The 71,013-nt window shown below is 42.5% G+C and overlaps 4 protein-coding genes, 2 long non-coding RNA genes, 2 other non-coding genes and 2 pseudogenes across 9 annotated transcripts; 4 read left to right on the top strand and 6 right to left on the bottom strand.

Moving 5' to 3' along the window:
• Positions 1–4,225: 4,225 nt before the first annotated feature.
• LOC111205641 lies at positions 4,226–5,433 on the bottom strand. Its single transcript, XM_022701774.1, has 3 exons — positions 5,211–5,433; positions 4,886–5,106; positions 4,226–4,783 (listed from the first exon to the last, which is right to left on the bottom strand). The coding sequence occupies exons 1-3, from the start codon at positions 5,431–5,433 to the stop codon at positions 4,226–4,228; spliced, it is 1,002 nt and encodes a 333-aa protein (XP_022557495.1).
• A 2,367-nt stretch (positions 5,434–7,800) lies between these two features.
• On the bottom strand, positions 7,801–12,326 carry LOC125585371. 2 transcript variants are annotated; one of them, XR_007322290.1, is made up of 3 exons: positions 11,893–12,220; positions 10,939–11,074; positions 7,801–9,699 (listed from the first exon to the last, which is right to left on the bottom strand). It is a non-coding gene; the product is annotated as an uncharacterized LOC125585371 (long non-coding RNA). The 2 variants fall into 2 exon arrangements; XR_007322289.1 differs by lacking the exon at positions 7,801–9,699 and having other exon boundaries at positions 10,653–11,074; positions 11,893–12,326.
• A 5,411-nt stretch (positions 12,327–17,737) lies between these two features.
• LOC111205640 lies at positions 17,738–18,841 on the top strand. The gene has a single exon (XM_022701773.1). The coding sequence runs from the start codon at positions 17,738–17,740 to the stop codon at positions 18,839–18,841; it is 1,104 nt and encodes a 367-aa protein (XP_022557494.1).
• Positions 18,842–19,484: 643 nt separating this feature from the next.
• LOC111205147 lies at positions 19,485–21,296 on the top strand (annotated as a pseudogene).
• Positions 21,297–22,151: 855 nt separating this feature from the next.
• LOC111205146 lies at positions 22,152–23,739 on the bottom strand. The gene has a single exon (XM_022700572.2). It carries the CDS (start codon positions 23,287–23,289, stop codon positions 22,390–22,392), a length of 900 nt encoding a protein of 299 aa, XP_022556293.1. The 5' UTR covers positions 23,290–23,739; the 3' UTR covers positions 22,152–22,389.
• Positions 23,740–24,089: 350 nt separating this feature from the next.
• LOC106451417 (root phototropism protein 2) lies at positions 24,090–27,151 on the bottom strand. The gene is made up of 4 exons (XM_013893352.3): positions 26,904–27,151; positions 26,739–26,808; positions 26,250–26,627; positions 24,090–25,532 (listed from the first exon to the last, which is right to left on the bottom strand). Exons 1-4 carry the CDS (start codon positions 26,972–26,974, stop codon positions 24,279–24,281), a joined length of 1,773 nt encoding a protein of 590 aa, XP_013748806.2. The 5' UTR covers positions 26,975–27,151; the 3' UTR covers positions 24,090–24,278.
• A 3,967-nt stretch (positions 27,152–31,118) lies between these two features.
• On the top strand, positions 31,119–62,902 carry LOC106448135 (annotated as a pseudogene).
• LOC125586616 lies at positions 47,920–48,026 on the top strand. The gene has a single exon (XR_007323154.1). It is a non-coding gene; the product is annotated as a small nucleolar RNA R71 (small nucleolar RNA).
• On the bottom strand, positions 59,669–60,904 carry LOC106449418. The gene is made up of 4 exons (XR_002655302.2): positions 60,658–60,904; positions 60,517–60,589; positions 60,362–60,414; positions 59,669–60,071 (listed from the first exon to the last, which is right to left on the bottom strand). It is a non-coding gene; the product is annotated as an uncharacterized LOC106449418 (long non-coding RNA).
• Positions 62,903–66,965: 4,063 nt separating the features above from the next.
• On the bottom strand, positions 66,966–67,070 carry LOC125586679. Its single transcript, XR_007323215.1, has one exon. It is a non-coding gene; the product is annotated as a small nucleolar RNA R71 (small nucleolar RNA).
• Positions 67,071–71,013: the final 3,943 nt, after the last annotated feature.

The following is a 71,013-nucleotide window of genomic DNA, read 5'->3' as shown; positions in this document are numbered from 1 at the left end:
CAAGAGCTCACTGGCCAATCCCTAGGCTTTGGAGATCTCTACTCTTTTTCCCTTGAAAGGTTTTGTCCCAATGGGTTTTCCTTATAAGGTTTTTAATGAGGGAGTCTCTTCAGAGTTCCAAGCTTGACTTAGGATCTCCTAAAGTCAAGCTTGAGGGGGAGTGTTGAACTGAAGACGAGATAGAGCTTGTACATTAATAGGGCAAACTCTAGAAGATGTCCAGAAAAGTTTAATCAAGCTTCAGAAGTATTCTGAAGTATCTATCTTGTGAAGTCAAGTCTAGGAGATACTTAGACTGATCATGTGAAGTGTTTGGAAGAGTTAGAGAGAAGATGGCTTCAGGTGCAAAGATAGGGCGAACCAAGAAGAGGAATTGATCGACTCAGGAAGAAGAATGGGTGATGTGCACACTTAGGGCGAGTGTACGGACAAGCCTAGCCGTACATCGACCGTACATCATCAGAAGATCGACCATTCATCCGGTTAGCCAAAAGAGGAAGAATGGGCGCGGCATGATTCAAATCATGTGACCGTTGGAGTGAGATGGAAGCAAAGGAATATACCTCAGGATCAATGTGGTCCAAGAGACAGGCTGGAAAGGGAAATGTGATTTACCTTTACAGCCTTATCCGCACACAGATCCATCTTGGCCGCTCATTCAAACTGAAGCATCTAAGCCATCCATCAAGTCCATACACGCCTCTCCTTTACAGCTAGCACCAGAACATCAAAGACCATCCTTCTCTCATCCTAGCCATCCAATCTATCTTGCATTTATGTCCATAGGATCTAGGCTTATTTTTTGAGACATGTAAAGGCATATATAAGCCTTAGATGGCGTTTTGTAACACCTAAGGGAGTAAGGGGGAGTTCCCCTCTCCACTTCATGAATGATAAACTTGTTCTTGAATCTGAAACGCTAATCTCTAATCTCTTATTCTCCTAATCTCTCAGTCTCTTAATCTATGTTCCTAAGTCTCTCGTTCTCTCATAAACACTCTCATCAATCTCTCTTTCTAAATCACCTAGAGCAAGCTCCCATCTTTCTCCATTGGAGTTTATACACACACATACAAACAGAGAATCGAACTCTACAAATCTTATACTTTTTGTATCATGCAAGCTCACCAACACTCCCCCTTAAGCTTGAGACCGAGTATAGGGAAGATCCAAGCTTGAAGGTGAGCGCATACTAAGCTCCATGATCACCCTTGTGGGAACACCTCCATCTTCTTCAGACTTGATGCTTACAGCCCCACTTAACCACCATTGCACTGAGGAGATACCTCAGCTCACTCTCCAAGCATTGCACTGAGGAGATACCTCAGCTCACTCTCCAAGCATCTCACACCAGGAGCTTATTGAGTAGCTTTCTTCTTCCCTCAACTTCGTCTGGATCACTCCATGATCAGCTTGCAATGCTCTTGAGTAGCATTTTTCTTCCCTCCACTTCGGCTGGATCACTCCATGATTAGCTTGCAATGGTCTTGAGCTTAATTGCATCACCCTCCTGGTGATGCTCTTCCTTGCATGTCTACTGCTCTCTCTACACTCATCTGATGTGTAGGCTATGGTGACTAAACCACCATGGACAGAACCGCAAGTCACCTCTCCATTGTCACAACATCCTCTCTACCCTCTTTGGAGCAGGCTGTGGACTTCTCCACGGATTGTTGACAATGGGCTTCATCTTATCATTCTCTTTTAATGATAAGGAGGAAATAGGTCTTAAACTTTGGCTCTTCAAGTTGCTCATTTGAATCCCCACCGTAAGCTTGAATTGAGTATAGGTTCAAGCTTGAAATTAGCCTCAATGAACTTCAAGACCAGAAGCACACCACCCTAACAGCTGCGCTTAAATCACTTATCCACCCTTTTGCCTTCAGCTTCAAGTACCCTCAGATCACCGGCCTTCCTCATGACTTAGGTGGTGACCTTCTTCTTCTTGTGTGTCTTGAACCAGGAGCTCAACAACCTCATGGCCTGCGCTTCTTAAACCGGCTTCTACACACAAGCACCTTCCCATTGCTCCACACAATGGATCAAGTCTTCCTCTTGTGTGTCTTGAACCAGGAGCTCAACAATCTCGTGGCCTGCGTTTCTTAAACTGGCTTCTACACACAAGTATCTTCCCATTGCTCCACACAATGGATCAAGTCTTCCTCTTGTCTTGGATAGGTGGTGAGCAAAGAACACTTCTTGTGAATCTGAAACACCACTCAAACTCGAGCAAAGATAAGACACAAGAGTATTGGGATCAATCCTTGATTAATCATCAAGTTGGATTCCCAATCTCACGAGCATTGCAACAGATTAAACAAGTTATTTTCAAGTTTTATCTTTGCAAGCAACCTCTCTAAGCACAAGCACTTTCTTTTCCAGATTTATGCAAGCTACTTAGGCAATTTTAAAGCTTCTTTACTCAGCAATTTAGACATGAATCTAATGCTTCAATGTAAGACAGCCACAAGACTATATGCAACAACTTTCAATTCGGTTTCAATCCATGTATGCAAGCAGACTCAATCAATCACAACAAGCATCATTATGAACCGGAGCTAAGCATATTAACATATCTAGTAATCCTAGTAATACTGATAAGTTACTAGACATTTTTTTAAAAGCGCTTACACTGCTGCTAGTAAGCCTAGTATAACTAGTAAGATTTTAGGATTACTAGGAAACCTGATGAACCATCAAGGACTGAGATTACTAGAAGAAAAGCTCTTTGAGCATCCTGGGACTGATTCTAAATTCATTTTATTTTATTCAGCAATCTTTTAAACAATCTTCAGGTTTTCAATCACATCACAACATCACAACCAGTCAACAACACAAGCTCATTATCAAGATGGTTTATAGAATCGCTTACAACAAGGAACCAGGTTGATTCCTTTTGCATTTTGTGAAACCGGCCATGACTGTTGTTGGAACTGAGAGTTTGGATCATCACCCACCTCCTTCTCCTTCATTTCATGGCCACCATCTTGTACCATCAACTCAAAAGACCCCTCCTTTCTTCAGAACATATAGGCGCCAAACTCTTGACACCATACTCTTGTAGCCTGATGTGAAACTTCTCTTGGACAAGGAGCTTTGGAGTCAGGTTAGTTAGGCCTCTCCGTACACCTTTGCCTCCAAGGATAATCTCCATTTGAGCAGGTAGAGAACAGGATGAGGAACCAAGGGAAATCGCCAAGCTTCAGCCTTCTTCTTCACAAGGGACTGAACTGGATGGGAAAGCTTCAATGGTTTGGTTTTGAGCTGAGGCGTGAGCTGTGGTCTTGCGGAAGCTTCAGCTCAGGTTCTGATGAACCTCGCTCTGATACCATATGAGATTTGTAGAGTTCTCTTCTCTGGGTGTATGTGTGTGTGTATAAACTCCAATGGAGAAAGATGAGAGCTTGCTCTAGGTGATTTAGAAAGAGAGATTGATGAGAGTGTTTATGAGAGAATAAGAAACTTAGGAACAGAGATTAAGCGACTGAGAGATTAGGAGAATAAGAGATTAGAGATTAGGGTTTCACATTCAAGAACAAGTTTATCATTCATGAAGTGGAGAGGGGAACTCCCCCTTACTCCCTTAGCATATACAAATCGCCATTACATGGCTTATATATGCTCTTACAAGATGCTAATCATAAACCTAGATCCTAAGGCTGTAAATAAAAGATAGAATGGATGGCTAGGATGAGAGAAAGCTGGTCTTTGATGTTCTGGTGCAAGCTGGCGTGTGTGGACTGATTGGAAGGTGGAGATTGAGGCTGTAAAGGTAAAGCACCTTTCCCTTTCCAGCCTGTCCCTTGGACCACTCTTATCCTTAAAGTATCTTCCTTTGCTTCCATCTCACTCCAACAGTCACATGATTTGAATCCTGCCGCGCCCACACCTTGCATTCTTCTTCTTTTGGCTAACCGGATGAATGGATGAGGCTCGGGTGTTGTACGGTCGATGTACGGCCTGTCTGGTCCGTACACTCGCCCTAATTATGCACAACACTTATCCTTCCTCTTTGGTTGATCCATTCCTCTTCTTGGTTCGCCCTATCTTTGCACCTGAGGCCATCTTCTCTCTAACTCCTCCAAACACTTCACATGATCAGTCTAAGTCTCTCCTACACTTGACTTCACAAGATAGATACTTCAGAACACTTCTGAAGCTTGATTGAACTCTTCTGGACATCTTCTAGAGCTTGACTTATTAATGTACAAGCTCTATCTCCTCTTCAGTTCAACACAAAGTTGTTCTCTGATCTATCAGTTCCTCCTGATTTCTCTGAGTTTTCCATCATTTCGTTGAAATCTTCTGTCAGGAACCAGGGTCCTGGTCTTGAGGATGAGATCGCAGCCAGAGAATCCCAAACCTCCTGTCTTCTTCTCATATCAGGTGCACCATAGGTGAAGGTACAGTTAAAGGCCTGGCCCTTTACAACTGCAGTTGTGTCGATAAAGTTGTGTCGTGAACTAACAATTTGAATGTCAATGCAGCTGTTCCAGAATAAAGCGAGACCACCTCCACCATGACCATGTGGAGATACCAGATAATGAGAGTTGTAGCAAAGGTCTCGTAGCTCATTAAGAACGAAGCTGTCGGGATTTTTCGTCTCCATTAAGAAAAGTACATCCGAAGAGTGTAGCTTGTGGAGATCTTTGAGTCGCTGGACTGTCTTGGGATTCCCTAACCCTCGACAGTTCCTGCTTAGTACAGCTAAGGAAGAGGAGGATCTTGGGTGTGAAAATCCTTCTGAGGTTTCACACTTGCAGGTACGCTCTTCATCACTGGTCTGCCATTACTGGTAGTAGGGATCGACCCAACGTTTGATGAATTTGTTCGATTTTGTCTAGAGGTTGGTGTCGCATGGTTAGCTAGAGAAAAATGAGCTGACGAGAAGTCCAGTTAAGATTTTTGGTCTGGGAGATTGCTTTTTCTCTTTTGGAGGTCTGCCTCTACGTTTGGGAATAGACATTCCAGGGCCAGGGAGAAGAGGCGGTTGGGTGCTAGCATTTGCTACTCTAGTGGCAACTGCAATGATTGAAGCGGCCGTTTCTTCCATGATGCCTTCCGCATTGCTCTGCAGGACATGTTGGCGACGAGCTTCTCTTTCCACTGGATCAGCACAGTTGGTGTACTGTATAGAGACATCTACTAGTTCCTGCATAACTTCTTCTGTTGGATTCCTTCATATTCAAGAGATACTGGAGCTTCCTCACCTGTGTCGAAGTCGACAATGGTGTCTTTGATGATGGGGTTTAGGCCATTGAGAGATACACGCATTCGCAGGAACGTCTGGGAGATGATGTAGTCATCAAGGGTTCCCAGCTCCAGTCCAATGTTGTAAATAACTTTCTCGTGCCAAAAGTGGAGGGGAAGACCCTTGATATCAATCCAAAAAGGGATTGAGACGGGAAGGTTGAAGAGATAACCGGCTCCCATCTTTGAAAGATCACCATCCAGCCATTAATTTGATAAGGTATGTTGTTTAAGACGCCGTGGATATCATCCTCTCTGTCAAATCTAAATTGGGAGCGGTCATGTCCCAGATCTGAGCCAGAGACGTGTCCTTTCAGAGTCCAGTTGCGTGGAAGTTCTTCTAGCAGATGTGTAATAGCGTGGTACTTTGGGTTTGTAGCTCTGCTGATGAGTGTGAGTAGGTTTCTTTGGATAAGGGCTGAGTTGTCAAAGCTAGGTGCTCTGATTCTTTTACAGGTAGAATCCGAGGCATTCTGAGCCACTCCTTTACCCTTTTCAGCTGCTGTTAGACGCCTTGGAGACATGTTGAAGTTGATTATGTAGTCGACGTCAGAGGGTTGCTGTGTTTGTAGAGTAGTAGGGCGTTTCCGTTGTAGTAGAAGCGTGTAGGTAATCCAGAAGCTCGAGGCGTAGAGGAGTTTCCGTCGACTCTACGTTAGTTCGAGTTGTTAAGGTTGACTGAACATGGAGCTAGCAGAGCTACCGGCTCCGGAGGTGACACGGTTCATCATCTTCCTAGCTGAGGTAAGAGCGGAGAGGCCCAGCCTCCGTCGGAGTGAGGATAGGAACACAACGGTTAAAACCACAGCTTCAGTTTTTGACCGCAGGGTATTACTCAAATTGGTATAAGATTTGAAATGCAAGAGGAAAAGGCAGAGATCTATTGCCAAGTCAGCTTGCGGGGTGGTGTAATGTTCAGCACTTAAGGACCATACTCGAACACTGTGCCTGAGAGCGTTTCTGATCCATACTATTTTTCTGAAAACAGCTTATTAGGGTCTTTATATAGAAGTATTAAACTTCAAAACAATTAGATTATTCATATAAATATGATATCTGTCCACTGTGCTAATTGAAACACCAAATTACCATGCCTCAATAAGACTAATAGTTATTTGTATATCGAAAGTTCGTAAAGCTAAACTCATATGTTTCTGGGAATATCTATCAACATAATCATCTGTTTAAACCACTTCACACATTTTTATTCTCCCAGCGTTTGTCTCCCTTAGCATTCAGTTTAAAGAGAATTCCTATTTCAAACTTAATTGGCCATTTCTTGAGCAATTCTGCCTCATTTATAATTACTTATGCATACAAGTTTGAAAAGAGAGAAGAGATGATCATAGAATTTGGAAACAAATACAAACATGTAACCGAAAAAGAAGATTTTTCTTGTTTAGATAGCCATGCGTCAAAGATTGCAAACGTGAAGAACTATTGACATTATTTTAGATTCAAGTAGAAAAAGAATTTAGGAATTATAACCAATGTATACGAAAATGCACAATAAGATTCGAGTCGAAAACAGTTCAAATACTTTTGAAAAAATAACAATTCCAAAGACGAAAGAAGTCAGAGTCTGTAAATAATTATAGAAGTCGGAGTTATTTGTATATCGAAAGTTCGTAAAGCTAAACTCATATGTTTCTGGGAATATCTATCAACATAATCATCTGTTTAAACCACTTCACACATTTTTATTCTCCCAGCGTTTGTCTCCCTTAGCATTCAGTTTAAAGAGAATTCCTATTTCAAACTTAATTGGTCATTTCTTGAGCAATTGTGCCTCATTTATAATTACTTATGTATACAAGTTTGAAAAGAGAGAAGAGAGGATCATAGAATTTGGAAACAAATACAAACATGTAACCGAAAAAGAAGATTTTTCTTATTTAGATAGCAATGCGTCAAAGATTGAAAACGTGAAGAACTATTGACATTATTTTAGATTCAAGTAAAAAAAGAATTTAGGAATTATAACCAATGTATACTAAAATGCACAATAAGAATCAAGTCGAAAACAGTTCAAATACTTTTGAAAAAATAACAATTCCAAAGACGAAAGAAGTCGGAGTCTGTAAATAATTATACTATTTGAGAACAAAGAAAAGGGAAGCGTGTAACAGACTGCTCGCTAGCCACAAAGATTCCCTACATCTCCTCCTGCAAACAACTATAGAAAAAATTAGCCTTAAAAACTACAAAAAAAATTGTATGCCCCAAAAGGATGTTTCTCACTTATGTGCTCAAAACCGGCTCTGCTCACTCACGAAGGTCCAAATCTATTAGTAATTATATTTCTTTCAGGTTGTAAGCTTGTCTAAAATTTCGAGCTACACATAAAAAAAAAAAACATAATGGTAAATTTCGGGTGGTTAGCCCAATTTGTCTGATGTCTATGTCGATGTGTGTCCACACCAGTGTCAATTTAATTACAACAAAAGATTTGTGGAAATAGCTATTTCATTTATTTGTCCTCTCCCAGTTTAGTTGAAGATTCACTGAGTTTTCAACATAACAATATTATTATCTATTGAAAAATATTACTTCAAAGTTCAAATTAAATAAGATAGATTGTTTATACCAAATGTGATATATAGAATGTACAAGTCAAAATATCTTTGGCAGGTGGACAAGAACAAAAAAATAGTAACACATGAGGGCACAGATACTCTAAATGCTCATAAAAGGTTTTTAGAATCTAGAAAACAAGCTTATGCGGCTCCATTCCTTGTGCAATGAAAACCTTGTGCCAAGGCAAATATTCAACTCTGAAACTACCTCAATGGCTTTGATCAAAGCTCCATCCACAGCCTTCTGGTCGTTTTTTCCCTTGTGTAGGCACTTTCTGAGAATTAAGAGAGGAGTTGTATTATGTCTTTGGTCAAACAGTTGACATATTTACCAAAGAAGATTATTGCCTTTCTCTCTGCCTCGAAAACTCTGATAGACCTTGGAGTGTATACGTACGGACACGAGAGGAAGGCAGCACAGTAGAGGAAGAGGAAACAAGTGAAGAAGTACAAGGGAGAGCTTGAGATTGAAGTGGAGCAGAAAACAATAAACTTGAGTAGTATAAATCGTAGACTTATTTGTCTTTTGCCTCTGGGTTTTTATGCTGTCGGTTTGGATCTTTAAGCAATTTGCTTAGGATTTGTGCTCAGGTTTGTACTGTTTACAATCTGAGAATAATAAAAGGAAAGTATGATTAAAAGATATACATCCACGGCTACATCGGACTCTCCTTCTCCCTTCTTGGTCTACTTCTCGGCTACCTTTCCAAAATACTGATCATCAAATTTATCGAGGCTAACATCAGAGACTTTCAGTTTGTGGCAATCATTGATCTTGAAGGGCCAATTACAAAAATAGGAACATATCAGGTGACAAAAGTAGTGGATGCCTAAGATGGATAATAGAACGCGGCAGAATTAGAAAAACTCACCGGGCACAAAAAAAAAGAAAAACAGAGGGTAGTTGGTTCAAAAAAAAATAACTCTCTTTCCCTTGAACCTACCAGCAAGGATGATCGGTACTGTCCCAGGGGTCATGCTGGATCTGTAATACAATCACATTCACAAGAAAAAGCCTACTCGGACTACAGCGTATAAATATTCAATAGATATCTAGATTCTCTTGCCATTGATATGGAACCAGCCTAATCAGACAAATAACCGAAGTTGAGAAATGCAAGAGATTAAAAAGAACATATATGTGAAACAAGGAATGGATAATTAGTTTGAACCAGTTAACCGTCTTATCCTGTGCATACATCTACCATCTATGCAATCTATTCACTGACATCTAAAAACATCACATCTCTACGTTCGGAAACTTTTGTTAAATCAAACATATCTCTACACCTAGTATGGGAAATTAATATAAAACTAATTTAGAAAAGCAAACAGATTTTCAACGGCGAGAGAGGAATATGATTAGAGAAAGACATACACTGACATCTGCTACGGTAGCTTCCGACCCAAGCGAAGCTTTAACAGGCGAAACTTCCGAATTGGCGTCGTAGTTGAGCCTCAACATCAGATGACATGATCTATCCTCTGTATCTTATTTTCTGAACTTTTAGCTTTTCAATTCCGTCCATGGCAGCGTTGTCACCGCCACAACTTTCTTCTTCTACTTTTTACTCTTCTCTCTGATCAACTTTATAACGTCGGTTTCTCGTCATCAACGGAGACGGCGGTGGTGGTTTAGATTCGCGGCGAGATCTATTAGAAATCAATTGTAGCCGTTGAATTGGCAGGCTAGAGCAGATCATGATGATGAACCAAAACTTTTCCTTGGGACTTGGATTGAGAAGCGTTCTTAGAAAAAACAACGGCTCAAACCAGTTCTTCAATCTATTAATCAGTTTAAAGGGTGTGTTGTTTCATTATCAAAAGAGGTCACTGTTAAAAGGTGCGTCGATCAGAGAAGAGGTACGTCGATCTGTTGAAACAATTAGATGACATAAGATTTTGTGATCAAAATAAATCATGTCCGTTAGATTAAAAGTAAGGATAAACTCAAACGTTAGATCAACCTTTTTTTTTCCTATAAAAAAATGTTGATGTCATAGAAGAACAAAATTAGATTTGTTAACTTGTTATTGTTATTATATATAGATAATTGATACCAATTACAGGTAGGACCTCTTTGTGTCTCACATTTGAAAGTTGTACTATAGCTAAGCTACCAAGTGGCCACACGAAAATAATGAGAAGTCTTGCTCTTTCTCCTTCAAACCGTCATCTATTTTCTACAAGGTGGTTCTTACATTACTACTGTTTATTTCTTTTGCAAATATTGAACACAATATGTGAGCTACTGTATTTGCTGTCAGTCTTAAGGATGAAACTCGGCCACCTAGCTGTAGATTGAGGTTTTGTCTAGATTATTTAAAGAAAATACAGTGGACAAAGTCGGCTCATCTAATATAATCTCTACTCATGTGCTTAATCTTCCTCTTTTTCTCTCTTCGGTTTGATTTTTGTATGTTCATCATAAGCTGAGATTAAAAAGCATAGCTACTTTTCCGGTTTGGATTCTAATTCAGGCAAGGAAAGCTCTTCACACGTAAGAACCCTCGAGATCTTCAAGCTTCTAAGAGCACCTCCAATGGGGCTTCTTTTCATTGGAGCTCTTAAAATATGTATGAGCACCTCCAATGGGGGTTCTTCCAATTGGAACTCTTAAAATATGTATAATGTATATATATATATATATATATATATATGTATAAGTATTTGTGGGGTCCACAATTTTTGTGGAACCCCATACGCAGAAGCTCTTAGAGCATCATTAACCCTACAAACCCATTTGGGGCTCTTAATGAGTTTTTAGTAATATTTGGTAGTTAAGAACTTCAGCTAAGAGACCCTTAAATTTTGTGCTCCAATAGAAGTTTCTTAATTAGGGGTTCTTAAAAAAAAATTATGAAACATTGTGATGAGAAGATAAACATTGTGATGAGAAGATAAACTTAGGCTATCTTAAAAAAAAAAAATTGTGAAACATTGTGATGAGAAGATAAACATTGGACTCAACAATTCAGCTAACCAAACCGTCAACCTACTGATTTTCCCGTTCTTTAAGCTATCTTGACACTGCTTTACACAACTAGCAACTGAACAATCACACACCTGTCTCATCATTTACATCAAAGAGAACAAAAGAGATGAGACTGACCGTGCTTCAATAGACTGATGTCCTTGTCCACTTCAGAAACTGAACCATCATCTTCTAGTTCTACCTTCGAGTATGCGAGTTTGCTTAGTGATGAGAAGCAGAGCGTACCTTCTTCCTATTTGCCAGCAGCTATATTCTGAATAAACACAACACAGAAATTAACTTTTGTAATAAACACAACACAACACAGAAAATAACAACAAACAAGAAAAAGAAACAGAAGCTATGGTACTACTCTTTTCATGCTTTAGCATGACTGTTAATTTGAGGACATTAATACCAAAACCAGATGAGTGGAGAGATAATGCACGATCAAATGATAAACTCAATGCAACACTAAAAACGCCCCAAAATAAGCCAATAAATAAAACATAATATGCAACTGAATGAAAATAAGCCAATAAATAAACCAGATTCTTTATCTTGTTTCTACCAAAAACGTGAGGGTGCTTCAGAGAAAGAGCATCCACTTCGTCCTTACTCAATCCAGCACTCCTTTAATTAGATCACAGGCTTCTCTAAATCAAAACTCATAACATCAGGATTTGGTAGAATCAAAAGAGCAGCTTCCTCTTTCCCAATACCAAATCTACAAAAATAATCAGTCTTGTTCACAAGAGCTCCTTCTGAACATTCCATAAACAATGATCTGTTTCTACCCATCAACTCCCACATCTCCTCACTCTCAAACCCCAAATCGTAAAACACCCTAACCTTCCTACCAAAGGCGTACCAAGACTCCACATTCTCTTCAACAACATCCTCTGAACCAAACTCCTCAAACAATTTCCTCAGCTTAACAAACAAACAACCAATCTCTACACCACCACGCAGAACACTCGGATACGCTAAACAAACACCAGCCACAGCCACAGTACTAAACCCCCCCACCATTCAACCTACCCAGCACCAAACCAATCTCATCCCCACTCTGCAAAATAAAATAAAACAGACCTTTCCTCTTTATACAACCTCCCAAGCTTATTCCAAGGAAACCCAAACCCAGACAACGCACACGCCGCCTCCAACACTCTTGGATCCTCGGAGAAGAAGAACTTCGTCTCTGACCTCCTCTAAAGTAAGCCCCGAGTGCTCCCGGATCACCATTCCCTCATCTGACCCGATTCTAAATCAATCAAGCATCGATTCTAAATCAATCAAGCATCAAACGGAGATCCGATCAATGGATTAGAGCAGACACATGATGAAGAGATAGAGACGAAGAGAGGAAGAGAAGAGAAACAGGCAGGAAGAGAAGAGAGAGCGACACGTGTATGCTAAGACACGGTTCTTGCATCACCTAATTAAGAGCGACACGTGTTAATTGTATTTTTTTTTTTTAAATCATAATATCCTAAGAGACATATCTAAAATACAGCGTTAATCATGTTCTTAAAGTCCCATTCTAAGAACTTTTACCTATGGGATTTCACAAAAATTATGTATCCTACAAATATTTATACCTATATAATATATATATATATATATATATATATATAAAATACATATTTTAAGAGTTCCAATGATAAGAACCCCTAGTTGGAAATGGTCTAAAAACTATCAGGTTATGTTAACCTGTTTATGTTCACATTGCTACAGTTTCTTGGGGTTTGGTCTATTGTTTACTGGATCGCTAATGGATGTAATGGCGTTCTTCTCTCTCGCATTATTTTCCTGTTTTTTTTTTGTAATGATATGTATTATATGAGGCTTACAAGGTTTTGAGAATGTTGTGGTCGAATGCAAAGGGTGATCCTTCTTAATTGGTATGCTTTTTGCAAGCATGGTCTGAAGAATACGTTTGCAAACTTGCACTTGCTTAGTTGGCATCAGACGAAGCTGATTTAGAATCACAAGAGCCCGAAATTAGAAAGAAAATGCTTCAGGATGATCAAAGTACATTGTTTTAATTTCCCTTCTTTATTAACACTTCGATGATTTTCTCTTTTTATACGCGTAGATTATGTATGGAAACTGTCTGCAGGATCTGAGGGAAGACAAACTCACTGCTACATTGAAGAACAATATTTATTTATAGTCTGATCACTACTCTTTTCAGAACAAAGTTTGGCACAAACCGGAGTGAAACTTTGTTATGATAACTGTTGGACCCAATTTCGGTCAATACATTAATGGGTTGCGAAGAGTTAAAGCCCATAGCGAGCACGCGAGCTCTAGACGGAGACTTCGAAGATCTGGAGATCGCGGAACAGTTGCGAAGATCACGGGAGCAGCCCGTTATAAGAAGAGATCGATGCATAAGAAAGGGGACACGTTGAAAACCCTAGAGAGAGCTACACCCATACTTCGACCTTGTTTTCATCCATCTTTAGATCTTTTCTCTTAACGATCTCGTTTGTAACATTCGATCTTGTTTAACTCATTGTATTCGATCTTATTCATCAATAAAGCTCATTTTTACCTACTGGAAACTAATTACATCGTTGTGTTCTAAAGTTATTGTTGCCTACATCATTTATCTTCCCTATATTAAACTCCCGATCACTATCAAATACTTAGCGTAGATTTTAGGATGTACAATAACTCATTAGAAGATAAACGGTTTCCTTGTTATTAATTAATTCTAAGTCTCTATCGCTAAAAAGAGGGGTAAGTTTTATATACCATGAGGCTTGAGTAGTATAGCTGTGGATCCAAATGGCTGCACCAACTCCAGAATGTCTTTTGATATAACGTCAACAAAACTTTTAGCATTATTAATTCGTTCAAAAGTCTTTCGGATGTAATTTGAGTTTTTTTTTTAAATGTAACTGAGCTTTGAAATGGGTTTGTTTCTTATGAACGTGGTCAAAGGAACAGTGGGTTTGTTTCTTATGTTTCCTAAAATATTGAAAATCAAAGTTGTTATGATTGCCAACACGATCAAGTACACAGAACACACCACACCACCATCGATTTATTAAATCATACTTTCTGCAAGGAAACATGGAATGTCAGCGAAGCAACAAAAAACCAAGGCATGGCAACAAGAAAACCAAGGCATGGAATACCAAGGCATGGAATACCAATTTTCTGAGTTTTACAATGTTGTGATTGCACAACTTATTACAAGGAGAGAATTTCTAGAGTTTTAATTAACTGAAGGGAGAGATGAAACAAAAATAAAGCTCAAGCTGAGAAGGGGTGTGAGGAGCAGACGAAGACCCAGGAATAGACAGCAACCTGTTCCGCCTAGCACGATCCGATCCACTCTTGCATTTGGGACCCAACAAATTAGTTTAAGGTTGTATCAAACATGGCCTCTTTCGTAACACTGCTACAACATACATGAGAAAACATACATTGCGTTGAAGTTTTTGAAATATAAACAAATGGCACCTTCGTCGAACTAAAACAAAAACCTCTAGCCAAAAATATTATAAACCATTTAAATCATAATCGACAGGGCCATTAAAAACAATTGTAATGAGCCACCTAAACAACAAAGACAACAATTTTAAACTTTTAAGCCCCTCCCCAAGATTTAATAGCATGTTAAAGTTACAATAATTAAATTATTGGGTATTTAAAAACAAACATACATGTACTAAACTTTTTAATTTTATTTAACATAGACCATCGAAAGAAGCCCAAACAATAATAACACAAAGTCTGATGGAAAAACAAGCAGAAGCTGCCAATTAGAAATAGAAAAGAGCAAATTCAACATTCAGTAACACCGTTACACCAACCACATAGAATCTATTCTCACCTGGACAACTTTCCAAATAAAACAATGTTACATTCACATTCACAAACTAAGACCAAAACACAGAACTATACAACTGGACGTAAAATAATTTCGAATGATACCACCGACCAAACATCAGCCTATGAACAAACACCTCCTCCCATAACAACATTTATGCAACAACAAATTCACAATATTAATCATAAACAAAAATCAGAATAAACATAACGAACGTGAACTGTCATGGGAAAACTTTTTATAGTGACTGACCACGTCCCGAAGAGCCCCACATCTAGGAAAATCCTATTAGCGCCATAGAAACCCGTGGGCCATCTGCGACAGGATTTTTTTGGAGGCAGTCGTGTGTGAGAATTTCATTGAAACCACTAGGTCATCAATGATATCTCAAAACTGTTGTGGGTAAATTTTTTATAGTGACTAACCTCACCCCGAAAGGCCCCGCATCCAGGAAAATCCTATTAGTGCAGTAGAAACCCGTGGGCCATCTACGACAGGATTTTTTTGGAGAGGTTTCAGTACCACCCCGCTGACAGAGAGTCGAACTCGCGACCTCTGGCAGTCGTGTGTGAGAATCTCATTGAAACCACTAGGCCATCAATGATATCTCTAAAACCGTTGTGGGTAAACTTTTTATAGTGACTGACCCCACCCCGAAAGGCCCCGCATCCAGGAAAATCCTATTAGCGCCGTAGAAACCTGTGGGCCATCTGCGACAGGATTTTTTTGGGAGAGGTTTCAGTACCACCCCGCTGACAGAGAGTCGAACTCGCGACCTCTGGCAGTCATGTGTGAGAATCTCATTGAAACCACTAGGCCATCAATGATATCTCAATCAATCAGTGAAAATTGCAACGCTCTGTCAGCGGGGTGGTACTGAAACCTCTCCAAAAAAATCATGTCGCAGATGGCCCACGGGTTTCTACGGCGCTAATAGGATTTTCCTGGATGCGGGGCCTTTCAGGGTGGGGTCAGTCACTATAAAAAGTTTACCCACAACAGTTTTAAAAACAACACGTTAACTAAGGCGACTGTAAAAGGGATAAGGTTCCGTTAACCTAGCTCCGCCGTCCTCAGGCTTCACGCTCGCCGGCGTTTAATCTCTCGCCTCTCCCGGTCCTCCTCCCTCATGTCATGATGCTACCCAAGAAGAAAAAGAAAAATCGTTTGTCGTTCCTCACCTCCACCAAAATCGCTCGACTAATGGGCTCCGCCGCTTTCGCCGCAAGTTCGTCGAAGAAGAACGGGTCTCTCTCTCTCCCCTCAACAGCTCCGCCGTTGATGTAGCAGCACTTGGGTCTAAGGCTCAGATGACCGGTTCACCTTCGTCCAGCACTTCGGTCCCTATCTTGGCGGGATTTGTTTCAATTTCTCCTACCGGGGCTCCGGTTGGTGCATTTCCAGTCGTGACTGAGGTTCAAACCTCTAAGCTACAACATCTTTCTCTCCCATTGGTGATTGATTCTAAGAATCTTGTTCAACCCTCACACGAGGCGAAGAGCCCAGTTCAGAATTATGCTTCTTTGCTTAAGAGCTCGGCTCAGATGCAAGAGCTTGGTAACCCCACTGAACACGTGTCTGGTGTTCCGTTTGTCCTTATACCTGATGAGAACATCGAGTCAACAAAACTTGAGTTCAAGGATTTCATATATGCTCGTTTCCATGGAGATATCCCTCAAATGGGTCGAATCATTGGAGTTATAAATGTTGTGTGGGCTAAGTCAGGCCCTAAGATCTATGTTCATCGTATTGGGCACGGCTACTTCCTTCTTAGAGTCACGAACCCCAAGATCTTGTCTCGCACCTGTTGGAATATCGCAGGAGCGCCTATGTTTGTCGCGCCGTGGTCTCCCGATTTCTCTCCAGAAGAAGCTCCTCTCACTTCTGCTGTTGTCCCAGTAGAGATGCGTAATGTTCCTTATTTCTTGTTCAACAAGGAGAGTTTGAACAGGCTAGCAACTGCAATTGGCTAGCCTGATTCCCTCGCGCCTGAAACGGAAAGGAAACTCAATTTTGAGGTGGCAAAGATGTATGTCAAAGTTGATCTTATCGTCAAGCTTCCTCAATCAATTGTTTCTGGATTCTCCAACGGCAAGGAGGTTATCATTGATGTCTCTTATCCCTGGCTCCCAGTAAAATGTGAGTCATGCTCGAAATATGGTCATAAAACGGACAAATGTCGCGTGAATGTTCCCCACGGTTCTCCCGAGCGCACCTCAACAAAGAAATCTAATCCAGAAGCACCTAGGAATCGATCAAAGTCTCGTCATGGTCGCTGTCAAGACCCCAAGATTAGACGGGGTTCCGCTGGTCATGGTGGTACTTCGAGAGTTGAGGAGTTGTCAGACCAAGGAGTTGGTGTTCCTTCCCCTGTTGGTATTTCTGGAGTTGAGGAGTCGTCGAAGCAAGGAGTTGGTGTTACTTTCCCTGTTGGTATTTCTGGAGTTTAGGAGTCGTCGAAGCAAGGAGTTGGTGTTACTTTCCCTGTTGGTATTTCTGGAGTTTAGGAGTCGTCGAAGCAAGGAGTTGGTGTCACTCCATCTCCTGGAAATTCTGAAGCTGTTATTGTCTCCAAAGAAGTCACTGAGCCAGAAATGGAGGAAGGTGAATTTAGACCTTCTGATGGTGTAGAAGCGGTATCTCAAGGGGGCAACAGATCTGCACCGGCTGGTTCTGCAAACATGGACCCTACTGTTGGTATTCCTACGGAGGAACTCAGTGGTACAGAAGTTACAAAGACATATGGACTTTCTGTGGATGTGAGGTCAAGTTCTGTGGTGATTGATGAAAGTTTAGATGCTGGTCCGAAGCTGAGACTGGATAAGGCTAAGATTGTAGAAGAACCTTTTTTTCCTGGTCAATAACAGGAAGTGTGGCCGCAAGGTCACAAAATCCCAATAAATCATATAAATATGTTTTTTGTGTGGAATGTGAGAGGGCTTAATAGTGATAGACGCCACACTATGACCGAAGATTGGATTAATATTCATAGGCCACTTTTTGGAGCTTTTTTGGAGACTCATATATTAGAGTCAAATACGGAGCGAATTAGGAGGGCTTTACCTTTTGGATGGCAGTTTTTTGGAAATTATGGAGAGCATGAAGCTGGCCGTATTGTTGTGGTTTGGGATCCTCAAGTCTCTATATGTTTGTTTACAGCGCTACAGCCCAGGCAGTCACTTGTGGGGTTGTTATTCAGTCGGAAAATATTTGTCTCACCGTTACTTTTGTGTATGGATTCAACTTATTGGAGGATCGTCAGTGTCTCTGGGAGGGTCTGTGGAGCTTCACGATTCTACCCCAGTTTCTTGGTTTCCTTGGGCTGTCCTCGGAGACTTCAACCAGATGATGCGGACTTCCCATCATTCTAACCATTTGTCCTCTTGGGTTGACGAAGCTGGCATCGAAGATGCAAATCTATGTCTCCAGGACGCTCAGCTTTTTGAGGCACATTTTAAGGGGCCTCCTTTTACTTGGAGGAACAGTCAGGATGAAAACCCCATTTCTACTAGGATTGATCATGCTCTAATAAATCATCATTGGAGTACAAAGTTCCCTGATTCTTTTGCGGATTTCTTGGACCCGTCGCAGTCTGAACACGCTCCATGTTTATTTCGGCTACCTTCAGCAACCCGCCGGGTTTGCAAACCTTTCAAGTTCTATCATCATGTTGTGGATCATCCTCAATATAATGATATAGTCTCAGGGTCATGGCAGTGTGATCAGATTACCGGTACTAATCAGTTCAAACTGGTCCGTTCTATGAAATTGTTGAAAGGGGGTTTGAAGAGGTTAAATAAACAGCATTTCAGTGGAATCTCTCAAAGGGTTAAGGATCAGTCGGTGGTTGTAGTGGACCTGCAACGATCTCTTTTAACCTCACCTGATATTGTTACTGCTAGAGAAGAACATGTTCAAAGACAGAAGTTAAATGTCCTTCTTACGGCGGAGGAGAAGTTCTACAAGCAACGTTCTAGAGTGAGATGGGCGGATGTGGGTGATCGAAATACAGTTTTCTATCATCGGGTGGTCTCTCAACATCAGACAAGGAACCACATACACTATCTAAAGGATGAATCTGATCACTTGTACCTTACTACTGATGATATCAAATCACATTCAGCTGCTTATTTTCAGAGCATTCTTGGCAATACTGATCTACCTATTTCATCAGCGACGATTCCTGACCTGTAGGACATTCTTCCGTTTCGGTGTTCTAGCCTGCAGCAGGCTTATCTATCTCGGGAAGTCCGTGAATGTGAAATTAAAGGAACCATTTTTGCTATGCCTTTAAATAAGAGTCAAGGTCCGATTGGGTATTCTGTCGAGTTCATTCGGGCTTCTTGGGACACAGTGGGTTCCAATGTGGTTCAGGCAGTGCGGGAGTTTTTCAGAAATGGGAGACTGCTCAAGGATCTTAACACAACGGCTATTGCCTTGATACCGAAGAAATCTGAAGCGTGTAAGTTGGGAGACTATAGAACGATTAGTTGCTGCAACATTTTCTATAAAGTCATATCTAAGATCATAGCAAACCAGCTCAAGCCGATCCTGCAAGAGTGTGTTAGCCCGAACCAGGCTTCCTTTTTAAAAGGTCGGAGTTTGGGAGAAAATGTCTTGTTGGCTTCAGAGTTAATAAAGGAATATAATACCTCTTCTTGTCACAAGAGTGCTATGTTGAAGGTGGACATTAGGAAGGCTTTTGACACTGTTTGTTGGGACTTTGGGATCAAAACACTTAAAGCTCAGCAGTTCCCTCCTCTCTTTATAACGTGGATCAAGGAATGTACAACTTCCCCGATGTTCTCAGTGGCTATTAACGGGAAGCTGGCAGGTTTCTTTGAGGGCAAAAAGGGTATGCGGCAACGCGACTCAATGTCTATGTACTTGTTCATCATGCTTTTCTCGCTTACTAGGCAAGGCTGAAGATGCAGGCACTTTCAGACTTCATCTTTGTTCTTCGCCGAAATTGACTCACTTGCTGTTCGCAGATGATTTGTTGGTATTCTCGGATGGCTCTTGTTTATCCACTGATGGTGTTAAGGAAGTTATGTCTGTTTTTAAGAGTTGGTCGGAACTGGATGTAAATGAGTCGAAAACTGAGATCTTCTATGGAGGTTACTCAGAGTTGCAGGCTTCTGTTCTAAGTGATTTGGCAGGCTTCAAGCGCAGAGCTTTTCCCACCAGATATTTGGGCTTACCCCTCAGTCCGCATAAAATCTAATGGGCTACTATCCAGCCGTTTCTCGAGCGTATACCATCCAAACTCCATTCCTGGACAGTCAAAACATTGTCTTATGCAGAGAAAATCAAGATGATTTACTCTGTTATTTATGGTATGGTAAATTTTTGGAGCTCTGTGTTTGTGCTGCCTAAAAGGTTCTACGCTAAAGTTGACTCTCTTTGCTATGCTTTTCTCTGGAAAAATAACACTTCCTCTGCAGTTGGGGCTAGGGTGGCCTGGCCAAACATTTGTAAACCGAAGAAGGAAGGAGGTTTGGGGATCCGTAAGCTGGAAGAGTTTGAGATGGTTTTTCACTTGAAGAGAGTCTGGTTATTCTTCTCTTCCTCTGGCTCCTTATGGGTACCTTGGTTAGCTCATAATAGATTTCGGGGATTAATTTTTGGTTGGTTAATGATTCTCCAAGATTCTCTCGGACAGTCAGATCGATGCTTGAGCTTAGGGATTCACTCGGTACTTATATGTGGTGTGGTATTGGAGACGGTTGCACTGCTTCTTTCTGGTTTGACTACTGGACAGAGTTGGGTCCTTTGTTCTCTTTATTTGGTTCATCCGGACCTAGGCACTTGAGAATTCCGCTTCAGGCTACAGTGGCTGATGCGGTTCAAAATGGATTTTGGTTTCTCCCTCCAGTAGGTCTGACTTTGCTGAGACACTCCAAATCATCTTGTCTACAATAACGCCTCCGTCTGCCTCTAATGGTAGCGATGTTTTTCTTTGGAGAGGAGCTACAACAGGCTGTTTTACTAACTCCTTTTCTTCCAAAGTTACGTGGGAAATTCTTAGGGAACCATCTCCTGTTCTCCCATGGTTTTCTACAATCTGGTTCAAGGAAGAGATTCCCCGATGTTCTTTTGTTGCCTGGCTCTCTATGCTGGGAAGACTGCCAACTCGTGACCGGTTATTATCTTGGGGCTTATCTGTCCCGAGTGGATGTGTCTTATGTTCAAATGGTGTTGAGTCTCATAGACATCTGTTCTTTGAGTGTTCTTTTGCAGCTGGTGTTTGGTCATGTTTTTGTGGCAGGTTCATGTCCAATCCACCATCTGATCTCCTTTCCGCAGTTGCGTTTTGTGAACGTCTTCAGGGACCTCATGCGGTTTCAGCTAAGAAGGTCTTTAAGCTGCTATTGCAGGTCATCATCTACAATCTCTGGCGGGAGCGAAATGCTCGTATCTTTCGTGGCTCAGCACTCCATCTTTCAGCTTTCTTCCGGGTGATTGATCGAGCTATGCGTGACAGGCTCTTGTCTTTTCCCTCAGTGACTGCCTCTTCTCCATCTCTGCTCGAGCTTTATTTTTGTTTCATCTCTCCTTTTAGTTAATGTAAGCTCTGTCTCCTTTATTGTAATAAGTGGTCTCTTCCACAAACTATGTAAAACTTAGAAAAGCTGGAATAAATCTTAACATTTACACCAAAAAAAAAAACATAACGAACATGCACGACCAATTATGTTTAAACTGCTCGAGGACTAACTCGCCACATATTTTTTTTCCATCTAAAAGTTATTTAATTCATATTGTCTATAAAAAACAATAACATAAAAATTGAAATATAATATCGCATCAAAAGAAAAGCCAAAACAAACACTTAAGAAACAATCTATTCAGTAAAAAATATGATCCAACAAAGATTCCTACAAGAGAAATCAATGATGAATTCCAAACCAAAATTTGGTTGTATGTTGCCAATACATTGATATCAGAATGATCTTAGTATGCGTCCTTTGACGATTGAAGTTCTTTCCTGCATTACAATGGGTTGCATGCATTTCCACTGCCTACACGATAAAAGTTCTTTAGATAAAGATATATATTTTTCTTTGGTTAAAGTTGTTCCGGAAGATATCTCTCTTTCGAAAAGTTTGCTCTAAAATCCGTCAAACAATCTGCAATAACCATAACAACAAAGATCGGAGTAAGACGAATATATCTCCGATTACAAAATTCAGTGGAAAAAAGAAAATATCTCCAGAAACTTTGAAAGACACCACTAGAATAAAACCATAACGTTAGAAAACAAGGAAGATAAGACTATTGGGAGAAAAATCCTAGCACCGGTGCTATGAAACTCGTCGGCGCAGGCACACAAAAAATCTCCTTTTTTTTTTCTCTCTGACGTCTAGAGCATCTTGATTGTTAAGTACTCACCACATATCTTAAAATATAACAATGTTGTTTAAAGTAAACCAATACTACCTATATATAACATTTAGATGCAACCAAAGATACAGAACCCCAAGAACGGAAAAACCACTAGTAACAAAAAATATTTACAACCTACGTTAGATTGTGGAAAGATACCCATAATCTGAAGTAAAACATAAACTATGAAAATTTAAATGCGTAATGCCAAAATAAATGTAAATACGTTTGTGAATTTTATGTTAATTTTAGAGAAACTAAAAATTAGTTACTTTTTTTCTATGTTATTCCATCTACAACAAGGAAAATTAGAAACCAAAAAAAAAGAACAAAGGGTCTTGTGTATTAATCGATTTTCATTGCCAAAAGATTCGAACATCACACGTGGGCTTGAGTCCATTGATCACACCACTCTGTTTCACATCTTCACAAGCAATAACAGTTGGTAAACGAATCCTAAATCCCAACCAATCAAAACCCAGTTTCCCACTCAAACGCACATTAACCACAGCTTCAAGCTTCTTCTCTTTGTTTCTCAGCAACGTAGCATCAACATCATAGACCTTCGCTTTTCTAAGCCTGGTGGGAATACTCAAATAAGTAACGTTTCCAGGGCTTTGCATGAACCCACCAAGCTTCTTCTGTCCGAGGTTTATGTTCTCAGAAGAGACAGCAGCTTTCATGGGGCTGTAATACAACAACTTGTCGTTCTTGTTAGACAGCTCAAGAACCGTCTTCATGTTCGCATTCATCAAAAGATCCGTTGTTGAATTGGCGAAATCTAATCTCGAGAACCTGAGGTTTGTTACAGAAACCTGAGGTAGACTAGCTTTCACCGAAGAGTTCACAGACAGCCCTGTCAACAACAAGATTATAAGAACGATGGAAAGAAACATGCACGTGCATGCACAGCATTTTCTGAAACATCCAGGGCACTTTCTCTTCTCCTCGCGATCCACAAAGGAACCCGAGTTTGTACTTCGGTCCGTCTCTTCTTCCTCTCTGAACCCAGGCAGCTTCAGAGATGAAGTCTTCTTGGGTGTTTCGAACCCGTTTCGAGAGACGGAAGGGCTCGAGAACCTGGAGCTCAGGTCAAAAGAGCCTTTCCCGCCGTAGCTGCTATCTTCTCCTTCTCCTTCTTCTTCTTGAACTTTCTCGAGGCCGCGTTGCTTTGAAGCAAACTCAGGGAATACCAATGCGGGATCACCAAATCCGGAAGAAGCCCTCCTTTGAGGAGGAGGAAGATGCTCCGACATTGGTGCTTTGTTTTAGAGATTTCATCAAAATTAGGTTTTGTCTCCCTTCTACTCAAGTCACAGAAAGGCTGGTTGGAAAGATAACTTCTAAGGTCATAAATCTCTTAACGGTAGATCAAGGCTGTCTGGTCTATAACAAATTTGATTCGTTAATCTATTTATGGCTTATTACATTAAGAAAAAAAAAACAAAGCCTATGATGACCTTAAATTAGAATTTTCAGATTTTTCATGTACTAATCTTCTTAAATCAACTTAAAATTAGCGGCAACGAGTTGTTTTAGTGACTAAAACCTTTGAATTGCCTAATAAAGATTTTGAAACTCGTAAGGTTCAAGTTACAAATAAGAATTAAATTGTGATATACCAGCTTACATACCCGTTTAAAACAATCAATCTAGAACTGAAGAAATTCACTAATGAAAGTTTATACTTTTAAACCACATTGCAGTGGTTCCACTAGAGGAGGAGTTTCCCTGTTGGTCCAGGTCAGGGATCGATTCTCCTCTACTGCGAATTTATTAGCTCCACATGTGACCACGCGGATATGGATCCATGCTTACGGCTCATTTGAATACCCGGGAGAAGATTCATCGGTGGGTTGCACTTTCCACCCGGAGGTTAGGTCTGTGTCTCTGATAGACCCGGGTTTAACCCTTTTAAGTTTAAAAAAAAAAAGTTTATACTTTTAGTTTAGACATGAACATTCGATTTTCTGTTCGGTTTCGATTAGGTTTATTTAGATTTGGGTAATTCGGTTCTCGATTTAGGAACCGGCCGGTAATTAAAAAAAAAATTAAATTAGTGGTATTGATTTTCTTTACTTTTTAATATCACACTTATTATTATACAATAAACACAGTCCAAAAACAAAATAAATCACGCATCAAAAGGAAAAATAATGAAAAAAAGAGTAGCACACTACTAAGCTAAACACACACGCAAGGAACAAAAACGACAAATTCGTTGATTAAACGTTTTGTTTCCCCCTTAAGAGATAGAGAATCTTCGTCTTCTTGGCTTAGTGATATCAACACCAGCAAGATCCTCATCAATGTTCGAAGTATCCTTAGACCCATGTCTAAACGGATTCAACTTCCCAAGCTTCTTCGAAACCGACGAGAAGAAAGTACTTTTGCTGCTCTTCTTATTGCTCGGTGGTGCATTCGAAGAAGAAGCTCCTGCTGCACCACTCTTCTGCAGATCCGACACATACATCTTCATCTTCATCAGCTCACTCCTCAAGGCTTCGTTCTCTTTAGCCAACGAAGCATCAGCTTTGACCTGTCCACGTGTGGCTACAGCCTCGGGGACTACAACTACTGCTCCTTCTTTATCTTCCACTCCGCTTCTCAGCTTTAGCTGATCGTAGTAAAGCGCGTGAAGCACGATGTTTACTGGTAGTCTCTTGTTCTGCGAAGCATGGAGACGCGCTTCGTAAGAAAGCTTGAGAGGGTCCATTGAGCTGCAAACTTTCTCTCTCTCGATCTCGTCTAGGTTAGGATGAGCTTTCAAGAAGATGTCTATCGCTCTGTAAAGATCGTCGTCGGACTTTCTAGCTGACTTCTGGACGAGATTCGCGATAGCGTTGAACTTGGAGATCGTTAGCTCTCCATAAGTAGCGATCTCTGCTAAGTAAGAGTCGACGGTTCTCGCGACTCTTTGTAGCGAAGCTGAGCATAGCCCTTTGTTGAAGTCTCCGCCGTTGAAAACTCCGACGTTCTTCTCCTTCTCGACGAAGGTAGAGATGATTCTTCTGACGCTGTCGAGGTCTAATAGTCTTTCACCGTCGTAGGTGAAAGACGGGATCAAGAGATCGTCGACGGTGACGTGCTCAAGAACGACGGAGATTCGCTTCTCCAGCTCGTTCTTGGAGGCGAGTGAAGCCTCCAAGAAGACGACGCAACGGAGGAGAGAACAGAGGAAGTTGATAGGGAAAAGCCCTTTGTCTGAAGGCAAGAGAGAGACGATGGATTCCACGAGATCTCTCTGCTGAGATCTCTCCTCTGAGTCGTTGTTTTCGGGGTCGGAAAACTTGACTCCTCTGCCGGAATGGTCTCTCACGAGATCTCGTAAGGACCGCTCGGTGTAAGTGATGATTGCAGAGGCTAAAGAAGAAGGTTTGAGGCCTCTCTGCTTCATGGAAGCTACGACGTCGGTGAAGAAGTCAACGTCTAAGATACAGAGCTCCTCTGTCCACCAGTTTGGTGGTGTTCGACAAGGAAACATTGCCTCGTTGCAGGCCTGTAATAAAAAAACGAATCATCAGTTAATGTTACAAGCATGGACGCAGAATTATAGATACTTGTGACTAAAGGAACTGAAGCAGAGAATAAATAGATGTTATGTTGATTAAACCGTTCGTTAACCAAACTGAAGTAACTGATCTCATAAAACAATGTAATTACCAGATCGGAGTTTACTTTTGTTACTACTACTATGTAAAAGTTGGAAAATAAATCAACTTAACACTAACCAAGACCGGGATCTTAATATTAAGTTATGTAAACGTTTTTTTTTTTTTTAAGTTATGTAAAAGTTGGAAAATAAATTAACCTAAACACTAAACAAGACCAGGAGCTAAATATTAATTAGATGAATCTAAAATTATTGAGTGACATATGGATTGACTTATTTTATTTATATATATAAAGTGTGATCCTTTTCAAATTCGGATGTGAGATTTTTATCTCTAATACGGTTCCTTGAAGTAAAGTAATGGTTCTTTGGCAATTAATCTTGGAGAGTCCGACAAAGATCGATATGATCAATTTTAGGTCAGATTGATTATGAACTAGATCGACTTGGATTACATGTGGATTGGGTTCAAATATCATATTAAATTAGATAACCTTTTTAACTTTAAAGTTAAAACCAGTCGGCAGTGACTAGCTAGATTGATTTATATTACTTTATATATTTAGTTATAAAGTAACTGAGAAAGAGTTATGAGTTAAAAACCTTAGCACCAACGACGTCCACACAACGGCGGACAATACCAAGATCACGAGAAATAGGAAGGAGAATCTCGCAGGACTTGAGGACAACGACGGCTCCAGAGAGGCTAGACAAGGCGACCTGAGAAAGGAAGTCTTGTGTCCGACCGGCTAGGTTGTTGTCGCAGTATTTATCCGTCATCTGAAGAAACTCAGCGGCACAATGAAGGGCCGCCACGTTCTGGACGGTAATCTCGAAGTTAACACCGTAACAGAACTTGGCCGCTTTCTCAAACATCTCAGGACCTCCGGGGATATCCGAGATATCTATTCTCGTCACGTCAATGTCTTTGGATTCCATTATTAGCTTCCTTATGTAGTTGCTCTTCGCCACTAGCATGAACTATATACAAGATCAAGAAAATTTACAAATAAATCTCGTGTTATAACCATTTTGGACCTAGACAAAACAAAATCATGAGAACTTTTTATAGGAAAAATGATTTTTTGTTACCTTGTGAAGGGAGAAATTAGCTTCTCCGACTTCAACTACAACATCTGTAGGAATATCTTGTGAGAAAACCCTGCATTAACACACATACAAGTTATAAATTTCATATGATTATGGACGAACCATGTGGGAGATATCTTATATAGTTGAGACTACACCGGTTCATACCATTGACCGGTTCTCTGAAGAGATGAAGACATTGAGTTCATGTTGATGGGGTTATTTGCTTCAGTCGCCATTGTTATTGGATGTGCAGTGAAGAAGACGATGAGGCAGAATTGGAGAGTGACTATATATTGAAAATTACGTAACGTGGCCCCATTCTATCCACCCAATTGCTATGTAATGTTAATGTACATTTGGCTTCTTGTGACATCTTTTTTCTAATGTTTTCATTTGTCGTTTCGTTATGTTGTTTCATTGTTATTATCTCTTTTTAGCTAAATCATTCTGATCTTTCTGTTGGTCTTCGTCGGTCAGTTTCCTTTTCACCATTTTATCTTTAACCATTCCCCATTTGGATATATATACTTGCAGGTGACTGCTGTTTTAGGAAATTGGGGAATGCATACCTCTCATAAACAACGTATGTACGTTTTTCCAACCTATTGATAATATGTAGATGACATTTAGCATCTGTTATGTTGTTTGTTCGTTATGAATTATTTTTTAGTATCAACATATCAAATTTGTTCCTAGAGCATGGTTATACGTACTTAGATGTTCGCAGTAGAACCAGTAATATTAGATGAGATCCTTTTAAACAACGGTGGACATGAGGAATATTGCCAGAAGAAAGGTTATCAAGTCAGCAATGTCGTGGCGACTGAACAGAAAAATCAGGACAAAATGTGACAGACGACGAACGAACATAATATATATAGATGTCTAAGATTAACTTATCTATATTTTTTTAAAGATTAACTTATCTCTCATAACACGTAATTATCATCTAAATTTAATATTAGCCCATATTAGGGAAAATTGCTTATTCTCCTATGAACTAGTAGTTTCCGACTTTTTCACATATAAATTTTTAAGTCATGCCAAAGACCACATGAACAATGGAAAATGACTTATTTTCCTATGAACTAATTGTTTCCGGCTATTTCACGCACAAACTTTTACGCCATGTCAAAAACCACATGAACAACTCTATTTTTTAATTACATACACAAACTATCGATTTTAAACTATCGATTTTAAACTAATTCCCCTAAAACCGTAAATGGTGTTATTTAAAAGTTAACTTGGATTATATGATAGGTGGAGAGACGGTTTAATTTGGGTTGATAAAAACATAATACTACGTCGTTTTTCTTCTTCTTCTTCTTTTTGTCAACTTCTCTTCTTCTTCAAAAATCGTTTTACTCTTCATCAATTGGGAATAAAATTTATTATCATGCAGAAAAATAAAACATTTTACATGAAGCATAAAGAAAGAAGAGCAGCAAATACTAACTTACCAATTTCCATGTATTGTCACAAGGAACTATAAAATTGGCGCAGTCTATGACACTTGATTGGTTTCGTAAGCGGATGTTACTCTCAGGTTCCGGTCCTGCAGTGATTTATATATTCTCTTCAATCCAGAAATTAATGTCATATGATCTCTTTATACGCTTTATGTCATATAACTCGAAAATATCTACCCCAACTGTTTACTATGTCATATAACTCGAAAATGCAGAATAAAATTTTTTATCCTCAATTGATGATGAAGAGTAAAAATATTTCTGAAAAAGAAAAGCAGTTGACAAAAAGAAGAAGAAAAAAACGACATAGTATTCTGTTTTTATCAACCTAAATGAAACCGACCCTCCACCGGTCATAAACCAAGTTAACGTTTAAACAACACCATTTACGGTTTTTGGGAAATTAGTTTAAAATCGATATTTTGTGTATGTAATTAAAAAAAAAAATTGTTCATGTGGTTTTTGGCATGACTTAAAAGTTCGTGTGTGAAATAGCCGGGAACAACTACTTCATAGGGGAATAAATTATTTTTCCGTTGTTCATGTGGTTTTTGGGATGACTTAAAAGTTTGTGTGTGAAAAAGTCGGAAACAACTAGTTATTATGCCTAAAATAAGATCCATCGTCATTTACTTTAGCATATCATCCGATATCAATCATTCGTATTTTTTTTTGTTTGCAGCAATTTGTAGAGAGTGAATCGATCAAAGATGAGAACCACGATCTTACATTTGGTTTGGTTAATGAGAAAGTGATAGCAAAAAGGATTTCACATGTAAAAGCCTAAAAATTTCTGAATTAAAGGAAGAAATGCTGAATGTAATAAAAAAAAACAATGCATGTGAATCATTGACAGATAATAAATCTAAGAAAAAATGAAAATCAAAGTGGATGTACGATTAGAGAGGTGTGGGAGCCAGGGAAGTCAGGGAAAGTAGGAACATGTCATGGATAGGCCCACTCCAAATATGTGGTGATCCGTTATTCTCAAACCTCATGGTGTAAGGCTTTGCTACGTCAACAAATCATCTCTCAGAATCCAGTTTCCATTTTCCGTCCAATCATTATTACACACGTATCCCTATCGTCTTTAAGATATCTCATATCTCTAGCTGCCCTAATAATTCTCTGCCGGTGAGACCTAGTCTTTAAAGTTTAAATTACATTTGTAGTTTGAATTTGAAGATTCATATACGTAAAACCCTAACCGAGTTACGTGAATTTAAAATTTTATAATTAACTTGTGATTCAATAAGAATATTTCAGCCTTCAAACTAAATTTTATTTTTCATAAATTGTCCAAGTATCATGATTTTGTTTTTTAAAGATGAAGTAATATTCTGTATTCAGAACCATTAAAACATATATTATTCTCGCTGTTTAAAGCATCTATAATGTGGCTAACCATTGTTCAAACACAGTGAAAGAACTAGAACATTGGTTTTCTAATCCTATGATGAATTCTTCACCACTACGATAAGGATTATACAGATATATATACTCAAAGATAGTTGGGTGCGTAGATACATCTACAGTGCAAGTTTGCACACTCACCATGATTAGTTTGGTGTTCTAAATCTTGTGGGGGTATTTTATTTATTTTATCAAGATGGAATATTTTCAACTTAACTCTTTATTTCTATTCAGTTTTTTATACAATTGGATTTTGCATCCAAACTCAACACTCAAATCAGCAAAATACTGAAATGGTCAAACGAATTACGAGAGTCGCGTGTAGGCTATAAATTCAGAGAGAATAATTATTCAAGTTCTTGAGGTGGTAAGGCTGTATGTCTTAGTATAAAGTCTAATAAAATTATTCAATTAAGTATTCAACCTTTGAATTTTGTTGGACCATAGAGGATGGTGTTATCATCTATTAACAAAAGTACAAACGCCATGAGCTGTAATGCCGTCTAGTTTCAATCAACGATTTACATTACACCATAATGGTTGCATCTACGGATTGGTATTTTGGATTGCAGTTTTATTTTAGTTTGATTATAATTATATAGAAGACAATCACAAAGTAGAACACAATACTATATTGTTTACCGATATGAAAATTTCAGATTTCCGAATTTTCGAAACGGGTTGGAGCAAATCTAGATCAGATACTTAAAATACTGTGGGTGGGGGGATACGTAATTATAAACGGCGGTCCCAACCTCACGACGGCTAAACCAAGGAGGCATGAAACAAAACAAAGGCTAAGAAATAGATGCAACTAGAAAACAAAACGAACAATTTGGGCCAAAGTTGGTTATTTGTCAAAAGAGCCCAATGTCTACGTCAATTTTCCTAATCACGCATCATCCAATTCATACACTAATGTCGTCTTCTTAGGAAACGCCAGACGAGTTTAGAACATCTCATTTTCATTTGAGTAATCTCTTATCCGTTATATATGGTTCGGGTGCTCGCATGGATTCAGATATAGTCAACGGTACGAAACTACGAATATTGTCACTCGAAACTCGCTTGATTGATTTGACGAAGAAAGAAACAATCAACATAGGAGCTTTTGTGAACATCAAAGTATCATGCACTATTGTTTATTACATATGTGTCATATACTTTTGTTTATTGAGTATATACCTTTCTTTTATGTTTTTAAAGTTCTTTTAACGTCGTGTTCGAATGAAACTCATTTTCTCGTTTTGGGTTAGCATTTGTTTATTCTTAGGATCAACTATGTTGTTTAGCACAATTAATCCTTTCATGTAGCAGATAGACTATGTTGACTGACAAAAGAAAACTCCGTGGTTACAGGGATTTGATTCGGATTCGGTATCAGAAGTTGATTCTGGTTCTCTAATGAACTTCATTTTTATAATTTCAGTTTCAAAGTTGACTTGATGGTCCCTAATCTACAAAAAAAGAGAGAAGATTATAAGTAATGGCATAACGGGTTTCAGAACTTACTACCAGCACAATGAAAAACTCAGTCTTGTTCTTTTCCGTCCTTCTTGTTCTCCCTTTTGCTACCTCACTCCACTTTAACATCTCACGTTTCACACCAGGTGATCCCAACATAGCTTACCAAGGAGACGCTACACCAAATGGCGCCATCGAACTGAACAATGCTGGTTATACTTGTCGTGTCGGTTGGGCTACTTATGCTAAAAAGGTTGCTATTTGGGATCCTGAAACAGGGAGGCCTACCGACTTCACAACCAGTTTCACCTTCAAGATTGATACGCGTAACTCTACAGAGTTTGGCCATGGGTTTGCTTTCTTTCTTGCCCCTCAAGGCATCCTTATCTCTCCTAATTCAGCTGGTGGTTTCTTAGGCCTCTTTAACGAAACCAATGGCTACTCATCTCGGTTCCCGCTTGTGCATATCGAATTTGACACTTTCTTTAATGATGAGTGGGATCTTCTTGACATTAAGTCTCATGTTGGGATCAACAATAACTCGCTTGCTTCCTCTAACTACACTTCTTAGAACGCAAGCTTGCACAGCCAAGATACATGCCATGCACAGATCACGTATGATTCTGCTTCTAAAAACTTGAGCATCTCTTGGAGTTATGAAGAAACATCTAATCCTTCAAGCCTTTTCTACATCATTGACCTTGCCAAGGTGCTTCCTGCGGAAGTTACCATTGGCTTTTCGGGGTCTACAGGAGCAAACACGGAATCACATAGTGTAGGAGATGGATTACATCCCTCCACAACACCCATCGAATAACAGGCCCTACCCCGGCAAGCTTGACCAGTTTAGTCGGCTTAAGCGGCTAAAGATGTCGGCTCGACCCCAGAGTACTTTTAGCCGATCAGTTAAGCCGATCAAATATACTCGGCTTAGAGAGAACAGTACCAAGGCCCGCATACTCGGCCTTTAGCGACAGGGTCCAAAGGACGACACGATTAGGGCATCACGGACGAGGACACTTTAAGAGGAGATGAGGAGACAACGAAAAAGAGACTTTTGGACAACTTACACACTAAGCGGCTAGATTTAGGGTTTCCCAATCATCTCTTTGATCTTGTTCCTTAAACCTTCAGTCTTGTCTCCTTACTTCCCGTTAATCTTGTAACCCCTCTGTTTGATTCTAATAAAAACGTCTTTAGTCACCCCATTTTCTAAGTTCATTATTCTAATCGACTGAATCCTGTACAAACAATTGGCGCCCACCGTGGGGCTGACTAAAGTAACGTTCTAGATATACATGGTTCAAAACGACGCCACCTTCGGCGCTCCGGGCGGTGAACCAACCCCAACGCCCGAAGCCGCGCCGCCCATCGCCGCAGATTTCATGAGCTCTATCATGGCTCGACTTGCTCATCAAGACGAAGTCCAAAAGATGACCAACGAACAGTTAGCTGTTCTGGTCGCGGCCCTCACAGCTCCCGACGGCCAAACAAGCCGTCCCCAGCAGATATGCCGTCGCCTCTTTAACACCAACCCGACGGCGACCGGAGGCGACCATATCTCAGACGACTCCGAGCCTAACGAAACCCTTCTCGCCGACCACCCCCCAGTAGGTTTTGATCTCGCAACCATACGCGAGCTCGCCGAGCTCAAACTCAGCTTCCAACAAATGAGCGAGAAGATCCATCAAGTAACCAGCGCGGCCCCGCAAATCGAGAGCGTCCTCGCCGCAACATCACGCACTCCGTTTACTAGCGCTCTGACCAGTGTCCAACTTGGAAAGATAGAAAAACTGCGCCTACCCGAGTACAAACCCGGCGGAGACCCAGTGGAACACATGACAGCTTTCAACATTGCGATGGCACAGGCTCGACTCCCAGATGAAGAAAGGGACGCAGGCTACTGCCAACTGTTCGTCGAAACTCTCCACGAGCAAGCCCTAACCTGGTTTTCCCAGTTAGAAGAAAACTCCATCGGAAGCTTCCGCGACTTGTCAGCAGCTTTTCTCAAGACTTACATTATGTTCACCAAGCGCAGCGCTACTGCCTCTAGCTTGTGGAACCTCAACCAAACCAAAGACAAAAGCCTCCGCGACTACATGGAGAAGTTCAAAGCCGTAGTCTCGAGGATTGAAATTCCAGACGGTATCGCCATCGACGCCTTGCGGAACACGTTGTGGGTTCATTCTAAATTCCGAGAGGATTTATACCAAAACCCAACTACGTCGCTCCAGGACGCTATCGCGCGATCTGACAATTTCATCAGAATGGAAGAAGATACTAACGCCATTTTCAGCAAGATGAACGCACCCAAAGCTCCGGCGGCTAAAAACCCCAACACGCGACAAGAACCGCGCCAGCATGCTCCAACCGACAAAAATGGCCGCAAAGACGGATACATGTATGTCATCAACGAGAACAACGTGCCGGTTTCAACTCTCGTAGTCCGCGGAGAGGGATGGAACAAGTGGGTAAGGGAGCTCGATTCGTCCGACAAACCAGTCGACACCGTTTGCTCGACCCAAACTACAACAGCAGCAGGATCAGCGGCAGGACCTTCCAAAACCGTCGATCTCACCAAACACTGTAAGTATCACGATGTCAAAGGGCACGATACGACAGAGTGCAAGTCACTCTATGCGCACTACCTCTCCTCCTTAGCAAGTGGCGACTTCAAGTTTGAACCACTAAAGGCTAAGCCAAAGAACGACAAGAGCTGGAGCAAGAATAAAGAAAGGAGAGCCCAGCGCAAAGCTACAGGCAAAAGTCGACACAGCGAAACTCAACAACGCGATGACGAGGAGGACGCCCCGAAGAGTAATGGCGAGGCAGACTCCTCGGCTGACGAAGAGCAACCATCTAACCGCAGACGCATTGAGGTTATACTTTCCCAGCAAAACTTATCGTCGGACGATGAGAACGATGACACACCTGTACTCGAAGATTTGAGAGATGTTCTGAAACGGAAGTTCGAATCTGAAAACAGCAACAGCTCCACGCGCAACGATCTCTGAACAATGTTGAATGCACGGAAGTCGCGGCGTATCTCGGCAGTTGACCCTGATCCCAAAGAACGCCCGAACGGCGACCTTAGGGATAAACTCAACGCAGGAGCATGCGATCTCTGAATCCCCCTCAATCGTTCTAAGCCCACTGACCTCCGGAGGCGTTTGGAGCAAACTAAGATGTCAAGCAACGACACTCCATCATCAAAAAACGACAGCGACGTAATTACGCGCCTTCTTAGACTCCAAGCAGGTCCAAACGCGACGTCAACTAAATGTCATCATGGGCGGTTCTCCTCCTTGCGGCAACTCCGTTCGCTCCGTCAAGGACTACCGTCGGCTGGTTGCGACTTCACAGAGATGGCCGACTAGACCGCCAAATCACCCTCTGATAACCTTTTCACCGGATGACGCTGAGGGGATTCACGTACCCCACAATGATCCTCTTCTTGTAGTTCTTGGAATTGGGGAGTACGACGTCACCAAGGTCCTCATCGATACAGGAAGTTCCGTCGACCTCATTTTCCGAGGAACCCTGCAGAAGATGGGAGTCGATCTCGACGACATCAAACCATCCTCCAGAACATTAACCGGCTTCAACGGATCCTCCGAAACAATACTGGGAACAATCCGCCTTCCGGAACGCGCATGTGGAGTTACTCGGACTGTCAAGTTTGCCGTCATAAGCACGAAGGCCCCTTACCACGCCATACTCGGAACCCCCTGGATACACTCAATGCAGGCCATTCCATCTACTTATCACCAGTGTGTCAAGTTCCCCGGTACGGACGACAAAATCAAAACACTGCGAGGAGATCAAAAGGCCATTAGGGAACTCCTAGTCGCCACAGTTAAACTCCAACGATCGTCTTTATCGGTTAACTCCGTCACTCCTCCAACGTATAAAGTCTGCTCCCAGGAAGGCAAAATTCTCGAGTTACCGATTGACGATGCCGATCCAAGCCAGACCGCAAGGGTTGGTGCGTACCTGTCTGAAGAAATGCAGCGGTCAGTTCTCGACTTTCTCAAGGAAAATGTGTCCACATTCGCATGGTCCATGTCAGACATGAAAGGAATTGATCCGGCCATAACAACTCACGAACTAAACGTCGATCTGACAGTCAAGCCTATCCGACAGAAGCGACGCAAACTCGGTCCAGATAGGTCGAAGGCTGTAAACGAAGAGGTCGACCGGTTGCTCGGCGCTAATTCAATTGCTGAGGTGCGCTACCCTGAGTGGTTAGCAAACCCAGTAGTCGTCAAAAAGAAGAACGGGAAGTGGCGCGTCTGCGTCGACTTCACAAACTTGAATAAATCCTGCCCAAAGGACACCTACCCTCTTCCCAACATCGACCGTTTAGTCGAGTCCACGGCTGGAAACGAGATGCTCACCTTCATGGACGCTTTCTCTGGGTACAACCAAATCATGATGCACCCCGACGATCGCGAAAAAATGGCATTTATCACGGATAGAGGAACATACTGCTATAAGGTCATGCCATTCGGTTTGAAGAACGCGGGAGCAACCTACCAATGGCTTGTGAACAAAATGTTCGCAGACAAGCTGGGCGTCACCATGGAAGTATACATCGACGATATGCTTGTCAAGTCGCTACACGCTGCTGATCACCTCTGTCACTTGAAAGATTGCTTCGAAACTCTCAACAAATACGGCATGAAACTAAACCCAGCAAAGTGCAGGTTTGGGGTTTCCTCAGGCGAGTTCCTTGGATACATAGTCACGCAGCGGGGAATCGAAGCCAACCCAAAGCAGATCTCCGCGGTCCTGAACCTTCCGAGCCCAAAAAACAGTAGAGAAGTGCAACGGCTTACGGGTAGGATAGCTGCACTCAACCGGTTTATCTCCAGATCCAACGACAAATGCTTGCCATTCTACGACCTCCTCCGAGGTAACAAAAGGTTTTTCTGGGACGAGAAATGCGAGGAGGCATTTATCCAACTCAATCATTATCTGACAACAGCACCCATTCTCGCCAAGCCAGACGTTGGCGACGTTCTATCTCTTTACGTCGCAGTATCACAAGCGGCAGCCAGTAGCGTTCTAATAAAAGAGGATCGCGGTGAGCAAAAGCCAATCTTCTACACGAGTAGGCGCATGACCGGACCAGAGACGCGATACCCAACTCTGGAGAAGATGGCACTGGCAGTCGTTGAAGCGGCGAGAAAGCTTCGCCCCTACTTTCAGTCACATTCGGTTGAAGTATTAACCGACCAGCCCCTCCGAACGATACTTCAAAATACAAACAGGTGCGGAAGACTAACGAAGTGGGCTATCGAACTCGGTGAGCTTGATATCACTTACAAAAACAGAACTGCAGAGAAATCTCAGGTCCTCCCAGACTTCCTAATCGAATTGGCCCCGGAGTTAGAGCAAGATCTCACTCTCCCAAACCCAAACTGGACACTGCATGTCGACGGATCTTCGACTAACAGGGGCGCAGGTGCTGGAGTTCAACTGCAATCCCCGACCGGCGAACTGATCAGGCAGTCTTTTTGCTTCGGCTTTCCAGCCTCGAACAACGAAGCTGAATACGAATCTTTGATCGCTGGACTCCGCTTAGCAAAAGCTGTCAAGGCCAAACGTTTAAGCGCCTACTGTGACTCGCAGTTAGTCGCCAGTCAGTTTAGCGGCGACTACGATGCCCGCAACGATGATGTTAGGAGTTTTCAAGGCTCCTAAGACAAATGTTGTAGTATAAATGATTGTTGAACCAGTTCTGGGAGATATGAAAGCACCGAGAATGCAAGTAATCACTTAATCTAAGTGCAACCAATGGTTTTTAAAAGGGTTTTTAAACTATAACTAACTAAAAGGAATAACTAAATGATACTTTCTTAACTATGGGAAAAGAGAACTCATGGATATAGGGATTAGACCTCGGGTGATCAAGTTTCGAACTAAGGATGGCAAACGATCAATCAAACTATCAACCTTAAGCTTAGACACAATCCTAAACAAACTCTATGTCTAGATGAATGTTCATTTACTAACACAATCCAAGCATCAAATGTCTTTGGTTGAATAATATGAAAGTAATCATAACTAGCAAGTCCAATGGCTATCTTAGCACCTCTAACAACAAATGTCTTTGGCAAAGTATGCTAAAAGCTAGGAAGAGTTGTCTCGGGCATTTCCTCGAACACCTTTCGGGTGAGAAATGCCTAAGGATCAACAACTGAGTGGCCAACTCAGAAGATGCATTAGGTTCACTCTGCTAGCAAGGAAATATGAATGATCTACACTAAAACATCCTAGCTCTAACCTAATCACCCTTAATCTCCCTAACCCATGAATTCAAAGGGGGATTACTCACTAATCTCCATGATTCCTCTTAAACCCATGTTGGATTTCAGATTAATCATGTAGAGAAACACAAAAAAAAATAGATATAAGAACACAGAATTTCAATAACAAAACTGATCAATTGATTCAAGAGATGACTTTCCAAAAGTTTTTGGTGGTTTTTCTTAAGAACAAAGATGATCTGCCTCCTGGTGGCTTACAGATTATTAAAACATAGGTTTAGAAAATAAAAACGTGCATCATGAAATGACCAAAAGACCCCTGAGAAATCATAAGTTCGAGCAGAAATAAGACGCGGTAGTCGCTCCATGCTTCGGGAGCGACCTCTAGCGACCTCGCTGTGTCACTGCGAGAGGTCGCTCCGGACTCGTTCTCGCATTTTCGAGTGATGAAAACGCGAGCGACCTCCGCTCGTCGCTCCGAGTAGTCGCTCCATGCTTCGGGAGCGACCTCGCTGTGTCGCTGCGAGAGGTCGCTCCAGATTCGTTCTCGCGTTTCCGAGTGATGAAAACGCGAGCGACCTCCGCTCGTCGCTCCGAGTAGTCGCTCCATGCTTCGGGAGCGACCTCGCTGTCTCGCTGCGAGAAGTCGCTCCGGATTCGTTCTCGCATCTCCGGGTGATCAAAACGCGAGCGACTCTTCCCTGTCGCTCTGGTAAGGTCGCTCTGATAGGGAGATCAGAGCGACTTGACGGTGTCGCTCCGGGCTGGTCGCTCCGGTAAGGTGCTCGCCCAATGATCACTTTTAACACTTCTTTTGGACTCCAATTGCACCCAAATGTCTCCAAGAACTCCATGCGGTACTCCAATACCTGATAAGGACTCATGTATGCAAAATGCAACCTAAACATGGCTAAATCCTAATCTATATGATCAAAATGCACATGGGTGAATGGATAAAACATTAGAAATATGCAAGATATCAACTCCCCCAAACTTGTTCTTTACTTGTCCACAAGTTAACTTTCTAGAACTCATAGGGGGAGAGGTTTGAAGGTGGGAGCTCATAGCCAAAAGAAACACAACTAGCAAACACGATTAGCACACTCTAGCTTCTCTAGGCCTATCTCAACTCTTTTTGTCCCTACACTCATCATCAAGCATCCACACATTCAAATCAACCAACTCTCACATTCATTAAGCACAAAACATCTAGTGAATTCTTGCAAATGGTCAGTCGGTCCAAGTCATTTGGGTAAGGGAAGGCTTTTATTCAAGTGATTCAAAAGGTTCGAAACATAAAATCTTTACGGTGGTTTACTCTCGAAACAAGTAGCCTTGACATTGCACATAATATATCTAAGAAAGGGACCAACTCATGCATACAATGCTCAATCTCCATTGTTCTACCCTTTTCCCAAACATACAATTACACAATTTTTCCCAAATGTCAAGCCCAACTCACATCTCTCACCAAAAGATCTCAAGAACACCCTGCACACAAAACTCTTTTCTTTGAAATCTCATAAGGATTTTTCTCAACTTCAAAACAAAACTTAGCTCTAAACAGTTTCTTTTTTTTTTTTTTTTTTTTTTTTTTTTTTTTTTCGGGGGCCAAGACTTTTCGTAAACTGAGCTAGAAGTTTCTCTACTTATCCCATAAAGACTAGCCAATTAAGCACAAGAGTTCACTCTTTTCCTTCCATTTTCTCAAACTCCCAAATCAAACTTTACAACACTCACCCCCATCTATGGCTAGACAATGATGTGCCTAATCTAGCAAGAATGAAGATCAAGCATTGTCGTTCCCGATACTCTCAACATTATGCACATGTAAGACTTTCCTAAGAAGGCCTCACTCATCAAACAATGAAAGCTTAAAAGGAGGGAAAGGTTTTTGGGAGTGGTCTACCACTAGAGTTTGTCAAAAAAGATTGGCATAAAAGATGTGACAACTCAAGTGTGTATAGCCATGACTCAGTACACAAGGGACCCTAAGCAAGAAGCATTAAGTTCGTTTAGTTCAAATAGGGTTGTAGTTGGCTTCAAAGAGTAGGTTTCAGCAATCAACAAGTTTCAAGAAGAGTTTTCAAGGCACGAAACATACAAGTCTTTTCGAGAGGTGCATAGCTTTTCAGGTGAAACGTAGTGTTCTTTATAAGGCATTTAAAATCATTGCTCCCAGTGCAAGTGAATGCAACCTATATGCCCTAGACTCTCCTAGAAATGCAAAATGATGCAAACTAAATGAATTTTTTTTTTTTTTTTTATGCAAATAGGTATGCAATGCATGACTCATGAAACAACATCAAAGCAAACATGATCAAATGCTTGGTACCTCCCCCAAACTTGAGTTACACAGTCTCTGTGTTGTCAAGTAAAGAGAGAGATACCGAAATGAAAACTAATATGCAAAAAGGAAATGGTATATACAAGGGAGAGAAAGAAGTACCTCCTATGGATAGTAGGTGGGGGCTGATGCCCCAGCATCGTCGTCGTCAGGTGGGAAGGTGGTGTAGTAACCACCGGATGCTGAACCGGAGCCTCCATACCATGGTTGGCTCTCAACCTCGTCAATCTCGACCTCACTATCAGAAGAAGCGAGGGATGGGGACTTGTTACCGGAAGTGGAAGGTTGAGTGGGTGGGTTCCTCCTCTTACGCTGAAGCTGCGCAGCAGTGAGGGGGAAGCCAAGAGCATCAGGCGGAGGTGGAGGCTGGGGGTTTGAGGTGTTCGCGAAAGCGAAGTCTGCTGAGCTACATCCAGCTATTCCTCCCCTGGTTAAGACATCAGCTACTTTCTTCATGAATTTGGCTGAGGTCTTTGCCTGCTTCTTTACTGTCTTGCTTAGCGCCTTGCACTTATCCTTCAGCTTTTCTATCGTTCTGTCCTGAGCCTTGTTCCACCTCTGAAGGCGACTAATGTGGTCATGAGCATCACGAAGAGCTCCAGGGGGAAGAACTCCGTCATGTGGCTTGAAGTAGTAGCGCGGAGGTCCATAGATATGCTCAGAAGGGTCTGCAACAGGCGAGTCATGTCGCGTAGGAACACTTCTTCTCCTTGATGGAGCAGCATTAACTGGATCGAGAGGCCCGTGTTCTCCAAGAAAGTACTCCTGGGGTATGTTGAAGCTAATAGCTCCAGGTATCTCTAAACTCGTCAGGTTCCGGTTTGGAAGAACCACTTCGACTGGCTTGCCCTGCAAATAGTAGTGGTAGACGTAGTCCTTCCCATACATCCCACTAAAATAGGTAGCAATCCTCAAGTAGGTGCCATCAATGAACTTCGGTCCCACTGCGTCCTTTCCCAAGGGAACATTCAGAAATTGGAGCAGTGGTGTGATCATTCCACCTATCCCCATCTTTGGGCGCGAATCAGTGGTGTACCACGCCCAGTCTCTGTAGTGCTGGAGACGACCCACAAAGAAACTGACCATCCCGAAGGTAGCATAGATGTCGGTGCTGGGAAGGGGTAAAACTCCAGGTTGGGCGTAGGGACGGATAGCCGGACAGAGCAGTCGCATGTCTTCCTCAGTAACCGTACCAGCTTGCTTCCGTGGGTAGAATGCATGGACTAGCATCCTGTGGAGGTAACGTACGGACGGGTGTCGGATGTGTGAATTCTTGTCAGCCCCGGTAGTGTGTTTGTTTCCAGTGATCAACTTCCAAAGCTCCGTGGGAAGGTTCTCACACTTGGGTAGGGAGTGGTCTTCTAGGTCTTGGAACCCCATGACTCTCCCAATGTCCTTGAAGTTCATGTTGTATTCTCGTCCATTGACCTTGAAACTGATTTTGCCCCATCCTTGCCTCACATGCGCGGTGTCGTGGTAAGTGACCGCAAGAGAAGATAAGAACTGACAAGTGACATCCTTGTAGAAAGGATATGCCATGGTGAGGAGTTTTGGCATCTTCAAATGTCCTAGCATCTCTTCAATGTCAGATTCAAGACCCAACTCCTTCAGCAGATCAAGGTCGGCGAACCTGGTTGGAGTCCAAGTGACCTCATTCTTCAAGTGATCATACAGCTCCTCCACAGATGGAGTTTTCGCCCTATCTCGATCAACCGCAACCCCTTTGCCTTTGGACATCTTGGCTTTCTTCGTAGGTGCCTGCTCATCAGCACTCTCAGTTTCACTTTCCTCATGGATGGGAACTGCTACACTTTTCCCTGCCCTCTTCTCCTGTTCTTTCGATTTCCTTGCAGCCAAAGTCTGCTGTCGAACAGTCTTCTGCGTCCCTGAGCCAGTTGGCTCGCAGGGCAAAGCTTTTCCTCTTAGTGCAAACTCTTGTCTTTCAGCTTCTTGCCTCTCAGCTTCCAACTTTCCCTTTGTCTTCTTAACCATTTTCACCTGAAAAATTAAAAACTTGAAAAGGGATAAGTAGATGGAAGTAAAGAAGGGCAAGACTTTGCAAGTGAAAATTTGCAAAAGTGAACTTAACAAATGAATTATCAATTTAAACTCAAGTTCAACACAATGCAACGATTTCACTCTTGTAACACCTTAACGCATCTAGTTCACTCACAGACACACCCAATTAAGGTCAAATTCGAAAACCCCCAAATCCATGAACCCTAACTTTGCCAAAGTGCAAATTAAACTCAATTTCACCGTTTATTCGACAACCCAACTTGATAGATAAGCTTTCCCTAGTCTATTTCACCACAATCTAGCAAGAAAATGACCAAATTTCGATTTTTAAATCCTAGGGTTCATGGACCTACGAATTTGAATTTTAAAACTCAATACCTTGCTTTGGATGAAAAGAAATGGTGAATGGGTGGTGAGGAATAGGCTACAGGGGCGAAAGCTTGGATTTAGAAACAAGAACTAGTCGATTTGGGTGAGAATTGAGAAAGTTTTGGGATTTTTGGTGTGGGTGAGTTTGAGAGAGTTTGAGAGTTTGTGAGAGGAGGGGAGAGTGATAGAGATGGATTCGCGGGGGCTGGGGGTAGGTTTAGGGTCGTCCGGTTCGGTCTAGGGTGGTTAGGGTCAGTTTACTTGAAGTAAACCGGGGTTTAGAGTCAGAAAACTTACCTGGACCGGTTCGGGAGCGACGTGAGGGTGTCTCTGCGAGAGGTCGCTCCCGAGTCCTTCTCTCGCGTCGTGATTCGACGAAAACGCGAGCGACTCTGGAGTGTCGCTCTGGAAACCTCGCTCTGGAGCTGGAGCGACTTCGAGGTGTCGCTCTAGGACGTCGCTCCGGGCCAGTTTTTGAGCTCCGTGACGACGAAAACGCGAGGGACCTCGAGGTGTCGCTCCCGTAACGTCGCTCCCAGTTGGATCGACTTCATGTGCTCGCTCTGAGAGGTCGCTCCGAGAGCGTTTTTGGAGCAAAAAACGTCTTTAAGCCGAGCGACCTCAAGGTGTCGCTCCCGTAACGTCGCTCCCAGCTGGAGCGACTTCGAAGTGTCGCTGTGAGACCTCGCTCCCACGCACGATTTTTGCTCGAACCTGCATCGATCAAGCACCTGCACACGACTTCTCTCTCTTTTTTTTTTCAATAAGATAAAAATGAAAATACCAATGCAATATATACAAGGATACGCATGGGACTTCCTCCCAAGTGAGCTTGTTTTAAGTCTCTAGCTTGACTTTGCCTCTTTTTGGATTAGGCCGGGGTAGGGTCAGACGGTGGAGTTGAAACCCCATCTTCCTCTGATGCAGTAGCCATGTAGAGCTTAACCCTTTGCCCATTGACTGTGAAGTCTCTTCCATCAGTACTCCACAAAACTATTGCTCCATATGGCCTAACCTCTTTGACTTTGAAAGGACCTGACCACCTTGACTTAAGCTTTCCTGGAAATAGCTTCAGCCTAGAGTTGTAGAGAAGAACTTGATCTCCTTCTTTAAACTCTCTCTTCAGGATATTCTTGTCATGGAAAGCTTTAGTCTTCTCCTTGTAGATCCTTGAGTTCTCAAAAGCATCCATTCTTATCTCATCAAGCTCATGTAGCTGAAAAATCCTTTTCTCCTTGGCACTCTTGATGTCAAAGTTCAGCAACTTTATTGCCCATAGTGCCTTGTACTCAAGCTCCACTGGCAGATGGCAAGCTTTCCCATACACTAGGTTGAAAGGTGTGGTGCCCAGTGGTGTCTTGTACGCTGTCCTATAAGCCCAAAGTGCATCATCGAGCTTATTGGACCAATCCTTCCTTGTGATCCCCACAATCTTCTCCAAGATAGACTTGATCTCCCTGTTAGAAATCTCAACTTGGCCACTTGTTTGGGGGTGATAAGGGGTTGCCACCTTGTGCTTCACACCATTCTTCTTGAGAAGTCCCTCAAGCAGTTTGTTAATGAAGTGGGAACCTCCGTCACTGATCACAACTCTTGGGACTCCAAACCTTGGAAAGATGTTGCTCTTGAACATCTTGGTTACAACTCTAGCATCATTGGTGGGGCTTGCAATAGCTTCCACCCATTTGGAGACATAATCGACAGCCACAAGGATGTATTTGTTTCCAAAAGATGATGGAAATGGTCCCATGAAGTCAATACCCCACACATCAAACACTTCAACTTCAAGGATTGGATTCTGAGGCATCTCATTCCTCTTTGTGATGTTTCCTCTTCTTTGGCAAGAATCACACTTTGAGACAAAGTCTTGTGTATCCTTGAACATATGTGGCCACCAGAATCCAGCTTGTAATACTTTCGCAACTGTCTTGAAGGTGGCAAAGTGGCCTCCATAAGATGATCCATGACACTGTGTAAGGATCCCATCAATCTCCTCATTTGCAACCACTCTTCTATAAAGCTGATCCTTGCAGAGAATGTAGAGATAGGGTTCATCCCAGTAGTATCTCTTCACATCCTTGTAGAACTTCTTCTTGGCATAGCCCACAAGATTCAAAGGTTCTCTTCCTGTGGCTAGGTAGTTCACCAAATCAGCATACCAAGGTTCCTTCTCTTCTGTTGCCTTGACTTCTTCCAGCTTCCTACCAGTCTCACAAACTGCTATCACTGCTTCAATAGCCATGATCTGCTCCTCAGGAAGTCCTTCGTCAATAGGAATACCAGACTCTACCCTCAACCTGGACAAATGATCAGCTACACCATTCTCAACTCCGGGCTTGTCTTTAATCTCCATATCAAACTCTTGAAGCAAAAGGATCCACCTCAAAAGCCTGGGTTTTGCATCCTTCTTGGCCAAAAGGTGTCTCAAGGCAGCATGATCTGTGTAGACAATGACTTTAGACCCAACCAAGTAGCTCCTGAACTTCTCAAAGGCAAAAACAATTGCCAGCATCTCCTTCTCTGTTGTGGCATACCGTATCTGAGCATCATTGAGGGTTTGGCTGGCATAGTAGATCACATGGGTTTTGCCATCTTTCTTCTGCCCCAAAACAGCTCCCACAGCATAGTCACTAGCGTCACACATGATCTCAAAAGGGAGATCCCAATCAGGTGGCTGGACAATTGGAGCACTAATGAGTTCACCTTTCAGCTTCTTGAAAGCTTGTAGACATTCCACATCAAAACTGAAGGTGGCTTCCTTGCACAGCAGCCTGGTCAAAGGTCTAGTGATCATGGAGAAGTCCTTGATGAACCTCCTGTAGAACCCAGCATGACCAAGAAAACTCCGGATGTCTTTCACTGTCTTTGGTGGGGGCAAACCAACCATAACATCGATCTTGGCTTTATCCACTTCAATCCCCTTCTCTGAAATCTTGTGTCCCAGCACAATCCCTTCCTTGACCATGAAGTGACACTTCTCCCAATTCAGCACAAGGTTGGTGTCTTCACATCTCTGTAGGACCCTGCACAAGTTTGACAAACAAGCAGAAAACGAAGATCCGTAGACAGAGAAATCATCCATAAATACCTCCACAACATCCTCAATCAGATCAGAGAAAATTGACATCATACACCTTTGAAAGGTGGCTGGAGCATTACATAGACCAAATGGCATCCTTCGATATGCAAAGGTACCATAGGGACATGTGAATGTCGTTTTCTCTTGATCATTGGGGTGTATGGGGATTTGGAAAAATCCTGAGTACCCATCAAGAAAGCAGTAGAATGGGTGATTTGCAAGTCTCTCAAGCATCTGATCAATAAATGGTAATGGGAAATGATCCTTTCTAGATGCGGAGTTTAGTTTTCGGTAATCAATGCACATTCTATGACCTGTGATGGTTCTTGTTGGTATCAATTCATCCTTGTCATTTTTAATCACAGTGATACCACCTTTCTTTGGTACAACATGCACAGGTGATACCCATTTAGAATCTGAGATAGGGTAAATAACACCAGCATCTAAGAGTTTAAGAATCTCTTTCTTTACAACATCCTTCAGGTTAGGGTTTAACCTTCTTTGATGCTCGATAGAAGTCATTGATTCATCCTCAAGATGTATCCTATGCATGCACAAAGAGGGTGATATTCCCTTGATGTCATCCAGTGAGTAACCTATTGCCTTTCTAAATCTTTTAAGCGTTTTCAAAAGTTCAGATAGCTCAGTTTCAGTAAGTTCACTACTCACAATGACAGGATAAGTTTCATTAGGACCAAGGAATGCATACCTTACACCATGGGGTAGAGGTTTAAGCTCCACTTTAGGTGCCTTAAGCTCACTCCAGTCATTCTGCTGGGTGTCATCTTGCTGAGTGGCTGAGACTTCTTGGTGAACCATCTGTGGAAGCTCCTCGTACTGATCCTTACTGACAAACCCCTGGTGTGAATCCAGCATCATCCCGTAGGCAGTACTCTCCAGGTTCTCAATCACCACAGCCTCTCTCTCTACAGTCAAAGCATGCTGTAGAGGGTCCTCTAGTGACAACTCTTCAAGGAGTTCATCAGCAAGGGCGTCCATCTCTTCAATGTAGAACACTTGCCCTTGAACTGTTGGCCTCCTCATTACCTCCTTGATGTCAAAATGGAGAATGTGCCCTTTACCCAGATGGAGATCAATCTTGCCTTCTTTCACATTAACAATAGCTCCTGCTGTTGCTAAGAAAGGCCTTCCAAGGATTAAAGGGTCTTGAGCTTCTTCACCCATTTCAAGCACCACAAAGTCTGTAGGGATCTCATAATTTCCAACCATCACTGGGAGGTCCTCTAAGATACCCACAGGGTACTTCACTGAACGATCAGCCAATACCAGAGAAAGTCTACACTTCTTGTACTGAGTGAAGCCGAGCTTCTTAGCAACAGATAGGGGCATCAAGCTGACACTAGCTCCCAAATCGCAGAGACATCTATCAAATACCATAGGTCCAAGAGCACAAGGTAATGTGAAGCATCCTGGATCTTCTAGCTTCTTTGGAATGACAAGCCTCTGAATGATAGCACTGCACTCATGAGTGAGAATCACCATGCCCTCCATCTCTTTCTTCTTTGCAGCTACAACATCTTTCAGGAACTTGCTGTATTGAGGAATCAGCATGAAAGCATCAATAATGGGCATTGTGATCTGGACTTCACTCATTTGCTTTTCAAATAGAGCTTGGTACTTCTCTAGCAGCTGCCTCTTGAATCGACCTGGGAATGGGAGCTTGGGCTCATAGGCAGGAGGAACAAAAGAACTTTCACTGGCAGGAGTGACAACTTCACCATCCTTAACTGTTTTCTTCTCTTCTCCAACCTTTCCTTTTCCTTTGGCTTCCACTATCTTCTCTAAGATCTCGTCATTGATCTTCTCATCAACAATCACCACTTCATCATCTATGTTGATGGCAACCCCCTCACTTTGTTTCTCAGCATCCTTGGTGAGAGTTCTCTGAGGTAACTCCTTACCACTCCTGAGAGTGATAGCTTTCATGGTTTCCTTTGGGTTTTGCTCAGATTTTCCAGGTAGAGAACCTTGTTGGCGATTTTGTTGAGTGTTCATGGCAGCAAACTGGTTCTCCAAAGCTCTGAACTTGTTGTTGAGCTCATTGTAGCTCCCATCAATCTTTGAGTGAAGGTTCTTCAACTCATAGCCAACATGCTTCTCACTTCTTGTTTGAGACTCCAGGATTTGTTTCAGTAGAGCTTCAGTGGTGTTGACCTGAGGAGTTGAGGTAGAGGGATTAGATTGCTGTTGGGAAGAATGGTTGCCCTTGTTGTTGAAACCAGGAGGAGGGTTTTGCTGAGGTTGATAGCTGCCTTGCTGATTATTCCGAGGCTGATAACCACTCTGTTGGTTGTTGGAATAGGATTTCTGTTGGTAGTTGTTGTACTGAAAGTTGGGCTCTTTCTTGTACCAGCTACCATTGTTGTTGATGAAACACAGCTCTTCCTGACCTTCCAAACCCTCAACTTCATGGACAACAACTGGTGTCTCTTGGCTTGGGTTGCCAACAAAGTGCAGCTGCTCTTGGGTAGCTTTGTCAGCAATGAGGATGTCTATCTTATCTTGTAGAGCCTTCAACTCCTTCCTCGTCTGCTTATCATCTGTTCTACTACCTCTGTCGTGGTCTCCACTGTAGACTGCATCACTTTTAACCATGTTGTCAACCAGCTCCTCTGCATCCTCCTCAGTTCTCCCCAAGAAGAACCCATTGCTAGCTGTATCCAGTCTGGCCCTGTACTTAGGAAGAGCACCACGGTAGAATGTGCTCAGCAAACTCTCCTTAGAGAAACCATGGTGTGGGCATTGAGCTTGGTAGCCCTTGAATCTCTCCCAGGCTTCACTGAATCCTTCCAAGCCCTTCTGTTGAAAGCTGGAAATCTCATTTCTCAGCTTAGCAGTTCTTGAAGTAGAGAAGAACTTCTCCAAGAATGCTCTCTTGCAATCATCCCAAGTGGTGATAGAGTCGCTGGGTAGAGACTTCTCCCACTGACGTGCCTTATCCCCCAAAGAGAAAGGGAATAGCTTGAGCTTTAAGGCATCTTCGGACACACCATTGGTTTTTGACAACCCACAGTAGCTGTCGAACCTGTCCAAGTGATCAAATGGATCCTCTAGAGCCAAGCCATGATACTTGTTGTTCTCGATCACGTTGAGGAGTCCTGATTTGATCTCAAAGTTGTTGGCTGCCACAGCGGGTGCTCGGATTCCCAATCTATGACCATGAATGTTGGGGCGATCGTAAGTGCCAATGGGTCGAGCTGCTCGCTGTTGGTTAGCTGGAGCATTGTTATTAGCGCCATTGACGCCTGCATCATGCTGATGAACGTCTCCCATATCAGTGTTCAGTCTTTGCAGTTGAGCCTGTTGCTCTTCTTCTCTTTTCTTTCTAGCACACTCTCTCTCTAAAGCTCTGATGTCTGCAGCTCGTGGAACTAGGTTTGATGGACCGTTGCTCCGCAAGTTCATACACCTGTAGAATAAGAGGAGGTGAAAAAGAGTCAGTAACAAAAGAAAATAAAAATGACTTAGTCTCAAGCAATTGACTAAATCTCAATGTTTAAATCTACTCAGAATTTGGCAACGGCGCCAATTTGATGTTAGGAGTTTTCAAGGCTCCTAAGACAAATGTTGTAGTATAAATGATTGTCGAACCAGTTCTGAGAGATATGAAAGCACCGAGAATGCAAGTAATCACTTAATCTAAGTGCAACCAATGGTTTTTAAAAGGGTTTTTAAACTATAACTAACTAAAAGGAATAACTAAATGATACTTTCTTAACTATGGGAAAAGAGAACTCATGGATATAGGGATTAGACCTCGGGTGATCAAGTTTCGAACTAAGGATGGCAAACGATCAATCAAACTATCAACCTTAAGCTTAGACACAATCCTAAACAAACTCTATGTCTAGATGAATGTTCATTTACTAACACAATCCAAGCATCAAATGTCTTTGGTTGAATAATATGAAAGTAATCATAACTAGCAAGTCCAATGGCTATCTTAGCACCTCTAACAACAAATGTCTTTGGCAAAGTATGCTAAAAGCTAGGAAGAGTTGTCTCGGGCATTTCCTCGAACACCTTTCGGGTGAGAAATGCCTAAGGATCAACAACTGAGTGGCCAACTCAGAAGATGCATTAGGTTCACTCTGCTAGCAAGGAAATATGAATGATCTACACTAAAACATCCTAGCTCTAACCTAATCACCCTTAATCTCCCTAACCCATGAATTCAAAGGGGGATTACTCACTAATCTCCATGATTCCTCTTAAACCCATGTTGGATTTCAGATTAATCATGTAGAGAAACACAAAAAAAATAGATATAAGAACACAGAATTTCAATAACAAAACTGATCAATTGATTCAAGAGATGACTTTCCAAAAGTTTTTGGGGGTTTTTCTTAAGAACAAAGATGATCTGCCTCCTGGTGGCTTACAGAGTATTAAAACATAGGTTTAGAAAATAAAAACGTGCATCATGAAATGACCAAAAGGCCCCTGAGAAATCATAAGTTCGAGCAGAAATAAGACGCGGAGCGACCTCCGCTCGTCGCTCCGAGTAGTCGCTCCATGCTTCGGGAGCGACCTCGCTGTGTCACTGCGAGAGGTCGCTCCGGACTCGTTCTCGCGTTTCCGAGTGATGAAAACGCGAGCGACCTCCGCTCGTCGCTCCGAGTAGTCGCTCCATGCTTCGGGAGCGACCTCGCTGGGTCGCTGCGAGAGGTCGCTCCGGATTCATTCTCGCGTTTCCGAGTGATGAAAACGCGAGCGACCTCCCCTCGTTGCTCCGAGTAGTCGCTCCATGCTTCGGGAGCGACCTCGCTGTCTCGCTGCGAGAAGTCGCTCCGGATTCGTTCCCGCATCTCCGGGTGATCAAAACGCGAGCGACTCTTCCCTGTCGCTCTGGTAAGGTCGCTCTGATAGGGAGATCAGAGCGACTTGACGGTGTCGCTCCGGGCTGGTCGCTCCGGTAAGGTGCTCGCCCAATGATCACTTTTAACACTTCTTTTGGACTCCAATTGCACCCAAATGTCTCCAAGAACTCCATGTGGTACTCCAATACCTGATAAGGACTCATGTATGCAAAATGCAACCTAAACATGGCTAAATCCTAATCTATATGATCAAAATGCACATGGGTGAATGGATAAAACATTAGAAATATGCAAGATATCAAACGATCGGATGGATGCCTACCTCAAGATAGTACAGGGATTAGCCGCAGAGTTCGACTTCTTCGAACTCGTCAAAGTCCCCAGAGGGGAGAACGTGGTCGCCAACGCCCTTGGAGCCCTTGGAAGCAAGCTCCATGACCAAGTTAAACGAACTATTCCAATACACCGCATTGAGAAGCCGAGCATCGATATCTCGACGGACCAAACCGCCATCACAGCCCCAGTCACCGAAACCGACACTCTCGTTATTGACGAGTTCGGCCCCGACTGGTGAACTGAGTTTATCGACTACCTCTCAAAGGGGGAACTTCCAACCGAGAAATGGGCAGCCCGCCGACTAAAAACGCGCAGTGCCCATTATGTTGTCCTAGACAACGAACTCCATCGATGGACTGCGAGTAAAGTACTACTCAAATGTATCCACGGCGAAGAAACGGTCAGGGTTATGGCCGAAACACACGAAGGCGCCGTAGGTAACCATTCGGGTGGACGCGCATTAGCAATCAAAGTGAGAAGCCTGGCTTTTTCTGGCCGACGATGAATGCAGATTGCGAGTCCTACGCCAGAAGCTGCGACAAGTGCCAACGGCACGCACCAAGCATCCATTGTCCAACTGAAATGTTACGAACGACAGTCGCACCGTACCCTTTCATGCGATGGGCAATGGATATCATAGGACCTCTTCCATGCTCCCGCCAGCGGTATTTTATTCTCGTCTTCACTGATTACTTCACCAAATGGATCGAAGCTGAAGCCTACGCTCAAGTCACCGACAAAGAAGTCCGCGGGTTCGTCTGGAAAAACATCATCTGCCGCCACGGTCTACCGTACGAGATCGTTACCAATAATGGATCACAGTTCATGTCGGGCAACTTCAAGGAGTTTTGCAGCAGATGGAACATTCGTTTGAGCCCCTCTACCCCTCGTTACCCACAGGGAAATGTCCAAGCGGAGTCCTCCAACAAGCTCATCATCGACAGCATCAAGAAACGCTTAGACCTAAAAAAGGGTCATTGGGCCGACGAACTCGACGGAGTTCTATGGAGCCACCGCACAACACCACGAGGGTCGACCAAATCGACACCTTTCTCTCTCGCATACGGTGTCGAGGCTATGGCCCCCGCAGAAGTTAACGTTTCAAGCCTCCGACGCTCGAAAATGCCCCAGTATGTCGAACTCAACAAGGAGATGCTGCTTGACGCCCTCGATGAAATTGAAGAACGACGGGACCAAGCCTTGCTGCGAATCCAAAACTATCAACATCAGATAGAGAGTTACTACAACAAAAAGGTCCGAGCCAGACCCCTTGAACTCGGCGACTTCGTCATGCGCAAAGTGTTCGAGAACACTAAGGAGCTGAACGCCGGCAAGCTCGGCGCTAGGTGGGAAGGACCTTACAAAATCATCAAAGTGGTGAAACCAGGAGTCTACCGACTTCAAACGTCGAGCGGAGAAGAAGTGCCCAGAGCATGGAAATCAATGCATCTAAGACGCTTCTACCCCTAAAAAAAAAAAACCGAGTAGATGCACCTCCGCGGTCACTTCTACTCGACCAAGTAAATGCGCTTCTAACGGCCACTTTCACTCGGGAAAAACGAACTACGAATGGCTTGATCCTCAACCGAGGTACGTAGGCAGCCTTAACCGGTCCAGCTGTAACAAAACCAAAGTCAAAATCTTGTTCTTTGTCTCAACTTCTACTGAGTAGATACCTGTTATCAAACCCAACAGCTCCCGTGCCTCCAGCAGGAGATACGCGGACACTATCGTTCCATTTCCTAGCTATTTCCTGATCAGACACTTAGCCTGAGGACCCAACAGTCGCTAGTCACCTATGCCCAAGGAGCATTGGCCGACTAAACGGAGTGAATCTTTAACCTTTCCTCGACTAAACGCGTAACGGACTAGCTACCCAATTACTCGATTGTCATTGAGGAAACAGACGAAAGAACCTTCCACTCTTAGATTCAGTCCCTTGTTTTCGAGATAGAACGATGCGCCTAGACGTCGTCTCGATCGAAACACGACAAGAGCTGAATAAAGCCCCCTAGCGGTTCGTTTCCTTATCTATTTACAAAAGCCAAAGGTCAGGAATCTATTGTTTCTAAGCGAACACATCGCGAGACACTAAAGATAATGACATTTAATTTAACAAGTTTGCAAGTACAGATGAGAAACACAACAACCCACAAATTTAAAGTCCGCTTAAAACAGTGACTTGCCGATAAAATAAAAGTATGTCTAATCGTACAACAGGTTCTATCAAGACCACAAACAAAAAAGAAGAGGATAAAAGAACATAAGTGAAACATCAAGGCACAGAATCTTGATCGTCAGGACCTTTGGTAGCAGCAGCAGTCGGGTCCTCCACCCAAGTAGAAATAGGGGAAAGAGAGTCTACAACAGGAGGTGGAGGAACATTTGTATCCCCAGCTTCGTATGTCGTCTCCTCCTCAGCGGGACGTGGCAGCGACGTCTCCTTGATTCCATCGTTTTCCTCCTCTTCATCCTCTCGTCCTTCGGAGGAAGAATCCGAGACAAGCACAGGATCCTCGACGCCCACGTTCTCGGTCTCTTCCCCTTGAACCAGAGTGTCGCCCATCTCGAGGTCGTCCTTTCCAGGAAACCCCTCCAGATTCTCATTCTCTGGGCGCTCGTCAAAACCACTTCCCACCGAGGACTTGACATGCTCAGTAGGGATAGAAGTGACGTCAACCAGTGGATCCTCTGATGGCTCCTCAACAACTTCGAGCGAGGTAACGAGCCGAGAAGCCATCTCTGGCCCGATCAAATTTACGTTCGACCCATAAGGATCGAATGACGTTCTGAACCGGTCCATGACGAAACGAGAAGGAAGGACCAGCGGAGAAAGTGTAAGGTTGCTATCAGACAGCGGCTCTACTCGGAGTTTTATAACCTCCACCTCGTAAAGTTTCTCCTGCTCAGCGAAGAAATCGATCATTTCTTGGGGGATCTCCGTCCCACTCACCTTTATAACCTCCAGGCACTTCTTCATTCCCGAAGCTTGACCATACAGGTTCTTCGCCTTCTCAAAAGCCTCCAGACGAGTAAAATGGTCGCGCACGCGATCAAAACGGCGACTTGCCTTCTCAGCCATAGCAGCCTCGACTCTTTCCCTCCCACGAGTAACCTCCAAACCCTGGGAGTCCCTCAAGCGTTGCCTCTCTCTGATTAGTTTGTCTACCGCGGCATCTCTCTCTTCGACTAGCTCAGTCTTCTCCTTCTCCAGGTTCGCAACCGTTTGCTCCAAATGACTTTTCTCTCGGACGAGCTCTTTCCTCGCCGCGCTGGAAGATTTAAGCTTGCCCTCCAGCTCTTCGAACTTCACTCGAAGAATATCTTTCTCCTCCGCGGCCTTCTCGTTGGCCTTCTTATGCTCCGCCCTTACTCTCTCGATGACCTTCAACCTCGTCTGGGCAAGCTTCTCCGAAGATCCCAACTGGATCATCGTCTGTTTCAGAGTACTATCGTATTTCTCAACGAGAAAGTTCATACTCCCGTCACTCTGCAGAAACGACAAACACAGACCACGTGAGACGAATGAACCCGACGAATCAAATAATGAGATAAAGTATGAAGGGTAGCGCAGTTACCCGAGCTCTCGAGGAAGCAGCTTCTATGTATTCAGTCTTGAAGTAAAGGTCGTCCAATTGTGGCATCTCCTTCGTCCCACCACGAATTTGGCGAGTCAGCTCCGCGCACCTAAGAGGATTAAGGATTAGGGGAGTCGTCTCGTTGTAGGAAAACTCGACGCGATCGGGGAACTCGATCTTCCTCCTCCTCACAGTAGAACCTTCTGAACGAGACCCTTTCCTCGCAGACGGATCAGTAATAGATCTCTCACTCGCAACAGGATCACTGCCCCGCGCTGAGACCTCTCTCTCCTCAGGAGGGGTTTCAAGAGAAACGCCGCCTCCCGCGACAACCTCGACCAGGCCCGTCTCCACATCAGAAGGACGCGGCTCTGCCTCGATGGACCCCTTCTTCTTCTTCTTTCTGGGACGATCTTCAGGCACCGCTTCAGAACAGAACCCCCTGTAGCGCCTTCTCGCCCTACTGCCGGCGCCTCTCCGTGATCAATGGAGGAAGTAGCCCCTTCGTAAGGTATCTTCCTTCCTCTCTCTTCCTTCCTTGCTTCCAAACCCTCGGAGGTTTCGTCGAGAGAAGCGATCTCTTCAAGAGGAAGCTCTTCGGTCGCTTTCCTCCTGGATTTCTTGCTCTTCTTCTTGTTTTTAGGACTCGAGGCAGGAGGCTCCGCCCCAACGTCTTTGTCGACCAAACCAGGTGCTCCTTCCCTGGAAGCGCGGCCTGCGTCAGAACTGGTCGACCCTTGCACATCGGCAGGAATTGACTTCTTCGAGAGCAATTGCAGCTTCCCCTTCAACAACGCACTCAAATCCAGCACTCCATCCATCTTTCTAGCTTCGTCTAGAAGTTTCTGCTGTTTCCGAGTAAAAAGGGACAGACGCGACTTACGGGGCCCGAGTACAACAGGAAGTCTCGACTCCCAATCAACTGTAGAAAAGAAAAAGAAGAGAGACTAAGTTGTTGATAGAACTTCTTGGAGAAAGACCGATGAACTCACCTCTAGCAATCCGAGCTTCTTGACGTCTTATCCACTCTCGACTAAGATCAGGCCAACGGAGATGGCTGTGAGCTGCGATCGCCTGAGCACTCTCGAAGAATTTCTCCGGGTATGCGATCGTATTTGGGTGGCGAACTGCAACAACAAGATGACAACAAACAATATCTACCAAGCGTTTTGTTCCATAGAACGCGGTAGTCGTCCCCAGGTGGCTCCGAGAAGGCATGCTCGTCAGACTTGACATAAAAATATGAGCGCTGCCAGTCCTTCGTCTTGTTCGGGTGCCCAGCCAAGACGTTGTAGCTCGAGCGCATCTTCACTGAAAATATTCCATGTGGCTCCGCCTTCGTGAAGGTTAACTCTTCGAATACTCTCACACTCATCGAAACATCTATCTCCGCTGCCATCACCATCAGCATAACCGCGATGCGCAGCGACCCGTTAAGCAACTGACAGATGGTGATGTCCCGACGAAATGCGTACGACGTGATCAGTCGGGGAATTGGAAACCAGAGCTTCATATGGTCTCCAAAATAGGACTCGTAGACACACTGATAGCCAATCGGAGGCGACCAAGGACGCTGTCCCTTGGAAGGAATGATGTATGTAACGCCGGCACCTCCACTTCGCCTCAATAAATCCCTCACCGTCTTGTGAGAGGAGCAAGAATCGAAGACATTCCCCCATGACTGAGCCCGCGGGTCACGAACCAATTCAGATGGGAGTGGACCGAGTTCTTCGAAGATCCCGCCAGGATGATAGATCGTGGGACGGCAGTCTATCTGGTCGAAAGGAATCTCTCGACTAGCTCGTCTCAAAGGTCTTGAGGCTTGGCTAGACGCTTCAGAGCCGCTACCGCTCACGTCACTGCTCCCGACTTCAACGCGATCCGCGCATTCATCACGGATCATCTTATGAACATCAGCGACCAAAAGGCGTTGAGATAGGGTCATATTATCTGAATCCCGAAGAGCGTCGCGATGAATCAAGTTGAAATCATCCGGTGGACTGTCGGTTACCCGTGCATCTCTGATCGGACTCGGAGAATCTGCGACGCCCTTCCCTTTTTCTTCTCGCGACAATCGACTTCTCAGAGGCATGATCCTGGATTTAGGGGACGACTACAACCGCCAGACGATACCGACGAGCCTGTGTAAGGAGAAACCTATCTAGAGAGAGAAAGTAAAAGTAGAGAGAAGGGAGAGAAAACGGATACCTGAATCTGCAGAAAGGAATGACGAAGGCAAGGGAGAGAGACCTATTTATAGCAAACACAAGGGCACGTTTTTCCGAGTGCAATCATTAGGTCTATGAAGGCCTAAATGGGCCTCAAAGGCCGCCTGAATGCCCAAAAACTTACTCGCGACGGTTCGGCTTCTCGCTGAAACCGGTCTTCGACCGGGTCGTCAGACCGGCATCAATTCTTGATCTTCGTCCAAACCGGTCTCCGGTTAACCAACAAAACCGACCTCTGCCTTCTCACCAAAAAAAATGATGTATCGCCCGAGTAAACTGCATCTCATCGTAAGAGATTGAGAAGCGAAAGCGCGCATCAACGACTCAACATTACTCGAAGCGACTAGAAACGTCAATAAAACAGCGTGCGACTAAACACGCTAGGACCTGTTATACGAACGAACCTGACCCACAAATTCACTGAGACCGCTACGCCGCTCACGAGTGAACTGGGGGGGACTTATTGTAGGAGATGGATTACATCCCTCCACAAGGCCCATCGAATAACAGGCCCTAGCCCGGCAAGCTTGACCGGTTTAGTAGGCTTAAGCGGCTAAAGATGTCGGCTCGACGCCAGAGTACTTTTAGCCGATCAGTTAAGCCGATCAAATATACTCGGTTTAGAGAGAACAGTACCAAGGCCCGCATACTCGGCCTTTAGCGACAGGGCCCAAAGGACGACACGATTAGGGCATCACGGACGAGGACACTATAAGAGGGGATGAGGAGACAACGAAAAAGGGACTTTTGGACAACTTACACACTAAGCGGCTAGATTTAGGGTTTCCCAATCATCTCTTTGATCTTGTTGCTTAAACCTTCAGTCTTGTCTCCTTACTTCCCGTTAATCTTGTAACCCCTCTGTTTGATTATAATAAAAACGCCTTTAGTCACCCCATTTTCTAAGTTCATTATTCTAATCGACTGAATCCTGTACAAACACATAGGATCTTGTCTTGGGAGTTCAACTCAACCTTGGATGTAGCAGAACCTAGAGAGAGAACTCAAAACATGACAGGCATCATTATTGGTGTTTCTCTTGCTGGGTTTGTCCTGTTGACCTCTTTGGTTGCTGGTGCGTTTGCATTGTTTCGGAAGAGGAATCAAAGAAAGGAGAAAGCAGCAGGGAAGACAGAAGAAAAACTTGACATCGTGACACGAAGATCTTGAAAGAGGAGCAGGGGGCCAAGAAGGTTTTCTTATAAAGATCTTGCTTCAGCTACAAGCAACTTCTTGGCCCTGTTCGTTTGTACATCTGGAAGATGCATCCAGATGGTCCATCTAGATGTCTTATCTAGATGCTCTATCTGGGTGTTGTTCGTTTCTTCATTTCGTCCATGCATCCAGATGAATCATCTGAATGCAACTATGTTCGTTTGCTTTTCATTTTTTAACTTCCATCTGCATCCAGGTGGACTTGTTAATAAAATGACTAAAATATAATTTTTTACGTTTCGGCGGAAAAATAACATTTTTACCGTTTTGGTGGAAAATATTTTTGCAGTTTTTGAGGAAAAATATGTTTTTGGCGAAAAAGTGTATTTTCGTGGTTTCGGCGAAAAATACGTTTTTATGGGTTTGGCGGAAAAATACGTTTTTGCGGTTTGGACGGGAAAAGTGTATTTTTGCGGTTTTGGCGGAAAAAGTGTTTTCGACGAGAAAAATTTGTTTTCTCAATTTTGAAGGGAAAATATTTTTTTCGTGATTTTGGCGGGAAAAGCTTTTTCTCGATTTTGGTGGGAAAGTTGTGTTTTCCGGTTTTGGCGGAAAATTGTGTTTTTCTGGTTTTGGCGGGAAATTGTGTTTTTCTGGTTTTGGCGGGAAAATTTAGTTTTCCGGTTTTGGCTGGAAAATTGTGTTTTTTCCGGTTTTGGCGGGAAAATGTGTTTTTCCGGTTTTGGCGGGAAAATTCTGTTTTTAAGTTTTGGCGGGAAAATTATGTTTTCCGGTTTTGGCGGGAAAATTACGTTTTTCTGGTTTTGGCGGAAAAATTCTGTTTTCCGGTTTTGGCGGGAAAATTGTGTTTTCCGGTTTTGGCGGGAAAATTGCGTTTCTCTGGTTTTGGCGGAAAAATTGCGTTTTTCCGGTTTTGGCGAGAAAATGCTTTTTGCGGTTTTGGTCGGAAATTTTTTTTTTTGGAGTTTTGGCGAGAATATGCATTTTTTGGGTTTTGGCGGGAAAATGCGGTTTTTTGGGGTTTGGCGGGAAAATGCGTTTTTTGGTTTTGCGGAAAAATGCGTTTTTTCGGTTTTGGTCGAAAAGTGCGATTTTACTGGTTTGACCGAAAAATGTGTTTTTATGGAAATGTGCGTTTTACATTTTTTTTTGCGGAAAAACGCATCTTGCCGTTTTAGCGGGAATGTGTGTTTTTCAGTTTTTGCGAGAAAATGTATTTTTTGGTTATAGCGGAAAAATGTATATGCAAGAAAATAGAATTTACGGTTTGAAAATAATATTTTGATTTTAAAAAATCATTTTTGTCATTAATCATTTTGGACTGAACTAGATGCATCTGCATCCAGATGCACCATCAAGACTCACCTTCATTTGGGTGACAATTTGAGATGAGTTTTTAAAAATTCAGCTAGGTGATCCATCTGGATGTAGCATTATAATGCACAAAACGAACATGGATTTGCATCTTCACCCAGATGGATCACCTGGGTGAGCAAACGAACAGGGCCCTTGTATGAAAGAAAGTTGGGTGAAGGAGGGTTTGGAGCAGTTTATAAAGGATACTTAAATGACCTGGATACAATGGTCGCTGTGAAGAAGTTTTCCGGTGCTTCTAAACTGGGAAAGAAAGAGTTCATCACGGAGGTTAAGATCATCAGCAGCTTGAGACATCGAAACCTTGTTCAACTCATTGGTTGGTGTCATGAGAAACAAGAGCTTCTCCTCGTATACGAGTTCATGCCAAATGGTAGCCTTGACTCACACCTATTCGGTAAGAAACCTCATCTCACATGGGCTGTTACCATTATCCTAGAGATCCTAAATGGGTCTTTTTTTTTTTTAAATACTTTTTAATTGTAAAACTGAATTAAGAGACTGAATTAAGAGGTACGAAAATTTACGTGCTCCATTGCAAGTTTCTTATTTAAGGTTTCTTAAAAAAAATATTTTTTTTTAATTAAAAACCATTTTTTTTTTTTATTAAACTTAAACTTTTTCTTAAAATATAGTAAAAGAATTTGTGAATACTAGTTTCATTTATACAAGTTTCTAAGACATGTGAATACTTGAGAGTATCTACGAGATGCATCATCCCTTCACCAAAAGCTCCAGCTATACCTCCCCATACGAACTCTCTCCACACTCCATACATCAACGACAAAAAGATTCTCGAGCGTTTGATCAAAATTATCATCAATTGATCCTTCGAAATTGTTTTGAGAAGAAGTTGCCATGAGATAAAAATTGTTTACAAAAATTGTTTACAAGATAGAAATTGTTTTAGATTTAGATGAATATTTTGAACATGTGAAGGAGAAAGAAAGGAAAAACATGAGAAGGAAGAACAAAGGCTTGTGAATACACTTTCATTACAATTACAAGATATTATTTATACAAGTTTGTGAATACACAATCATACAATCATTACAAAGGCCTTTCATTTCTTGTCCGTGAAACACTTTCAACGTGACCACAACAATACAATATACATGTACAAACCAATCTCTAGGTCCGTGATACAAGAAAACAAGACAACAAGAAGAAAACAAGACCACAGGTCAGAACCAATGGCACACGGACCTGCACTGCTTGTTGGCATGGTGAGGCAGTGACAAGTCTTGCGCGTACTTGTTTATAACTTTTTTCATCAATTCAGCAGTTGACATGAAAGGTAATAACTTGCTGCTCACGGACATAAACATAAAGAGTGCGAGCACAAGAGTTGATGAGAATCAGGGCCTGTCAAAGAAAAAAAGAACACAAGAGTTGATGAGAAGCAGAACGTATACCTTCTTCCTGTTTCTCTTGTGATTTATTCTGAATAATCAGATTGGTAGTAGTAACAACAAACAAGAACAAGAAACAGAAGCTATGGTTCTACTCTTTTCACGACCACGGCGAACAGCAAGTCCACCGAGGAGGTTGTAACGGAGAGAAGATGAAGAATACAACTTCCAATATATATGATCTTCTTAGCAATGGTAAACAAAAGTACCTCGATGGAGGACAGGTAATCAAGAACCACTTACTTGTTGTCTTTTTCTTTGCTCAGTCTCTTCTTGTCTTCTTCTTTTCCCAAGGCCTAGAAAGAGTAAAATTGATAAGAGACTGAGTAAAGAAGAAGATTCACCATAACAAAATCATATCATCTTACAAAAAGATAAGAGTATATAAGGGTGCCTACCAACTGTAACCCGAGAGGGGAAGCAATAATCATGTCCGAGGTAATGAAATCATTATACAGCCTAATGCTCTTCCTGGAACCGACAAGAAGATTCAAGTCTCAGCCAACTAAGCATGCACTCCCATGTAAAAGAGGATGTACCTTGTATGCTTAATGCCTAGCACAAAGGTATCATCATTGTTCCCTTCACCAAATAGGGCTTCCCAATCACGAGGTTTTGAAGGCTTCCATCATCATCTTTTTCATCAGATTCTTCTTCAGATCTAAACTCATCATTAAACCGGGAATGGTGGAAAACAGTATCCTGAACCAATGAATAATATGTAAAGAGAACATAGGAAACTCAAGACATAATCAGCAACTGAGACAATATCAATGCAGAAAAATCTATGTATATATACCCTATGAGCATCTGGAGTTAGTTGTATGAGCCTATTAACAACGCAATGGCAATACTTCTCAAGAGTAGAAGACGTTGTTGTTCTCAGGAACGATTCCAACTGCGTCCTGTAAAACAATGGGATTCTGTTTTGAGATTTCGAATTTGGAAATCAAAGAGAGCAAAAAGGATGAGGCTTTTTTGATATGGGAACCTGGCAATGGAAGACATGGACGCCGGGAATGAGAACGGGTGAGACAGAGGAATCGAGGGACTCGCCGTAAAACCGTGTGTGGATTCAAACCAGACTTATGACCGTCGACCACTGTAGTAACCTCGTACCCGTCTTCTAAAACTTGCTTGCCCTCGACTGTTTGTTAAACAGAATCAAAACCATGAGAGAAATCCCTAGAAAGCAGTTATATTAAATCAACACTTACCCCGATTGAAAACGAGGAACGAGAAGAGGAACATGGAGGACAACGACCAAGCCATGTCGGAATCGATGAGGGAGAAGTGGAGGCAGAGAAGTGGGAAGAAGTTCTGGAGAAGGTGAAGAGGGAGGAAGAGGAATCACAAGAGACGTGTCTTCTGGTCCTTGATTAGGAGACCTCGCTTAGGTTTATTGCTATTTTCTATATCTTTTTAATTCTAATAAATCTAATAGACCTTCTTAAAAGCCCCGGATAATCCTGCTCTTAGGTGCAAGATCTCTCTAGGTGTAGCCTCTGCGTTGCTTTACCTTCACGAGGAGTGGGAGAAATGCATTGTCCACAGGGACATTAAGGCAAGTAATATAATGCTTGACTCAAACTTTAATGCCAAGCTAGGTGACTTTGGGTTGGCTAGGTTGATGGATCACGAGCTACAACCCCAGACTACAGGATTGGCTGGAACTTTTGGTTACATGGCTCCTGAATACATAAGCACCGGAAGGGCTAGCAAAGAATCTGACGTCTATAGCTTTGGAATTGTTTTGGTAGAGATTGTCATAGGAAAGAAGTCAGTGGAGCCGAGACAAGGAAAAGTTGAGCCTGAAGCAAGTCTTGTAGAAAGGGTATGGGATCAGTACGGAAGAGGAGAACTTATCTCAGCCATTGATCATCAAATTGGTAAAGATTATGATATGAAACAAGCAGAGTGTGTTATGACTGTAGGGTTGTGGTGTGCTGACCCTGATATAAACTCTAGGCCTTCGATAAAGCAAGCGATCCAGGTGTTAAATTTTGAGGCACCATTGCCTAGTTTGCCACACAAAATGCCTATTGCTACATATTGGTACGGCCCTGGAATGGCTGTCTCTCCATGGATCACTTGAAGGGAGCGTGGGTGGATGATAGATGATGAGGATGGTCTTCTCCTTCAAGCTGTGGAAGGTTCTAAGGATGTTTTGCTGCTCCTGAGACACAGCATCACCCTGCTTGGTGTCTAGGATGGATCACAAAAGATCAATTTTTTTATTGTGATATGAGTTGCTCACACATGAACAAGATAGAAAAGTCTCCTCAGAGACGATTGTTTGAGCCAAAGCTTACTTTTATTGAATAATGGTTGAATGATTACATGGACGCTCGTGGTTACATATAAAAGAAAGAAGAAAATGAAATCCTAAACTAAAATAAACCGTAAACCAAAACCAAGTCGGTTTATGAAAAACCATATCCTAATCATATTGCTAATTTGTTTAATATAACCAAACTTAATCCTAATTGGTTTAAACTTAATAAAATAATAAATAAACTGAAAATAAACCATCTTGGACGTGTATAATCTTCTTGGGCCAATCATAATCCAAGCGGACTTGTCTTTCCAATTTTTCGGCCGATAAAGACCTTTTTCGAACAACTCTTGCTTGGGCTCGATCCATCTTGTTCCTGGTCCGACCAAGTACCTCCATAAGCTCATTTTATTGATATATATGCTCCTGATGTTCCATTTCCAGCTCAGGTTCTTCATCTTCCATTTCCAACTCATTTCTCGCCCATTTCGGTTTGAACAGTCCATTTCTCGATCATACCAGATCACTCATTTCATTTCTTGTCCAACCAGCTTCATCCCATCCATTTCCTGGTCAATCAGATTGAATACTAATCGTCCATGCTGGCCCATAGTCATTCCTATCTTTATAAAGGCCTCATCAAGGCCCATAGCCTTCTCTCGGTCCAATACCTCATGAATAAGGCCAACAAGCTCTCCAATGAGCCAATTAGGTCGTGTTGTGACCCCTTGCCTTTCTGGTACGTGTATGGACGTCCAGGACTTGAGTTTGAAGCTGATACAGGTCGCACCGTTTCCTCTTCCTTTAAAAGGATTTGTCCTCAAATCCAAGCCTTGTAAGATAACATAACCTTGATCAATCAACTCCAAACTCCTTGCTCTTTTAACCACGAGTTTGTTCCTCTCTTTGCACACATACATATCTTCCCCTGGCTTGAATACATAGTGTTGCAAGCCCTTCTCATGCCTTAGATGTATCTCATTGCAAACGGCACTTAGAGAAAGCAATTTTTGTTCCTTGTTTAGCTCAGATCCGATTGCTTTTGATTGAGCTTCTCTACACTGATACCAAACACAAGCCTTGATCATTTACTTCCTGGCACGTGATCTCAACTTATAGTCTGCAGAAACTACCATTGGCTCTTCCTGTTTATGCAAGGACCCTTCAAAATCAAGCTTCAATGTTGCTGCTATTTTGACAAGGGTGTTCTTGATGCTTCTGTGCACACTCAAGCTCCCTCCAGGTTCAAAAACAAAGTGTTGTAGACCCTTGACAAACCTCAGATGCTCCACAAGATTGAACTGAATACATACAAAAGGCTGGATTAGTAAATCACAAGAAAAAGATCTAATGAATCCACCTTGTTCAATCAAAGTCTCAAGTAACTCTTTATGAACTACAAGCGCCTCTTCAAGTTCTCCTTCTTCTTTAGCCTTGTTTTGGTCGCGAATAAGACCACACAAAGCTCCTGGTACGTGCTCCTCTAGCTGTATTTCAATGGCTGAATGTTCTCCTCAAAAAGGAATGGCCAATGCTGGTTCAATCACTGGTATCTTCACAGCCGGTTTTGCTTCAATCTTTTCTTTCTCCTCAACTGGTGCCTTCTGATAACAACTTAGCTCATCATCTCCTGATGCTGGACGTGGGACTGGCCTCTGTTGTGGGTTTTTTTAGTCACAACAGTGAGTGATTCAGCTATCATGTTCCTTCGGTTTTCTTTGAACTGTGTGCTCTGCATATAGTCAGGATAATCAAGATGTGTTTGCAGTAGTTGCGGCTTTCGTTGTGCCTCATGATCATAGCAGGTCTGTGGCTCTTCTCTGGATATCCTAACACGTTCTTGAGATGATCTAGATTGGCTTTGCAACCGTTCCAAATCATTTTGACCATACCTCTTTGTTACAAACCTTTTCTTCATGACAGACTTCATCTCATACCAAGAAGAAATCTGCAACTCTCCACAGCGTTTCCTGTTTTTAGCAATCTGATACCACCAGTCAAGCGCATACCCTCTTAAGCCAGTAGTTGCTAGATGTAACTTCTTCTCCTCAGTGTGGTTGTGGAGGTTAAAAACGAAATCCACATCCTTTTCCCATTCTGGATATGTGTCTGGATCAAACTCTCCATAGAACAGTGGAATTTGGATCTCTTTTCTTCTTCCTTGCAACAACTTCCTTGTTGCTGGTTGTTTAGCCTTCTCTTCATGTTTTCTATAAGAATACATAGAAGATTGATGGATATATGATGAAATACGTGGTCCTTGGTTAAGATAATCAAACCATAAACCTTCAAGAGGCTCTGATACCACTTGGTACGGCCCTGGAATGGCTGTCTTGATATCTTGCACATCTGCATTGTTTTAACTCTTCATTCTTGCATATTTTGGTCATTTAGATTAGGGATTATGCATTTTAGTTTCTTTTCTGCATTGCATAAGTCTTTATCAGGTGTTGGAGTGTCCATTGGAGTTCTTGGAGGTACTTATAAGCATTTGGGATCAAAAAGGGAGTGGAAAGTGTTGTTTGAGCGAGTAGAGCACCAGAGCGGGCAATGGGAGCGACCTACGACACCCGCTCCAGACGAAACAAAGGCAGCGCGACCTCTTGCAGCGTGGTTCGGCACCCACTCCGAACCAACACCCCGTCGACATCTCTCGAGAATGGGAGCGACCAAGACGGAGCGAGGTCCGCAGCCCGTGCCCAAAAAGAAGAAATGAAGTTGGTATTCGGAGCGACGTCCCGCAGCGGGGTGAGGAACCCGGTCCGAACTCAACCTCTCGTCGACAACTTTCAAGAAGTGGAGCGACCATGGGGAGCGAGGTCCGTAACCCGCGCGCAAAAACGAAGAAACGAAGCTGGCATTTGGAGCGATGTCCCGCGGCAGGGTGAGGCACCCGCTCTGGAAGCAGAGCGACCTGGTGGAGCGACCTCACACACCCGCGCGCGTTTCTCTTATTTTGATCGAAAATTTATGTTTTATTTGGGCCTTTCAGGTTGTTGTCTGAGCCCATTAGGTTTTAGAAGTCATATAAATACTCTCTAAACCTAATGTTAGGATCTTATCTTGTTTTCTATCTAATAAAAAGCCACTTTTGGAAGAAAGATCTAATCTTGATTATAATTTCTTATCTCTGCTTGATTACTTTGACCATTAATCATGTGTAGATTTGGATCAACTAATGATCTAGTGTCTACCATGATTATGAGTGAGTAGTCATCTTTGGATTCAAGGGTTAGGATGATTTAGGATGATTAAGTGATGATCTAGAATGTTTAGAGTAGATTAATGTGTTTCCTTGCTTGATTGAGTGATCTTAATGCTAAGCTTGAGTTGGACATTCTGGTTTAGAACTCTAGACATTTCATTGCCCAGAAGGTGTTCGATGAAATGTCTGAGCCAACTCATCAAGCTCTTAGCATACCCTACCAAAGGGATTTGATGTTAGCGGAGTTAGGAAAGTTGAATGATCTATCCTTAATGATTGTTTGATTGACACAAACCAAAGGAATTTGATGTTTGATCATGAGAGTAAATTAGCTTTTATCTTGGAAGAGAACTTGCTTAGAGTTGATATCTAGACTTAGGGGAATGTGTTGATTGAAACTTTGCCATTTTAGATTTAATCTTAGTCATCTGAAATCAAAATCCTATGCCCATGATTCCTCCTTATTCCAATTGATTGAAAGTTGCTGTTTAGTTGCTTTGGAAACCTGTTAGATTGATTGAACCCACTCATCTTATTGATTGCATTTAGCTTAATTGAAAACCTGAATTCTATTTGATTGAAACTCTTAGAAATGAATTGACATCTTAATTACTATGATGATTTGATTATTGGACCATTGAAAAGTTCATTTCAAATTTGGCGCCGTTGCCAATTCTAAGTTGATTTTGACATTGAGATTTGGTTCTTGCTTGAGACTAAATCTTATTTTCCTTATATCTAGTTACTGATTCTCTCTCCTAGCCCTTTTGTATCTCAGGTGCATGAACTTGCGGAGCAGAGGCCCAACAGACCTAGTTCCAAGAGTTGAAGACATTAGAGCACTTGAAAGGGAGATTGCAAGGAGAAGAAGAGAAGAAGAGCAACAAGCTCACTTAGACAGATTGGGGTTTGTGATGGATCAACATCAGAATCAGCCTCAAGATGGAGAGGGCATTGGCCAAGGAGCTGCCAACCTTAGGCCACAACACCCACAGCGCCAAGCTAGAGCTATTGGCACACATGATGAGCCTAATATCCATGGGCATAGAGCTAGCATCAGAGCACCAGCTGTGGAAAACAATAACTTTGAGATCAAGTCAAGCTTGATAAACATGATCCAGAGCAACAAGTACCATGGTCTTGCCTTGGAGGATCCACTAGACCACTTGGATAACTTTGATAAGCTGTGTGGAACTACAAAGATCAATGGTGTCTCTAAAGATGCATTCAAGCTAAGGTTGTTTCCATTCTCTTTGGGAGACAAAGCTCACACATGGGAGAAGAGTCTTTCAAGAGATTCAATCACCACATGGGATGAGTGCAAGAAAGCTTTCCTCACCAAGTTCTTCTCTACTTCAAGAACTGCTAAGCTAATGAATGAAATCTCTGGATTTCATCAAAGGAATCTTGAAGGCTTTGGAGAAGCATGGGAAAGGTTCAACAGCTACATCTCTCAATGTCTATCATGGCTTCAATATGGAGAGTTTGCTTAGTACTTTCTACAGAGGTGCTTTGCCCAAGTTTAGAAGCCAACTTGATACTGCTAGCAATGGATTCTTCTTGGGGAGAAGTGAGGCAGACGCTTTGGAGCTTGTAGAGAATATGGCTAAGAGTGATTCAGTCTACAGTGATGACCACGACAGCAGCAATAGAGGCATTGGAGGAGATGATCAGAACACAAAGAGAGAGAGTTGAAAGCTCTACAAGAGAAGATGGATTTGCTTCTCTCCAACAAAGCCAAACAAGAGAAGGTCAACTTTGTTTGTGATCATAGACAAGAAGAGCTGGTTATGGTTAGTGAAGTTGATGGTCTAGAAGGTCAGGAAGAGTTGTGCTTTGTGAATGCTAATGGGACATGGTACAAAAAGGAGCCTAATTTTCAGTACAACAACTACCAACAAAAGCCCTTCTACAACAACCAACAAGGTGGTTACCAAGCTAGAGAAAACTACTCTCAAGCCTTCTCCTCCAAAGGAAATCAGTCTACACAAGGCCAAGCTGGATCTTCTACCTCTGCTCCACAAGAGAGTAGCACTGATGCAATGTTTAAACAGATCTTGGAGTCTTAAACTAGAAGTGAGAAGCACATTGGATATGAGCTAAAGAACCTTCACACCAAAGTTGATGGAAGCTACAATGACCTCAACAACAAGTTCCTACAACTCTCCTCTCACTTCAAGACTTTGGAGAATCAGTTTGCCTCTATGCCTTCAACCTCTAAGATCCCAATGGGATCTCTACCAGGAAAATCAGAGCAGAATCCCAAAGAGTATTGCAATGGTATCCTCTCTACTACTTCTGAGATTGAGTTGAGTGATCATGAGAAAGAGGAAGATCAGATTGAAAGACTCATATATGGAACAGAAGTTGTTGCCAAGGCTGAAGCACAAATTGTGGAGAAGGCTAAACAATAAGATTGTGGAAAGGGTTGAGATACAAACTGTAAAGAAGGTTGAGGGAAAGGTTTTGCAACCAGTTAGACACAAAGCTGAGAAACCGGTTATTGGGAAAGCTGTCACGCAATTGAAAGAGGTTCAGCTAGAAGAAGCTCATGTGGTTGAGCAATCACCTTACAACAAGCTCCCATTTCCATAAAGGTTCCTCACTAAAGCTCAAAAGAAGGTGATCTCCAAGTTCAGAAAAGACATGGGAGATGTAGGAGTCAAGCTTCCACAGATATCGAATATGCATGATGCTCATGTCCAAATGATGCTCATCAAGGACATTCTAGCTCACAAAGAAGAAATAGGAGAGCTCCTAAACATCTCTACTATGCAGCTTGAACCACCAGTCACACCAAAGTCCCTTCCCAAACTAGAAACCCAAGGGAAGTTCACCTTGTCTTGCTCCCTTGGTAAGTTCACACTTGATGATGCTCTTGTTGATTCTGGTGCTAGTGTGAATGTGATCTCAATGGAGATGGTGAAGAGTCTTAGGATTGAGAACATGGAGTCAAACACATCTTCACTCATGTTTGGAGACTCTTCTTCAACAACTCCATTAGGCTTAATCAAAGACTACCCTATGATGATTGGAGACTGCACCATCCCTATTGATCTCACTATTTTGAAGATGGCAATTGAGAAGAGAGTCTCATTGATCCTTGGCACACTATTTCTCACAACAGTAGGAGCTTGCATTGACTTTGCAAGCAAGAAGGTCACACTCCTCTATGTGAACAAAGCTGTCTCCTACCCAATCAAGTCTCCAATGATGAATTTTGAGTATTGTGGAACCATTACTTATGGAGAACCTTCCATTGAGAAGCTCAAGGATGAAGTGATTGTTAGTGAGAAAGAAGGTTTTGATGGAGACTCCTCTAAAGAGATGTGTGATGAGCACTTGGAAAGTGCTACAAAGGAGGGGTTGAGTAGAGCCATAGAGGCTACTCACGACAAGAAGAAGATGATGAAAGAACCTCACCCTACTTCTGTTGAAAAATCTTCACCCAATAAAGTTCAAAGATGGAGTGATTGAGTACAAGATCAAGTGCAAGGGAAGGTCTAAGTCATTCTCAAGTGCAAAGGCTATCATCACTCCACAGCTCCAAGATGATCCAGTCAAGCTTCAAGAGCTTCTCTCTCAAGTCCTCACCATCACTCTTGAAAGTGGGAAGGATCCTCCTTCTCCACTCTCCGCTTGAGGTACCACTCCAACATTTCCATTGTATATACCAGTTTTTCTTTGCATTTATTCTTTCTTTTGGGTATCTCTTTCAACTTCCTAACACAGAGACTGTGTGAACTAAGTTTGGGGGAGGTACCAAGTATTTGATCATGTTTGCTTTGATGATATTGCATTGAGTCTTGCATTGTACATACATATTTGCATAGAAAAACCAAAATTTTTTTGAAAAATTTGAAAAACACAAAAAGAAGCATGTAGTTGCATCACTTGCATTTTTAGGACTGAGTCTAGAGCATATAGGTTGCATTCATGAATAGGGAGAAACCTTGTAAAGAACACATATCTAGAACTCAATTTGACATCCTAGCTAAACATATCAAGTAGCTTAAGCATCTCTTGAAAAAGCTTGTAAGCTTCGAGCCTTGAAAACTTTTCTTGAAACATGTTGCTTGCTTGATGATTGACATTGTTCTTGAAACCAACTCCAAATGAACTAAGGCTTAATGAACTTAATTTCTCTTGCATATGGACATTTGCATACTTGATCATGGATATTATACACATTTGGGTTATCTTTCTCATTTGTACCAATCTCTGTTAACCCAAATGGCACTCCATACCCATTAACCCTCACCATTTTTTGAAGCCAACAATAATTTTCTTGAGTGAGGCCTCTTATTGATAGCATGTCATGTGCAAAATCTTGAGAGTATTAGGAGCGACAATAGGGTTGTTCTCATCTTTGGCTAGCATTAGGACCTCATTTGAGTTAGCCTCTAGGATGGTTGTTGGGTTTGTGAGCTTAAATTCTTTTGATCTTGTGAATTAGAGAGATTGAGTGGAAGAGATGAACCAAAAAGAGTGTTTAAAGTAAGAAACCCCTAGGGACAAAGAAAGTTAGAAATGAAAAGTTCTAGATTATCAATAGAACCCCCTCCCAAAAAAAAAAAAAAGAATCAAAGAAACAATAAGTGAGTGGGGAAAAAAAAAGAGAGAGAGAGCTAAGTCTAAGGTTTAAATTCAGAAGAACAAGTCCCTGGTTGGTTAAATCAAAGGAAAGAAAGGAGAGTTCATTGGGTGAGAGATGAAAGTGGGAGTATTTTAGGTTTGGGAAAGAAAGAAAAGAAGGGTAGAACTTAAAGGTACTTAGGAAAATGGTAGAATGATGAGAACAAGCATTGTATGCATGAATTGTTTCTTTTCTTAGATAAATTGTGCATAATGATCTTGTTCCCATTCTTGAGTGTGAGCCACTATAAATGATGCAATCGAAGCCAATTTTTCTTCACATTAGACCACCTTTTCTCACCAAACCAAATGATTGAGATCAAATATCCATTTGCAAGAATTCACCTTGTGTGTGTGTGTGTGAATGAATGTGAGAGTTGGCTAAGGAACTTGTTGGTTGGATGACAATGTTCCTTGTGTAGAGATAAAAGAGTCTTGATAAGCCTTGAGAAACTAGAGTGCACTAAGAAAGTTGCTCATGCTATTTGCTATGTTTTCCTTAGGATGTTAGGTTGATGGCTAGAAAGTGTTCTTTTGGTTATGAGTTCCCATTTTCAAACCTCTCTCCCTTCGGCTCTTGAAAGTTTACTTGTGGACAAGTAAAGGACTAGTGTGGGGGAGTTGATATCTTGCACATTTGCATTGTTTTAACTCTTCATTCTTGCATGTTTTGGTCATTTAGATTAGGGATTATGCATTTTAGTTTCCTTTTTGCATTGCATAAGTATTTATCAGGTGTTGGAGTGTCCATTGGAGTTCTTGGAGGCACTTGTAAACATA

Source organism: Brassica napus, chromosome C4 (assembly GCF_020379485.1).
Source record: "Brassica napus cultivar Da-Ae chromosome C4, Da-Ae, whole genome shotgun sequence".
In the NCBI taxonomy this organism is placed as follows: Eukaryota; Viridiplantae; Streptophyta; class Magnoliopsida; order Brassicales; family Brassicaceae; genus Brassica; species Brassica napus.
This window is presented reverse-complemented; position numbering and strand designations above follow the sequence as displayed.

Bases quoted from the DNA above. Each gene is read 5' to 3' on its own strand.
- LOC111205640 (XM_022701773.1), top strand. From the start codon at position 17,738: ATGGAGAGCATGAAGCTGGCCGTATTGTTGTGGTTTGGGATCCTCAAG.
- LOC111205641 (XM_022701774.1), bottom strand. From the start codon at position 5,433: ATGGGAGCCGGTTATCTCTTCAACCTTCCCGTCTCAATCCCTTTTTGG. The intron at 5,107-5,210 runs GTGAGGAAGCTC...GTGCTGATCCAG, and splicing joins CATTGTCGACTTCGACACAG to TGGAAAGAGAAGCTCGTCGC. The intron at 4,784-4,885 runs GTCAGCTCATTT...CAGTAATGGCAG, and splicing joins AAATCTTAACTGGACTTCTC to ACCAGTGATGAAGAGCGTAC.
- LOC106451417 (XM_013893352.3), bottom strand. From the start codon at position 26,974: ATGGCGACTGAAGCAAATAACCCCATCAACATGAACTCAATGTCTTCA. The intron at 26,809-26,903 runs GTATGAACCGGT...GTGTTAATGCAG, and splicing joins CTTCAGAGAACCGGTCAATG to GGTTTTCTCACAAGATATTC. The intron at 25,533-26,249 runs GTTTTTAACTCA...TTTTTATTACAG, and splicing joins TGGACGTCGTTGGTGCTAAG to GCCTGCAACGAGGCAATGTT.
- LOC111205146 (XM_022700572.2), bottom strand. From the start codon at position 23,289: ATGTCGGAGCATCTTCCTCCTCCTCAAAGGAGGGCTTCTTCCGGATTT.